At 35.7% G+C, this 60,155-nt stretch overlaps 10 protein-coding genes across 10 annotated transcripts; 4 read left to right on the top strand and 6 right to left on the bottom strand.

Moving 5' to 3' along the window:
- Window positions 1-5,519: 5,519 nt before the first annotated feature.
- Window positions 5,520-6,365, bottom strand: LOC130748237 (putative invertase inhibitor). The gene has a single exon (XM_057601417.1). The coding sequence runs from the start codon at window positions 6,268-6,270 to the stop codon at window positions 5,698-5,700; it is 573 nt and encodes a 190-aa protein (XP_057457400.1). The 5' UTR covers window positions 6,271-6,365; the 3' UTR covers window positions 5,520-5,697.
- Window positions 6,366-7,769: 1,404 nt separating this feature from the next.
- On the top strand, window positions 7,770-12,338 carry LOC130743850 (protein TRIGALACTOSYLDIACYLGLYCEROL 4, chloroplastic). The gene is made up of 5 exons (XM_057596072.1): window positions 7,770-8,155; window positions 9,129-9,378; window positions 9,910-10,279; window positions 11,066-11,361; window positions 11,931-12,338. The coding sequence occupies exons 1-5, from the start codon at window positions 7,881-7,883 to the stop codon at window positions 12,126-12,128; spliced, it is 1,389 nt and encodes a 462-aa protein (XP_057452055.1). The 5' UTR covers window positions 7,770-7,880; the 3' UTR covers window positions 12,129-12,338.
- Window positions 12,339-13,374: 1,036 nt separating this feature from the next.
- Window positions 13,375-17,171, bottom strand: LOC130743851 (10 kDa chaperonin 1, chloroplastic). Its single transcript, XM_057596073.1, has 7 exons — window positions 16,971-17,171; window positions 16,820-16,878; window positions 16,689-16,739; window positions 15,349-15,414; window positions 15,189-15,236; window positions 14,090-14,119; window positions 13,375-13,697 (listed from the first exon to the last, which is right to left on the bottom strand). The coding sequence occupies exons 1-7, from the start codon at window positions 17,062-17,064 to the stop codon at window positions 13,629-13,631; spliced, it is 417 nt and encodes a 138-aa protein (XP_057452056.1). The 5' UTR covers window positions 17,065-17,171; the 3' UTR covers window positions 13,375-13,628.
- A 1,775-nt stretch (window positions 17,172-18,946) lies between these two features.
- Window positions 18,947-22,418, top strand: LOC130749291 (uncharacterized). The gene is made up of 2 exons (XM_057602626.1): window positions 18,947-19,303; window positions 21,741-22,418. Exons 1-2 carry the CDS (start codon window positions 19,216-19,218, stop codon window positions 22,328-22,330), a joined length of 678 nt encoding a protein of 225 aa, XP_057458609.1. The 5' UTR covers window positions 18,947-19,215; the 3' UTR covers window positions 22,331-22,418.
- Window positions 22,419-28,140: 5,722 nt separating this feature from the next.
- LOC130749497 (E3 ubiquitin-protein ligase ATL4) lies at window positions 28,141-29,412 on the top strand. The gene has a single exon (XM_057602862.1). It carries the CDS (start codon window positions 28,302-28,304, stop codon window positions 29,349-29,351), a length of 1,050 nt encoding a protein of 349 aa, XP_057458845.1. The 5' UTR covers window positions 28,141-28,301; the 3' UTR covers window positions 29,352-29,412.
- A 7,159-nt stretch (window positions 29,413-36,571) lies between these two features.
- Window positions 36,572-37,102, top strand: LOC130743527 (uncharacterized). Its single transcript, XM_057595776.1, has 2 exons — window positions 36,572-36,823; window positions 36,902-37,102. The coding sequence occupies exons 1-2, from the start codon at window positions 36,572-36,574 to the stop codon at window positions 37,100-37,102; spliced, it is 453 nt and encodes a 150-aa protein (XP_057451759.1).
- Window positions 37,103-37,395: 293 nt separating this feature from the next.
- LOC130743525 (uncharacterized) lies at window positions 37,396-40,795 on the bottom strand. Its single transcript, XM_057595775.1, has 5 exons — window positions 40,171-40,795; window positions 39,393-39,963; window positions 38,381-39,219; window positions 38,003-38,291; window positions 37,396-37,923 (listed from the first exon to the last, which is right to left on the bottom strand). Exons 1-5 carry the CDS (start codon window positions 40,350-40,352, stop codon window positions 37,615-37,617), a joined length of 2,190 nt encoding a protein of 729 aa, XP_057451758.1. The 5' UTR covers window positions 40,353-40,795; the 3' UTR covers window positions 37,396-37,614.
- A 2,067-nt stretch (window positions 40,796-42,862) lies between these two features.
- Window positions 42,863-45,053, bottom strand: LOC130747349 (1-aminocyclopropane-1-carboxylate oxidase homolog 12-like). The gene is made up of 3 exons (XM_057600254.1): window positions 44,347-45,053; window positions 43,583-43,904; window positions 42,863-43,382 (listed from the first exon to the last, which is right to left on the bottom strand). Exons 1-3 carry the CDS (start codon window positions 44,868-44,870, stop codon window positions 43,131-43,133), a joined length of 1,098 nt encoding a protein of 365 aa, XP_057456237.1. The 5' UTR covers window positions 44,871-45,053; the 3' UTR covers window positions 42,863-43,130.
- Window positions 45,054-49,835: 4,782 nt separating this feature from the next.
- On the bottom strand, window positions 49,836-54,932 carry LOC130747346 (deacetoxyvindoline 4-hydroxylase-like). The gene is made up of 7 exons (XM_057600252.1): window positions 54,395-54,932; window positions 53,532-53,853; window positions 53,316-53,409; window positions 53,153-53,242; window positions 51,091-51,628; window positions 50,446-50,767; window positions 49,836-50,298 (listed from the first exon to the last, which is right to left on the bottom strand). The coding sequence occupies exons 1-7, from the start codon at window positions 54,889-54,891 to the stop codon at window positions 50,047-50,049; spliced, it is 2,115 nt and encodes a 704-aa protein (XP_057456235.1). The 5' UTR covers window positions 54,892-54,932; the 3' UTR covers window positions 49,836-50,046.
- Window positions 54,933-55,559: 627 nt separating this feature from the next.
- On the bottom strand, window positions 55,560-57,897 carry LOC130747348 (1-aminocyclopropane-1-carboxylate oxidase homolog 3-like). The gene is made up of 3 exons (XM_057600253.1): window positions 57,296-57,897; window positions 56,275-56,596; window positions 55,560-56,040 (listed from the first exon to the last, which is right to left on the bottom strand). Exons 1-3 carry the CDS (start codon window positions 57,838-57,840, stop codon window positions 55,780-55,782), a joined length of 1,128 nt encoding a protein of 375 aa, XP_057456236.1. The 5' UTR covers window positions 57,841-57,897; the 3' UTR covers window positions 55,560-55,779.
- Between the last annotated feature and the right edge of the window lie 2,258 nt (window positions 57,898-60,155).

Here is a 60,155-nt window from a genome sequence, read left to right as displayed (position 1 = left end):
AACTTAAAAATAAAAAGATAATGAAAAATACTCACCACTTCATTCACAGATACTTGGCTTGAATGAATCATGACTGGGACTTCTCGCTGCTTAGATTTACGCTTATTTTGTTTTGTCGACACCGTGTTCTGATTTGAACGCTTGTTCTGCAAAATTTGTAAGCACACATCACTCTAAAAAGAAAACTTGAGCACAATGCAAGAAAATTTAAGATGAATGACAAGCATTTCATTTACACATACTTGGGTGGATGAGGAGTCATTTCCCTGCTTCCGTTGCTGCGATTTAAGTTTACTTGCCACCGAAGCCCCCTTATTCTGCCGATCTACGCTGCCAACGTTTGTCTGTAAATCATTTCAATTTTAACAATTATATATCCAAATGCACAAGCAACATGATTATGATCAGACCAGGCAATAAATATGGTGAATATCAGAATCACCTCGTCGTCTGTGCTGTCCTCAATTCCTTCACTTGCAGATTCACCTGTTTCACTGTTATTGACTTGATCAGGATAAAGCAAAACCGGGCACGTACGAATCGTGTGTCCAATACCCCTGCAATTTGAGCAATGCCTTCTCTTGGTGACAGTTCTGGTCTTCTTGGGGGCACCTCTACCCTGTACAACAGTTGGATCACCCACATTAAAGGCTGCACTCTTTGTTGTACAACCCGGTTTGCGACTCTTATGAACATCCCTCAACAGCTTATAAATGTCTTCCATTACACTTGAAAAATCATCATCCTTTTCGCATGCTATTTCTGCGAGATAGTTGCATGCGGCAGACATAGCTCCTTTTCGCAACAATTTCATATTCTGTGAATGAATACTAGGCTCTGAAATTGAATACACATGAGCAGACTTGGCTGTTTTCAACCACCTCTTAGAAACTAGATTGCTTGGAAATTCATCAATATACTCACTTCTCATCCCAGCTATTATATGAGAACAAGGGATGCCATAAAACTCAAAATAACCACATTCACATACAAACTTTTTCTGGTTCTTATCATAAACAACAATATATTCTTTTCTGCGATTGCTAATTTTTCTCATTTTCATCATCACAATATTGGCCACCTCAGAACGCTCCACATTTAGCCCCAGGGCATCCTCAATTTGACCCTTGACTTCCCAAAACATGCTTCTTGTTAATATTTTGGCAGCTCCATACTCAATGCCACTAAGTGCTGTTGTCATAACAGGCTCACCATAAGAAGACTTAAAATCAGATTCCAACTCATTGTGCCTGTATTTCTTCATAGCCCGCTCAAAATTGAAAAGAAAATCCAACAAGGAACACTTACAGTGCAGATAATTCTTTATGAATGAGTTAATACCTTCACATAAGGATGTCGTCCTAATACCGGCAAAAAATTTGTCTTGCATGAAGGTGCTTGCCCAAGAAGCTCTTGTCTCATACATCGTATCAATCCATGGATTGTTGGCTATACCATATTTCTCAACCAGTTTATCCCACTTCTCTCCAAACTTGTCAGGGTTTAAGTTAGCGTACACAAATAACTTGAATTCATCTGCAAAATCAAGATTTCTAATATTTTTCAAAGCATTCTGGTGAATGTGCCATGCACATTGACGATGCGTGGTATTCGGCCACACAACTCTAATAGCTTCCTTCATTGCTAGATCTCCATCTGTAACCGCCACCTTAGGATGCCTGTTAAACATTGCTTCAGTCAAGGTTTCCAAAACCCATATGAAAGTCTCAGATTTCTCATCATGAACAAGTGCAGCAGCAAAGATAGTTGTTTGCTTGTGGTGGTTGTATCCACAAAAAAATCACAAGAGGTTTGTTATACTTGTTCTTCTTGTATGTGCTATCAAAGGAAACCACATCTCCAAACACGTTATAATCCATTCTACTGGTTCCATCACACCATAGCAAGTTAAGGAGATTACCTTGTTCCGATTTGTTGTACTTGAAGAAAAATAGTGGGTCACTGTCAAGTTTTCCTTGTAAATAGGACAGCGCCGCAACTGCATCACCATCTTTGACTCTTTTCCTTTTTTGCTTGTCTAGGTGGTTGGCCAAGTCCTTGCCGGTAAAGCCTACCGACTCAGCCCCACCTTTTTGGCCCATCATCACCTCCATAATATTGCGGGTCCTCACACCAAATAGGTTCATACCTTCTGCTTGAGCTTTGTCCCCTTCACTCAATTGCCGGAATTTTGGAATCAAATGAACATGCTTATATGGTGTTAATGGGTGATTGTGTTCATCGCAAAAAAAAAACCACTTTCCACCTTTTACTGCTAGAAAAACAACGAAATCGAATTCTAGCAAGGCAACCCACTCTAGTAATAGGCTTAGGTTGTTTTCTTCTGCCACTATTATGCATATGCTTCTGATGCCTTTGTCCAGCCCTATTGCACACCACCTGTCGTGAGATAATCTTGCCATCATCATCCTTGTATACATCATCTTTTCTTGGAGAGAATCCACGGATACGAGCATATTTAGAATAGAATTCACATGCTTCCTCCTCAGAAGAGAAATCCATCCCTCTAATGTCGTCTGCAGACAATTCAGTAATCCTTTTCATGACTTTAACTTCTACATCAGAGTTTTTTTGACTGTCATTTCCAGTTTCAAACATCTCATCGACATCCACAAAATTTTCCCCATCATTATCCCCTTCATTCACACCCTGCTTCAAACCGTTGGCAGGGCTAGAATTCAGACTATCATCCTCATCGATGATATAAAGCTCGTCATCAAACAGATTAAGCCAGTTATCTCCTGAAGAATCATTCATTTTCCCAACTCTGAAATAAAATCAAAACCGAGGATTCAAGACATTGCTACCTAATAAAACCATACTTAGGGTAAAAATAATTAAAAATCATACCAGTTCAGGTAGCCGCAACTTCGATCCCTGCTCAATAGAGTGGTGTACAAGTCGAAACACCCGTATCAAAATCTTACAGCGACACAGACGAGCACAACCAAATTCATCAGTGAAAGCACAGTCGAAGAAGAATCACCTGTGAAACCCTCCAAATCACACAAACCAAAGGCTACCGAAGACGACAGTTCAAATAGATGAAATGAAATCAGGAAATCAATCTAGGTGACTTCATGAACAAAACCTATCTCATGAACCCTAATCTAATCTTTCACGAACCCAGAATGTAAATTACCCAGAATGTAAATTACCTCCAAGATCTTTTTAACTTAGCTTTTGTTTTCTTTTACCTTAGCTAAGGGACCAACTTATAAATAAATGAAGTTAGGGGGTAAATTCATGATTTACGAAAGGCTACTGCTATTATTCCGGATTTAAAAAAATCGAAACAAAAGAAATAATGTTATTGGTCCAAGCAATTCCTGTACGCTACCCATAAAAAAGTTGCGGGCACCACAGAAATTGCCTTATGTTTATGTGTCTGGACATGTGCTGTAAAATTTAATTAGTTCATATTTGTTGTCTTTTTTAAACCAAGTTGAATACGTACGTATAATAAATTAAAGGGGTTTATATTCTACGCCAAACATTTTGAGGTGGCATCCAAGTCACTCTTACTCAATTATAGAGAATCATTGGCATGGTATAGTATTGAATATTGATTCATAAATAAAATTTTCAACGAAACGGGAAATACTCAGATTTTCATTCCACCGCCCAATTTAGAGCTTGTGTCCTCATTGCGGGTCAGTTGTAAATAATGTACATATTTTGATTAATTTTTTAAATGCTCACGGGAAATATAGAGGGACCGAAATAAAAAAGAATTATTACTTCATCACAAACCATCTTCTTTATCCCTAATTATCTTCATTAGGATGTCATTGGGTACAAGTGGGCATGAATAGTACATATCATCCTCGCATATGGTTCCTCTTACTCTGTCGGCTATGGGGAGAGCTCAATAAGCTGGTGGTTACTGGACGCGGGCCTAGAAGGTGTGTCTTGTTGGCAAGTTTGTGGACTTGACGTTTGAAGAGGGGGCGAGGAGCTCATTCGAGGCCCGAAAAATGAGTTGAAGAAGTGGTGGTCACCTTGAGCGCGCTGTCTCTTGTTCTTTGGTATTGGTTCTAGTAAAGGTCATTGGTTTTGTATCTTTTTTTCATTTTGACTCTTGCCCCTTGGTTTTTTAGTTGGTTTTTTCTGCCGTTTCCTTTACAGGGTGGTTTATGGATTGTGTTTTCCTGCGAATGATAGGAGATATTTGTTTTTGTCATCCCCTCAATTGGTCATTTTCTTCTAGGTCTTTGATTTTGTTTCTGGGGTCTCGGTTTGACACGGTTTACGCGTTATTGGTTCCTGGAAGAGTTAATATCTCCATTAGCTAAACCCTTTCTTACCCTGTCTTTGGACTCGTATTTTAATCAGTGGATGGGGCCATACTGGATCGAAGTTATGGGGAGTACTGCTTTATTTGTCTCTACCAACCTAAAGCCTAAATCCCGATACGCTGACATTGTTATGAATGAGTTTATGTCTTAAGAGAGCTAGTAGTTATGAGTTCGTAGCTAAAGTCAAACCGGAGCTAGGTTCTCTAGGTACATGGGAAGTAGAGGTGAAGTGAAGGCATCATCAGTTTTTGGTACCAGCATGCAAAGGTTCGAATCCTTTTACTCCATATCATAAACACCCGATTGGATCTGCCAAGAACGAGCATATATATATATATATATATATATATATATATATATATAAACTCTTAAGAGTACATACACTAATACTCAATTTTTCTATTTATCTCTCACTTTTTATCACATCATATTATGTTGGGAATTCAAATGTGAGTAAGAAATCCCACATTGGATGAATAGAAGAGTGATGAGTATTTTATAAGTGAGAGGACTCATACACTCAATGCCTTAAGATTTTGGGTGAAAGATGTGGTGTCCAATCCACTTGTGATTTGCTCATGTTAGCCCAATGTGGATGATCCCCCGGTTTATCCTCTTGCGGCCCAACAGTGGTATCAGAGCTGATGGTTAGTGAGATCATCGCGAAGACTCCTTGTATCGAAAGTCTTCCTGGCAATGGTGGCTAGGCGACGTGTCCCGTTGATGGAGATCCAACGGCGATGCAACTAATTGGAGGCTTCCGCTTGAGATTGACTCACACTTGAGGGGGAGATTGTTGGGAATTCAAGTGTGAGTAAGAAGTCTCACATTGGATGATTAAAAGAGTGATGAGTACTGTATAAGTGAAAGGACTCATCAATATCTTAAGGTTTTTTGTGAAGGATGTGGTGTCCAATCCACTTTTTGTGTGCTCATGTAAGCCCAATGTGATGATCCTTCAATTTATCCTCTTGCGGCCCAACATATTATACACCGCGTTCATTAATTATCTCTTCTCTTTCTTTTTGACTTTTTGTGTCTACTGCCTAGGTGGTCTATCAAATTTTCCTTTATTTCAAGCTAAGGCAACGTGAGATTATTATTGCTTGAAGTTATCGCTATACCATTGCTAACTAGTCCAATAATAATTATTATTAATTCTTTATGGGGTTGTCTAAATGAACAATGAGAAAGTTTAGGTTAAATAATTCACCATCCAATTACATTAGACAATCCATTTTTCATACATTATAGTTCATCTTTCAAAATGAAGACTGGAGTAACATACAATCAAAGAGCTCAAACCAAGAACATAGCAAAACATTATGAATAAATTACAATGAATGATGATTAATTTACTACCCAAACCATTAAAAAATCAAAACGGACCCATCAATTTATCCACATTGAGCATGTTAATAATCGAAAGAGCTATAGCAGAAAGCTGAAAAACATCCTTGTTTCTCTTACTCAATGGCGCAACGACATCGCTCTTTTCCCTGAATCCATCTTCGCATGTTGTAGATGCATCTAAAACCGAGCTTATCTTGACGTTAGAATTCGCATAACGCTTGGCCTTGTAATCTCTAATAGCTTCTCTAATTGTTGTAATGGAATCAGAGTAAACTTCAAGGCAATCATCTAAGCACTCTTTGATAAGCGTGTCCAAGCTCTTCTTCTTCAAAAGCTCCTTGATCTTAGATATTATATCCGTCACGTTGCGCCTTGTAATCTTGATAGAGATGAGGCCTAGTTCGTGGAGGTTTTGGGCACAGTGGCTCCTACGGTCTGATTGAAAAGATGTTATGCAAAAATTGTAGCTTATGTTGGGATCACTTTTTGAGCAATTCCTGCAGGTTTGTTGAATGAGATGGTTATTAGCATCAACAAAAGAATGGAAAGAAGATAAGAGTATTGCGAGAGTGAGCAAAAGGAAAGTGGGAAGGTTCATTTTCTTTGTTTGGAATTTTGGACTTGCCTAGAGTTCATGACGAAGGTTACAATGTGTAATAGGTAAATTTTTATAGCTTTAAGAAGTGGTGGTGGGTGGAAAGATTGTTTTCTTCTTGATTTGTATGGGGCTGAGAATGAATACTTACATGAGAATAGTATAGTGCCGTCTAAATTAACAAGATGAGATTACAAGCCAAGTTAATTTGGTATCATTAAAGGTGCAAGAATTATGGCCTAGAAATTGAGAAAAGCAAAAAAAGTTGAGGACAATTTTTTGTTTACGTGGAGATTTTGGATAGACTAGCTCGTTCTCGCACAAAAGGTGAATAGGAAGATATGTAAAAATAGCTACGCAAGCTCTATTGAGTTAACTTGCCTTTTAAACGTGTTATAGTGATGTTTTAAGGATAAATCACATCTCGCTCACTCCCTTCAATTAACATGATGCGTAAATTATAAGAAATGTGTATGTTGTCCTTCTGGTAATGAGTTCAGTTGAGAATTTAAGTTTGAATTGGAGTTTTATATTGGTTAAAAATAAATGAGGTGCAGATTTTATTAGAGATGTGACTCATAAACTTGATGTCTTTTAAGATTTTAACCTTTTGAGTAAAGATGTGGCATCACTACTCTTTGTGTTTTGTTTCCTTGGTCAATGAGCTTTTCATGTCTTCCTCAACAAGTTTGTTTCTTCCTACATATCAAAAAATCAAATGTACCGTTTTGAGGGAGAGCTTATACTAGTTTTTTTTTAAGGGAGAGCTTAGTTCCTCCTACAAGGAGAAAGATTGATTAAGATGTATAAGTTGGGCCGATCGAACAACAATGATCTGGTTGATGAAGAATTAAACATGTTTTTGTATAGAGATTAAGATCATAAAGAGAGTGAGTTAAAAGTGTCTAATGTGTTAGAGCTTCATAAGACTTGTTTTACTTTCCTTGAAAGTGTGATGCCTTGAGGGCTTGTTATCCTACGTGGATTTCGTGACCGACCACGAATTGCGAGCGTAATGCTTGACTGACTATTTTAGGTGAAAGGTTGGCCGAGTAATTGCGTGCTCTTAAAATTGGAAGGTTTGTAAGGGCTACTAAATGATGATAAGTGCTAAAATTAAAGAGTTAGACGATTGTTAGGATCTCAATAGCAAGTTTTAATCAAAATAATTTGATCTTCACTTATGATGTAGTTAATCTGTTTGAATGATAAAAATGGGCAATAGAGTGAAAGAAAATGATTTGGTATTCACCCAGTGTCTTTACATTTACTCACTTCCAGTGTACCGACTAACACAACGAAGGAGATTACAAGGATGAAGGAAAAGAAACCAGAGTCAAAGTCAGCTTGACATTTTTTTTTTTTTTAGGGTCATTATATTTTTAAACTTGTGGTTAAATTTTTGTTTACAATTTACAATTAGAATTTACAATTTTTGTATTCTTTTTTTTTTTTTTTTGGTCAACCAATTTTTGTATTCTTAAATTGGATAAGCAGCAAAAGCTGCAGACAGGTTAAACCTCAACAAACACAAAACCCCTTAACCTCAGTCCTCAGCTGACATTGTTGCTGCATAGGAACCAAACCAAAAAGCACACACTACCTCATCATCAATGGCGAAGCTTCGAACAGCCATTGATTCTGCGTTCTGGGACTTGAACATTGCATCCCCTCAGTCCCTAGATGGTTGGGCTAAGGCTGTTCCAGGAGACCCTATTCCTCTTGACGGTTCTGTTGCAAGCAAAGCTCTTCGCCCTCAGCAATTCTCATTCTTCAAGAACAATAGCTTCCCTCTTCCTGTAATCCCTTCTTTCTCTCCCACTTCTCCTAAGGATTTGGGCTCCTTTGCTCTTCAGTCGTTGCTCCTCAGACTCACCTCACATCGTTGGTATTGTTTCATTACTACTACCCATTTGTGTTTTTTTCATTTCTTGTACTCTGTTGTGGTTTTGTGACTGTTTATGTTATTTGGTTCAATGAAATGGCAAATGGGGTGTCAAGCATTTGAATTTTAAAGGGTCATTTCTGTTTTCCAGTGGTAGTTTGTTTCATGGGTCTGTGCTTACATTTTCTGGGTTTTTTAGAAAGCCCTTTTTTTCTGCTTTGAAATGAGAGTTCTTTTCCCTTTTAGTTTGGTTATTGATATTGAATATGACTAAGCCCGTTCGGATGCGGACCAATTGCAGCTTATCCAGTGCATTTTTTAGTAGAGAAACTCCAATAAGTGCTCTTTGTTCCATTTCCAAACGAGCTTTAAGTAAGAAGCCAATGCCTCTCTTTTGTTAGCCAAGTCCAATTCTAGGCCTAAATGTGCTTTGAACTTAATATGGGAGCAAAAGGGGTTCCGAGCATTGCGAAAAGGTCATTTTGCCATTTCAAGGGTGTGTTCTTAGGATTTTCTGTTATTTTGAAACACTAGAGAAAGAAACTAGTTTTTGTTAGACATAATAATCACACTTTGAGTAACTATGTCTACTACACACTGAGTAATTATGTCTGCACACTTTTTCTATATCTAAAATCACACATAATATTCTACAGAATTCGTAAACTTACTTCGACATATATTTTCTACATTCCATAGTGTGAGATTTGATGGACCTGATGAATTTTGAATATCTGACTTCATGCCCACCCTCATTCTTCAAAGATTAGGGGGGGGGGGGTTACCATGAGACCCAAAAACCATAAATTCGTCAGCCACGGATCTTCATTATTAGAAGTATGAAAGAGACACAAATGGGAGCCAAAGCTAGCAGTGGATAGTTAGTTTACATTATATATTAACTGAGTATATGTATAACATCATTATGAATTTCAGCTCTTCAATGTACTCATACTGCTAATTCTGGTCAATATAGGTGGCTTGGAGTAACTGGACAATTTCGTCCCAGGAAGCTGATTACTGATATAAAAAATGAGATTACTAATGCTGATGAATTTGATCTATCCACGGTCAAGGATGTTGCAAAACATTTCATTGACAAGTCACTTTTTTCAATTGGGTTAACCTCACAATTTGCTTTTTCTTCTTCAACATCCATGCTGTTTAATATAGAGGGCCATGGTGAGAAAGAAAGGCGCCGCAAAAAACTGATGCTTTTACACAAGGCATGGATTTAACTGCTTGTTATAATTTTTCATTGTCTGATGTGGAACTGTTGAAAATGTTAGACTTTATGCATACTCTCAAAGCTTGTGCATGATTTATTTGTATTTAATTTATGTATTTTTTCCCTCCTTCTCTGAAATGGATAAATATGTTGCAACTGTTAATACTGGAAATTGTCATATGTCATGTGCTAGGTAACAAATTAAAAATTAAATATCAAATCTCTGAAGAGTTACAAAAAAATTATATTTCTACTTTAACCATCCGATCACCTAAGAGGTAGTGTCATGGTCGGAAACATTTCTTTGTATTCTTGTCATCTGCTTGTAGTCCTTCATTCTTCTAAACAACTGCCTTAATTTAGTAAAATGAGTATAATACTTTTTTTGTTGTTCATTTACATATGTATACTCTTCTTCTTAATGGTGCTCTGTCATTGCATGTCATGTGTGCCCGTAGAAAAAAAAAAAAATTCTACTGTGGTGCTAGAGCGTATAATGAAACATCTCAATAAACAATGTTTCATGCAGCTTCCTAATCATGATCTTACCTTGGAGGCAGCGTGGCCTCAATTGTTCGTTGACCACAAAGGAAAATATTGGGATGTTCCTGAGACTTTATCGGTTGATTTGTCATCCCTTGTGTCTGATTCTGGACTGCGGTACCACTTAGGGATACATAAAAACGGTGGCAATCCCCAGGCAATTAATGCAACTGATAGCAAGCCACCACTGTCTCTACTACCGGGGTTATGTGCGAAGGCTGCCTTTACTTATCAGAAGACCAAGTACTTATGGAGAGATGGAGAGGTTGTGGAGGATCTGGAAGAGGAGACAAGAAGGGTGGCTCCTTATGATGTACGTCTTCAGGAACCTCATGCAGCAGTGTCTGGAATAATCGGTAATTTCTCTACATTGATGCTGTCATTATCACAGATGAGAATACATATGTTCATATTATTGTCAAAAAATGAATTCATTTTTGTAGGAAGGGCCTACAGGCTACTTGTTTCTGTAAAACTTCTTTAGTGCTCACAGCATTTTTTTTGTCCCCCCCCCTAGTGTTTTATCTTCTTTTTTTCATTTTGTTGAACTTATAGGACATAGGTAGAGAAAAGAGAGGCGAGGCATGCCCACAATATAATAACATTATATAGTCATGCAGTTCTATCCTATTTATACTAGTAGTAGACTCCTAATTCATCAAATAGTAAGCTAAGTAGGAAATAAAGTGAAATATGATAATCACTCCTAAGAGTTCTTGTATGGTACTTTAAATTATTCTAACAAACATTCATGATGATATGAAATATTTTCTAGACATTTGAAGACATTTATTGTGTTGAGTATTTTCAACCATGTCTTGTTGAAAGAGATTTTGGGTAAAAAATTGTAATTTTACCCCAAAAGTTAAGCAAAATCCAAATATGCTAATAGTGGGGTCTTATGACTCTTGAATTCTTGGTTTGCTTAAGTCACAAAAATCCTGCTCCAATAGGTTGTTTTCACCTAGGAGTCAAGACATGCATTCAAGGAATTCCTTTCACTGCGTTTAATAAATTTCCCTTGAGTTCGTTCTTAAATTTTTTCCATCATTAGCCTATTGATAGCTGTTAGCTTGGTAGACGAGTTTATGGCAATTATATTATACTTACAAAGGTTGATACTGGTTCATAATGAATTTTAGGTAGCTCCTTTGCTTCCTGGATTCGGAATGGTTCAGCAGAAGATTCGGAGGTGTCAACAAAAAGCGGGAGATCTCGACATAATGCTGATTTGTTTGGTTCAGTCTGCTATACTTTTCAGCATGGGAAATTCACAAAGGATTTTGGGGACTTGACCAGATTGGATGCTCGTCTTGATATATCTTCAGTTTCAGCACTTGGAAAGAAGATTATGAATGGTTTCAAGAGTTCCACCGCTGCTGATGTCAATGAACAACCATCAGCCTCACCCAGGCTTAATTTGATCTTTCAACAGCAGGTACATTTTTGCCTTGATAGAAAAACTATTACCTGGTGTTTAATAGTTTGAATGATTCATAAATCTTAATCAATAACAAAGTTTTATGTGCAAAAGAGTATTAGAAAACTAACCCTCTGTACAAGCATATAATGGAGCTTATCCAATAAACAAATTTGAAGTACAGATTATAAAGATAAAACCACAATGTAATGTTGATTAATTCATGGAAGATAGAGAAAAAAACTGGAATTGTCAGCCTGCCAAAAATTTGTGTGACAATTTTCTTATGAGAAGCTGTAAAATTATGCATACATTGTGTTCTGCACAGCATATCATTGCTTATCCCCCTATATTTATGATTCAGAATGGGAAAAAAAAAAGAAGGCTTGTTTTTTAATTAAAGGATATTGTTCATCAGTTCGGAAAGTAATCCACAACTTTTGTACAAATGTTCAGCTCTAAAGAATGTTTTCACTTTTTCTCTCATCCACCTTGAATCTGTTTTTCCACTTTTCTCTTCTCACACATTCATGTAAATCATCTCAATACTAAATGGCACAACTCATCTGTCAATTGTGTACCTGTAGGTTGCAGGGCCAGTTGTCTTTAGAGCAGATTCACGAATTTCACTTGAGTCTTTCACCAGGAAACACGGTATCAACTTTGAAGATTTCATTTGCAGCTTGAATTACTCCTTTAAGTTTCTGGAGTCTGGAAAGTTGGTTGCATGGTATTCTCCAAAACGGAAAGAGGGGATGGTTGAGTTGCGCTTTTATGAGTTTTAACTGAATGCTATCCTCACCTTTTTGTAACACTTTGATTGACATTTTAATGGAAGAAGCCCAGCCTGCTTGCTTTAGAAGCTCCATTTGTTTGTCATTTACTCTCATGCGTATATGTTGCATGCACAAGAAGCAATGCAATAACATGTTGTAAAACTAATGACAAGACCTTAATCAATGCTGGATAGGGGTCCACAGTCAGGATTTGAGATCTGTGTTGAAGTTTTCATTTAACCCCATCCAAACCTAATCACATAGTCTTGTTCTTTGTAGTTAACAATAGCTCTAGATGCTACACAAGAATACTTAACAAGGAAAATACACCTAGGAGAAGGCCTGTACTGTTCAAATTCCTCCCATAATTTCTTCAATTCAGTCAAGTGTTCAATAACATGTTGCATACCATGTCTATACGTGGAAATCTGGTAATGTAGCTAAATAATCCTGGCCAAATCACCTTGGCTAAAGCAGTCCTTAAAATCTTTCCAAGCATCTGCAGCATTTTCTGTGTACATGATGCGTTTTGAAACTGTAGGAGAGACTGAGTTGATCAAACCAAGAATGCACCATGTTATTGCATTGCTTCCAAGAACTGAAAATTGGATCAAATTTGTTCTCGGAGATCATAATCTTGCGCAATGATATAGGCCAAGATGGTAGATTTTGCACGAAAGGATAGATTCGCCATAACCCAAGAATCATTTTCTCCAGGATGAATATGATGTGGACTTCCAAGATTTTGTGTTGGGTCTTGATTCTGCAAACCTCCATTTCAATTTTGTATTGATTCTGCAAACCTCCATTTTAATTTTGTATAGGACATCCATCGTTGTTTCTCACCGTCATAGAAGCTTGATAACAGAGCCCATATTGTAGCACTGGTACCATCATAGTAGAAGGCAGCAACAGGTAAAAAAGAAGGAGAATCAGAGAATTTGATAAGTGTGAAATTGAATCTTCATTGATTAGTATATACTGTGACAGATCGTATTTGAAATTTACATTTGATTCTAATATTATGTATTATATTACAAATGAACCATGTCTTGTAGTTCTTAAAATTTATCGAATTCCCCCCTGCTGTGTGATTTTAATCAATAAGTATTATCAGTGTGAGTAATTTTACACAGATGTTCAATCATATTATTTTATATTACCGGTGTGAAACTCATTTACACCATCGGTATATTACGTATTAAGCTCCTTGAAAGTGGTTACTCATCCAATCACATTCACCGTGCAATATGGATATCTGAAGGAAAAACTTTTGAGCAAGTAAAATTACAAACTAATATTTAGCCTTACAACATGGGAAAAGAATAGCATGGAATGGAGTGGAGAATTGGCAAAAGGAAATCGCCAAGGATGCAGTGTGCTATTATAACATTGGAAGAGAAAATTTTAACACCAATTATTGAAAATGGTTCATTCTACTACCAATACATTTGCCATGAATATTGTCAAAAAAAAAAGGCGGCTCTTCCTCTCAACAGTGACCAAAACCTACTCAACCACGGCCAATAAGTCACTTGCTTTACAGAAGCAGTGCTTTGCATCAGTCCCCAAATCCACCTGAAAAGTAAATAGATCAATACAATCTTATTAATGTCAACACAAGCAGTTGATTACCACCTGACTAAAGCAGTTGATTAATAATTGCATTAGAATGCTAACAATTTATTTTTGTCAAGAAAGTCGTGTCAAAATTTATATTTTTCTGGTGATAAAAAACATCCACCACATTGCTCATCATGCAGTATTTGAAACTGCATGATTCATCCATTTCACAATTCGTACCAATGCACTATTAGGACAACAAAATAGTGACAATCGAAGTTTTAGTAATTCAACATGAAGTTGTAAAACATTTCCCCGACAAGAGAAACTTATGAGATCAAAACAAGCTTGAAATGTAACCAAGACAAAATAAAAATGGTTTGGCAAATTTCATTTTAATGTCTTACCTCATAAGCATTCACGTCGGTGAATAGTACCTGCAAAAGAAAACGATTATAGTTAACATTTGGAATGAATTCCTGCAACCTCAAATTCAAAACACCACTAGTTTTTCACCCTTGTTTGATTTAAACCGAAGCAATGCATGAATTGAATAAAGTCTAAGCTACCCCACTACAGACATGCAAATTAAACAAAGATTTGAAGTGTATCATTCTTAAGGAATGCATTATGAGAAGTGTATCATTCTTAGAAATAATTTGAAGTGTTTTATTGAATTTTGGAACCGGAATATCTAATCTTGGTATCACAACTCACAAGGCCCACTTCTTGCATGAGCTCATATAATTCTATCACTCAGTCCAACAAAATACCATAATCACTGAACCAATAATAAAATAACTATCCTCCAATCTCAGTATGAGGAGCTGATTTTTGCCACATTTTCTGGAAATATCAACTATTTGTGAAATGCATGTATGTTGACATATTAAGATAAGTTCTTCTGTAGTGATTTTATGTTTCATATTTTGTATCTTGTAATTAGAAAATGTATTATAGCTAATGTATATAAATTCAACTGTAGAGGTTTTCACTCCTCCAGCAATTCATAAACTTCCATTGCTTATCTTGAAGGTGGTATCAAGACCTCAAAATCATCAAATAGTCAAGAGTTAGGTGGGCCTTTTGCACTACCAACCTTCAACCCCGAAGAGTTCTTGAGTGAGAGGCAATGTTAGATATAAAATCATCCATGAGCTTCACGCAAGACCTTGAGCTTTTGGGAGAGTTGGTTCTGGATAACATTAATTTGTGAAGTAATTGTATAATGGGAATTAGGGTTTGTGATTGGAATTTAGGGATTAATTAATTAAATATCAATAACTCCAAAGTTCATGGCCACATATTTGGATCATGGGTATCTTATATACAAAGTTAGACTTTAGGTTTATTTCCTTTTCAAGTTTAGAATTACTTGAGTCTTAATTTTGGATTCCTTGTATTGGTAGATTTTAAAGCCCTTTGAGAATCTCAGACACCTATACAAGGCATTTATCAATCTCGAGAAAGTTGGCCGGGCTCTTCCATAGTAATTAAACAACATACCTTTGCCCCAGCCTTTACTTCTCCAGCCTCAGCACCAACAGTTAGGACCTGAAACAAATATGAAACAAAATGATTCAAATAAAAAACTCAACAAGAAAATCGTTAAAGAGAATAGCAAGTCTTCAGACCTAAAGCATCAAAGTCATTCATGGATACTTACTTCCCCCACAAGATATCGCTCAAATTTAACAGCTGACTTGGGCAACAAAATTCCACCAGTTGTTTTCTGCATACAAAAATATTCAAAGATTAACTACACAACAAGGTAAATGTACTTTCCGCTTTTGAAATTTTCAATTGCATGACCTTGTAACAAACTTTAGTAAACCAGTAACCTAAATGATATCAAACTAAGCATATTACGACAGATGAAACCACCAACTAATTAGATTTAATATTCAGCATCGGCAGCTGATCTGTATATCTCAAAGAAGTTTCATAACAAATAGTATATACCTTCTTAATACATAATTTAGTTATCATGCTATTATTATGCATGTGTGATTGGAGCAATTAAGAATGGTGCATTTAAATAGCAATCATCTCACTAAGGGGTGAATATGGGTGTTATTATTTCGGAAAATTGTTTGCTCACACTCAATACACCAACGCCCATTAGAGAGTGATAGGAATAGAAGGAAGAGAAGGGACAGATATGACATATGTGATGAGAAAAGAAGAGAGAGATAGGAAGAAAAAATGGATGGAAATTAGATGGAAGAGAAAGTTGGGGTGTGAATATATCAAAGTTGTATTATTTTTACTGACACAAAAGAAAACCAAGCTGAGGACACTGAGTGAAGAAATCTCAGATTATGTTTTATTTTTATGAGCCTAGAACACACATAAAGGCATTTTCTACTAGCAATACATTGGCATTTGGCACACCACCTGAGGGATAAAGCCTTTATTTTATTTTTGTTGTTGTAATACAATGGCACACCAAGCACTTAAAAATTCATGTCTGGTTCGATCTCAAAGGCTTGTTTACAAGTTGGATTTTGGAGGGAAGGGCGAGGGAAGGCTTATAAGAAGCCCTCCCCTTGTTTGAAAGTTTATTAAAACGAAGAAAGGGTTTTGCGAATTTTCTAAAACCCTCCAAAATCCCACCAATACCCTCCTTTAGTTATTTTGTGAAGTTCCCCCAAATTCGAGTTTTTTGAGGAATTTTAAACTTCCAAAAACGGGGATGGTTTGTTTACCCTCCCTTCCCTCAAAAACTCCGAAACAAAGCCAAAGAGTTTCCAAAAGCTAAATCGAACTGCAAGATAAACAAAGAAGGCACACAAAAGAGTCCAACACTAAACCTTGCACTAAGATAAGGACCATAATAATTTGAATAATTGAATACAAGCTAGCAATTCATTGACTCTAAACACCAAATGAATGAAAAATTAAGTGCTGGAAACTAATCCTAATAGCTCCTGAAGACTAAGAATAAACAACATCCAAAGTTAAACAAAAACACAAATTTGACTTTTGGATAAGTTCAGAGCATACTTGTGCTAGCTCCTCCAAACGAATAAGAACTCTATCAGCCTGGGGCACAACCTGCAGCAAAATCATCAAAATTCAAAACATAATTGAGCCTTCAACATCAACATCCACACACTGAAAAAAACAATAATAACCTTAGCGGGTTCCCATTTCGTGGCAACTGCATTAACCTTCAAAGAGTTCCTCTTCAAAACTGCATAAGACCCAGATGAAAAACAGTTAGTAAATTGCGTTACATGAGGAAATTGGTGAAGACAAGTGAAGAAAATGGTGAGTTGAAGATACATGGGAGTCTCTTGTTGGAGAAAGAGGTTGAGGGGACACTGGTACTGGTTTTGTGAAGGAAGGGAGTTGGTAGGGTGACGAATGTGGAAGCCATTGATGAGAGATGAGAGCAAGAAACCAGCAAGGTCGAGGTGATGGAGAATGGATTGGGGTTCTAGGTTTATCCACAGGCCACAGCTGCTAAAAAACAAAGAGGAGATGTGAGAAACTACTAGAAGTTTGTGTGTATTTTGTATTTCTTAAATATGTTTTTAGTCCCTAAAATATAGGAATAATCTAAATTGGTCCTTGAAAACATTTTTCATAGAGTACTGTCCCTAAAATAACTTATTTGTAATAAGAACATATGACGTCATAACTTATAAGTGGCTGATATCTATCAATCTATCCTAGTCAAATGTAAGTTAGTCACTAGAACTTTTTACATCCGTTTTAATCATTGTTATAAACAGAAATGATACATAATGCTAAATAGGTCGATTATGTTATAAGCAGAAATCATTGTTATATGTACATTCGTATATTTTTTTGGTTTTTAATATATATTTAAATATATGTTATCAATTTATTTTTTTAATTTTAATTCAATTGGCTTGTGTCAAGGTAGGGAAATATGATTAAATGCCAATTTTAAACTTGCACAGGAAATCACACTCTAATTATTTAACCGAACAAATGGAGATAAATGTTCGGTGGTATGGAGATGGAGGTGATTGTGGGGAGGAGGAGGCTGTCCCCTCTCTTTGGGCAAGGGTTGCTTGTGCCTAGGAGACGCGGGCGACCCAGAAAAGTGGTCGGCAAAGCCCGGTTATCCATTGGTGGACTCGAGGCAAAGGCCACTCGCCGTCGTGGTCGCCCTAGGAAGGATGAGAGTAGGGGCAAAGAGGTGAGCTCTCTCCCGGGATCAACCTCTTCTAGCCCGCTTGAAGAGGACTCTTCCGAAGGTCGACAATTGATGCTGCTGCCAGCGGAATTCTTAGAGCCTTGGGGCGTTATGACTAGGGCAAGGAGTGCCCTATTGATGGGGAAACGACTAGGCTTAGAGTATTCTTGTTCAGATTCAGAGACCTTGAACTAGATTGCGACTCAGATTTCAGCGTGTAGAGGTTTGTAAGGATAATTTTTTGGGGTGTTGTCTCTTGGTGGGTTTGAGCGGCCTCTTGGGTTTTGGTTGTTCTATTCCTAAGGTTTTTTGTGGGGTTTAGGTGGTGCTGCCGACCTTTAGGGAAAGATTATTCTGAGAGGTTTTTTTTTTGTATGTGGAGAAAGTGCTTTTGGTAGGTGTTGTATAGGGTGTTTGTGTTTTTCTGATAGAGTTGTTGCTCTTTCCCCCCTTGCTGTTTTTGAATAGGGTGGGTTGCTTCCCCTCTTCTTGAGGTGGTTGTTCTTTGTTTTTCTCTCTTTTATTATTAATATTATTGCTTTTGCTTTCTAAAAAAAAATGTTATATCAATTTTTCTATTTTTTCTTTCTATCATGCAAAAAACTTGTAAAATCTACTTTATTTCTCACATATTTTGTTATATTCATCTTCTCTCTTCTCCATTTCTCCCATCAACCAAAACAAAGCATCAAAGTGTGAAACGTGAGGGTTGCAATTGAAACTTTTGTTTTTTCATTGGTTCCCTTGTCAAAGTCCATTTGAACACTGTAATGCAAAAAAAAACTAACAAATGGGCTACAAATGTGAGGGGTTATATCACCCAACATTTATAAGGAATTAAGCTAACAGAAAATGTATAATCAAACACATTCCCATTTGAGTTAAGCTAACAGAAAATGTATAATCAAGCACACACTCAGCTGTTTGAGTTAAGCTAACATAAAATGTATAATCAAACACAATACCATTTTTAAGGATTTAAATAAAAAAAAATTGAAAACTTAAAATGTTTGCCTCCATAATCACAATGATCTAGGAATTAAGGGACCCATAAAGTTCCATTTGTTGAAATTAACTAGCATTTTCTTTAGAAAAAATGTAGAATGACAGAGGAGAAAACGGCTGCATGGGACCACCTTGTACTCCAATCTAGCTCCAACCCATATCACTTCACCAATCAACCCATTCCCTCTTCCCATCTTCCTCATTTATGCCGATTGAGCAACCCTTTTGTCCTGTTCAAAAACCAAAAAAAAAAAGCACCATAAGTCCCTTTTCTCCTTCACTAGCTAGGGTTGTTCTTTTTGTCCACTCACTTTCTCTCCCACTAAAGCAAACCCCATTTTTTGTTAATCTTAGCTCATGATGAAGAACAAGCTCAGTTGCTCTGTGTTGCACTTTTTCACTTGCCTCCTGTTGCCAGCTCTTGTTTTCTCACACCACACCCATGGTAATGTTATCTTTTAATTTTTCTTTTTGAAGTGTTTTACTTTTATGAGCATTTTCATTACAACAATGTGGGTGTGGCAAATAAGAAATGTCCATTATCTATACTTATATGGTTCAGTTCTTTACTCCTGGAAATTGTGCAAGGTTGTTCTGTTAATTACTTTGTACTTTTGAGACACTTTGTATAATTAGTGTTCCAAAAGCTACTAAATTTGAGTTCAAGATGAGTTTTTTTTTTTTTTTTTACTTAGGCTTTGAAAGTTTGCATCTTTACCTTTATAAGAAATGCCAATTATTTATGGGGCTTCACTTCTTTACTTTTGGAGAATGTGCTAGGTTGTTGTTCTAATAAGTAATAATTGTACTTTTGAGATAATTTGTATAAGTAGTGTTCCAAAAGCTCCTAAATTTAAGTTTAAGATGAGTTTTTTTTTTTACTTAGGCTTTGAAAGTTTGCATCTTTACCTGTATATCTGATTCCTGGGTTTCACATTCCTTTTGCTGAAATTGAAAGTTTACAATTCCTTTTGCTTAAATCCTCAAATTTCAATATGTGTATCTGGAAATTGGAAGTTTTCTGTGTATGTTACCGAACTTAGAGCATTCAACAATGGCCTAATCTCCCATGTTTCAGTTTTTCTTTTATTTAAGTTTACCCATATGTATCTCCCAAGGTTCAATCTTTTCCTTAGTCCTGTTTTATTACATAAACGCACAATACTAAACCAAAGCCAGCCAAGGTGTTTAGGAAACATAAGCTATTTTCAATTACTTGGTCAAGTACTACATTATGTACATTCTGAAACACAGAAGGCCAATTATTTGATGTGCATTTTTCTTTTCAAGATAGTTGTATCTAGAAATAGAGTGTGTAGTATTTCTAGCCATTAATGCCTTGGATCCTAAAGCATGCTCTGACAAAAATTGTTCTGTCCCAGACAGCATTAATGCTTTGGAATTTGAATCCTAACCCTGTCTATGTTCTAAACGCTAGATTGAGGGGTTTTGTCAAAAAACTGTGAACTCTAGAATTCAATGCCTGTGAATTAATTATTGAATTTCAAGAAACTAAATCATAATTCTTCACCAATCAACTACTCCTTGGCTCCTCTGATATTGAGGAAGACAACATTGATAAATACTAGAACGTTTTACTCTTATGGAATGTCCAAATATGTTGATTAAATACAGCATTGATATGGTGCATTCATGTGATTGGCCAAATTAAGACAGAAAGGGAAAGCTCTGTTTAAGGATAATCAATTTCTTGAGATGGCAAGCCCCTTTGTTTTGTTTCCTATAGAATAACAGCAAGAATTGAAGGCTTGCTTGAATGGTACTGCAAAACTTCTATTGATCTATAGGATAGGACTCTTTAAATAATATTGAATTTAGACTTCTTATGCAGGTCGAAGATAATGGGATGTTGAGGAAAGGAAAATGTTACACAAATGATGTTCCTATTAAAATTAGTTTGGACATTTATTGTTCTGTATACTGGTTTTTTATGAACATGTTTTCTTAGAAGAATAAGTATCCTCAAAAGATCAGACCTACGAGATGACTCGCAAGGTTGCATCATTTGCTGGAATATCTGAGATGTAGGCTTGGTAGCTTTACTATTTAAATTAAAGGGGTAACCACCCCCTTTTTTATTAAATTAAGTTTAGGTTTTACAAATACTAAAATAAATGTAATAAATATGGAATCTCTAATGCCAATGATAAGCAAGAAGTTGATGTAGGAAATTGAAATATTTGAGTTATAATGTGAATATGTATCTACATCTGTCTGCAGCCTGTTAACTTATGAGAATCATTGAGTAATAATGTTGATTATTTTAAACAGGCAATTTTGATACCAAAGTATTCATGGTTATTATACTAACAGTAACATCCCATTTGGGTAGTCAGAAAATCCTTTAGAAAACCCAATAGGCCGGGTATTTCTTCTTTCCTATTAGGCTGATTAGAAATATCTTGCACTGGAGGATTCACTTGTACTTAAGAGCATATTTGCATCTATGTATTTTTAGTAGAAGTGTAGTGTTGTCGTATCTACCCCAGGAATACAACAAGTAGATGAGTTATAACAAGGTTTGCTTAAATAAGAGCTCTTAGAATTCGGGTTAGGCCTAACTCTACCCCAAAAGCTAGCAAGCTTCGGGCAAGGGTTGTTCTATTCTTATAAACATTATTTGGACATATCTTTAGTCAATGTGAGACTTCTCAACAAGAACATTAAGGAGCTATGCATCATTTTCCCATTGGTTCATTTTGTTTAATAGTATTATCAGAATCAGGTTCCATAATGTATCCCAAATTAGTGCAAATCTCAATCATACTTTCATTGGATCATGGCAATTGAATGGAAACAGTATACTATAAACATTACTTTCATGCACATTAACTACGTTATGTATTCTCTCTGTCTTGCAGGAAACCCTGCCAATGATATTGTTGACATCATAAACAAGAACCGAACAGATCAAAAGCTTCCACACTTGAATGACAGCCCTGGTCTAGGGTGCATGGCCTTACAATATGTTGAATTATGCAAAGGGAACTGCACTGATAATAATGTTGTGAACTGCAAGCCTCCTGAAGACGACTTCACCGAAGTTTTCGCTCCCAATTGCGGCGTCGAGCTACCCACGTTCGGCACCATAACTGGACACATTGTTGGTTGTCAAAAGAAGTACCTTGAGCCACCATTAGCATTCTCCGAAGTTCTCATCAAGGATAAGAAATCTCTGTCTCTTCTGACAAACAAATCACACACTGAGGTTGGAGTAGGCTTGGTTGGACTCCATAACAAAGGGCCTTTCTTTTGGTGTGTTTTGTTTAGCAATGGGAATACCAACTCTTCATTCGTGCTTGAAAATCGCGGTGCAGGGATCCATCAGAAAAAGGGGTGTTATAGCGGGAGCAATACTACTTGCAGTGGAGGCCAGAAAAGTAGTGGTGTTGCATATTGTAACGTGTTTTTCATTTGTTATGTATTCATTTTACTGTTTAAACTTCTCTGATGAATTTACAATAGTGCAGGATCTTCACGTGACAATTTTTGGATTCATTTTCTGTATGCCTTGTTCATTTTAAATGTTTTTTAGCTAACCGTGTGTTGGGTTTCACCACTTGAAGTAGGATTTGTATTCCTTCATGGCTTAATGTGAGCTTTTCACAAAAGATGAATGGACACGAGCTTTGCATGCTACAAATTTTGGAAAATGAGAGTAATTCAGTTGGGAGATGATTTTGGATTAGTTAGTTTGTTAGTTACAGGTTGAGTGTAACTATGGTTAGTCAGTTAGTATTAGCTTTGTCTGTATATAAATAATTCCATATACACTCCCATTCTGTGTGAATACAATTCATTTTAATTTGTTCAGTTGAAATTCTGGTTTCCTCTCTAATTGTATGGTATCAGAGCTCTGCCATGCAATTCCTGATGGTGAAACACAGAGCTCAATCGTCCTCCTATGTGTCCGTCGTCTATGAACAAAGATCCGTATCAGAATCCAACTACGCCTTATTTTGTGCACTCCAATGAGAATAACATCAATTTTGGTGAATATGGTTCTCACGGGGAAAAATTATTGCTCCATAACATTTGACATAGACTTGTCAAACTTGACAGTGCATGATATTACATGACAACCTGGGGGCTCTTATTATGGCCGGTCTAAATGGCTACAAGGGCCGCCACTGCTACTCACCAAATCAGGTGCCAAGTTTAACTCTTTGGTCACAGTTTCACCTTATATGGTGCAGGTGCTAGGTGAAAATATACAAGAGTGAAAAGCCATAAGAGAGGAAAACAAGGAAGAAAAAACATGACAGGAGGAAACAGAGGACGAACATAAGGTATGCAGGGGGAAAACTGGGTAACTGGGTAAGAACTACACGAGAACCCAATACAAGAGGAACCCCTTCATTAATAATCATAACATGCCAAGCTCCTCAGGCACCATCCTCCTCTCCTTCTCAAGTCTCACACTCCTTCAATTTCTTTTTTTTTTTTTGAGAAATTCCTAAAATTTCAGGGGTGACTAAGCAGGGACAAGTCACCCCTGTCCCTCCGCCACTAACAAGGCCAATGTCATCACAGTTGGCCCGAGGGTTCACAGTCAAGTGAACACCTTGTTGGTCGGTCAGGATGACCAAAATGAAGCCTTGACTCGTCCAACAACTAGTCGGCAAAGACTTAGTTTACGAGGTTGATAATCCAATAACTGCCGAAACATAGTCATCATATAAGAAGCTATTCACAATAGCTAAACTAAGGTTATCCAATGGCAGGGTTAATAATCCAAAGACTACCCATTACTGTTCAGACATAACTACTCTATAAATTCAAGTTTGATCATTCTATATCTTAAGCATAATTCATTTACTCACTCATAACTCTTTCAAGACTTTTTATTTCTCTCTTTAATCTTAAGCCGATTTGAGTGTCAGTATGCCTTTGTACTTTGCCCAACATATTTCACCGTGGACATTCAACACACCACCATACTCTTAGCCTTGCACCACCGCACTTTGATTAAATGTACTCTCTACTCATTTTCTTGAAGTACAGTTTTGGAGACATTTTTTTTTTTACGTTTATAAAAAATATAAAGGTTAAAATAATATTCTTAATATATTATCTAAAAAATATAAAGGTTAAACGACAAAACTCTCGCGGACCTAGGTAGCTAGCTCTACTAGAATCTTTGTCCTTTTGTACAGATGAGACCGCGAGGAAACAACTCTCCGTTGCTAAAACTGTACTGAAATCTGGCAGAGAACATTTTTAGGAATGAAAACAGAAGCATGGCTTTGCAAAAACATGTCTCGATGTATATAGCAGAATAACAGAATAAGGACAGTGTGACTGGAATAAAGAGAGTGACATACAACATATTTATTTTTCAAATTAAACCCCTATAATTTCTTCTCTTTTTTTGATACATCGGAAAAGTTATAATTTCTTCTCTGATATATAAGTAATTCAATATAATTTCTCTTTTGATGATGTACAATTTTTTTAAATATATAGGTTTTGGTGGATAATGTAGTGATTCAATTATATTTGTATGGATAATGTACAAAAGTTCAATGTCAAATTGGGTTCTAACTTTGAATTCTGATTGATTGTTTAAGCTATAACAGGTTTTGGTGGATCAACCTAAGTAAATTAGCCAACCTAACCCCTTCTTACTTAAGTAAGTTAGCAACCTAACCCATGCTTTGTGCAATTGTGCATTGGTTTCGATTGGGTCTACAAATGTTGTCGTGTCAACATATATAACTCAAGAAATCTACTATTCATTAACCCTTATCTTTTGTAGAAAATTTAATAATGTAATCTATCATATAAAAATTATTGTTAATTTATACATTTCCTCCATTTTACTTATCTCGGATTTAATTTTTTCCTGAGGTAACTCTATTTTGTTTCTTACTTAATTTCTTACTACCTTTTTTGTATGCATGTGCTTTTATTCTTAATTACAATTTCGATCCCTCTTTATTGATACATTTCTAACAATATTATGCAAAGTTATAAATTATGGTTGTAGTTGTGGATAATGTATAGTATATACTATGGATTGATGTAGTTGTTACATTTGCTATGGCGTGCAGTCACATTCTGCTCAATAAAGGTGTTACGGTTTATAGGCACCAATTTAAAATCCGAGTGCATGTTTGGTTAGTTCCTGAAATCTCTCATAATCAATTCTAACAAAGTATAATTAATTTTAGATGATGATATGGATGTTTACAAGTCATTTTAGAGAATTAATTCTAATTTTAAAATCAATTTTATTAGAAGCTAATTTTTTTATGTTAAACATAATCAATTATAAAACTTTACAACTGAATACAAGTTAATTTTTTCTTATAAATTAAGAATGCATCTAAAACTACAGCCTTGCTCATTCAGCCAACTTGTTGAATATGGAGCAAGAGAAACTTAATTTATAAAGCATGCCTATACTATATCAATTGTGGCGAAAGCGAAACGATTTGCCAGTGGTAATGGAAGAACAAAGCACGCGCTCATCATGATGTAGAGCAGAAGAGAATGTGAATAATATATTCTAAACATTATAAAATCCACGTATTGTGGAATTAAAAATTAAACAATCTAGATAATGCGACATTATGGTTGCATTATATGACCATTATGGAATGTATTCTTAGCCTTGTTTCTTGGGTTTGCACGTTTCCAAACACCCTGTCTCATTCTGTTTTTCTTTTTCTTGATCAAAGTATATATCCAAACAACCAGTAATTGTTAGATTAATGTTTTGTTCCATAGTCATCGCATTAAGTAATATGAGGCTAATCAATGAGTTTTTATTCATTAAAGTTGAGATTCAAACTTCAACCACTTGTTTAAGAGATAAAATGCTTAACAATTATATATCACTGCACTCAGTACCATTTTGTTTAATAATATAATACTAAGTTGGCTAGCATATTATATAGTCTATACATGTACTAAGAGGATAAATTAACTTTCAAGTTATGAAGATACAATACTTATATCCTATGAGGAAGAAAGGTTAGAATAATTGATAGATAGTTGAGAGTTTTCAACCATTTAGTTGAGGGTTCGACCTTGGCGGTATATATGGAGAATGATTTGTTTGGAGAAGTCTACCCACTTAATATACTTTCAGAGTTTGAAAGAATTAATCTCATACTTACTCGTCGTGAGATACTTTCTTTTTGATACATCGGGAAACATAATGAGATACTTTCTTGAAAAAAAATACAATACTCCTATGTTTTTAAAATATTTTAGTTACAATTATCTGTTATAAGAAACATATATAAAACGGTTGGGATCATCTTGCATTTATTCCACTCTAAGTGAAGAAGATGTTAACTTGAGCTTTTGCCAACCCCATTTGACTTTTTATTCTTCAACAAAGGAAATTCCTCCCTTGTAGATTAATTAAGGGTGCCCCGGCCCTAAAGTTAATTTTCTTTTTCTTTTTCTTTTTGTACCTTTGAATCTCAATGCCGTCCTCATATAGCCATTAGCTAGGCTTGTATAATTAACAAGGTTTAAATGAGTCAAAGTTCCTATATCTACCTAATTTAACTCCATTATAGTAATTAACTGTACAACCGTCACTGCTTTGAACATTGGTAAAACTCAAATGATTAGATACAACAAGCAATTCCTTTGTCACTTTTTTCCCTCGTTTATAATATATCTGGAGATGCATGAATCAACGAGTATGTTTTCAGCAAACCTATAAATAGGCCAAACAATCCGTCCACCAATGTTCTTTTATTTATTTATTAAAGAGGTGTTTAATCATATTTGTCATTAGCTATGAGCAATATATATAGTTATATACCACTAGTACAGTTTTGACATCCAGTAAAGCTGGAAAGGGTACACATTTCATTGATATATAATTATCATCCCTACAAGTTAGTTACTATATCTAGTAAACAGTTTTCTTGTTGTTAAAAAATAAAGTGTGGGATGAAGTTGCTTTAAATATTTGGTAGAAAATGTTTTGTTGTATATAGTTAATAATGTTTTGTTCACCAATCAATTTTACCTCTACTTTGGGAAGTAGTGAAGAAATGAGAGAGAAATAAGTGATATGATATGTGATGTAACATAAGATGGAGAGAGAGATAAAAAGGAAAAATGAGTAGAAATGAGATTGAAGAGAAGTGAGATGTGTATAAATCATTACTCGTATGTAGTGGTTCTACCAACTTAAAATTGTAAGAGCAATTATTTTTTTTAAATAATCCACCTATTTTGATGCGGAGCTATTATGAATTATGCATTTATACTACGCACTTGAGAGGTTCCTAATTTTGACCTACTAGTCATAATAACAATTTTTTTGGAAGAAAAAAGGTATATATACTTGTTAATAGTGTATATTTGAATTAATTTCCTTAGCTTTTTTTTTTCTTTTGGAGCTGTACCAAAAAAAATATTTGAATTAATTTAATTTATACTTTAAAGGACACGTAGCTAGTATTTTTGGCACACATATGTTTTTAGTCAATAGAAACACAGTAAATGTTGGGTTTAGCCCCTAAAAAGATAAATAGTCTGCAATTTGTGGAGTAGCTTGATCGTGCCAAATATTTTTTCTTAATTTTTTTAAGTGCACCAAAAAATGGGATATTATATTTAATTTGAAGTAGGACTGTAGGAGTTAATTTAAAGCTTATAAAAAAGTAGATGCTCGTAATTTGGACTAACTTCCTCAAAAAAATTCATTGCAGAAAATATCACAAGAGCATTAAGTGAACTGTTTTCTTAATTTATCCTTTTAATAATTTGATTTGACCCAAATGAACACAGTATTTTATATCAAGCAAAATATATAAAGAAGAAGAAAGAGTGTGGCTGGAAGGAAATGGGGACCCAACCAACTATTTCTGACACAGAAAATCAACAAATGCACAAGGTCGTCATGTATGTATGTTTTTGTCACACAATGAATGCGAAAAAAAAAAACAAATTACATTAAGGCCGATAAGGTGTTAAGGTTGTGTTTAATTTTCAATTTTGATTTGTGTTTAAGTTAAGATTTTGAAATTCGATATCACATATTCTAATACTCAAATGTAAAAGATGCTATGAAAAACACTTTCAAGCTGAAAACTAAACCGACCCTAAATAAATACAGCAATATCAACGATACGCCTAACAAAACAAGCTTACCAGCACACGTATTAGCCTCTAGCGAACCCATCAATCAAGTAGAAATATATGAATGGCAAACACAGAAAACAGAGTGAACAGTGGCTTTCTTCTCCTAAAACCTGAGCGCATTTACTCCCCCTCTTTCAACCAAATAAATTCCATTACCCCCAACTCCATCCTTTTCATGCCACAACATTCAATTCATCAACCTTCTTCACCACCTTTCCACGTGCCCCTCACGTGCCCCACACCCTCACACCTCTTATCAAAACCCGCAATTCACATCAATAGGCGCCATTTCACTTTCTTCAACAATGGCTTCTCCTCCACCACTCTCCCTAAACGTCATCGGATCAGACACATTCACTCCATTCTCCACCACCCTCCCACCACCCTCACCTCGCCGTTCATCCTCTCCGTTACAGAATCTCAGCCCGAGCATTCTCATCATCATAACCGTCCTCGCCGTAACCGTCATCGTCTCCCTCGCACTCTGCTTCCTCCTCCGCCACCTCAACCGCCGCTGCCTCCGCCGTCTCTCCACCTCTCCCTCCACCACCTCAACTCCAATCTTCACCTCCAGCCGCCGCATCTCTCCCGAAATTCCACCTCCTCCTCACGGTGCTGCCTCCGTCATCGAGACTCTCCCGCTCTTCGCTTTCTCCGCCGTTTCCCGCTCATCTGCCGCTGACTGCGCTGTCTGCCTCTCGAAGTTCCACCGCGACGACCTCCTCCGTCTTCTCCCTCTCTGCTGCCACGCCTTCCACGCTGAGTGCATTGATACCTGGCTCCGATCTAACCTCTCTTGCCCGCTCTGCCGCTCCGCGATCTTCGCCTCCGATTCCGACCTCGCTAAAGTGCTCCGATCATCCGATGTCGCCTCCGGCGACAGCTTCCGCGTCGAGATAGGTAACATCAGCCGCCGTGGAACCACCGCACCGGAAACCGTCGCCTCCGGTGACACTCGCGGCGGTGACTCGAGGTCCTATTCCATCGGATCGTTCGAGTATTTAGTGGAAGAGGAATCGGAGATTCCGTTCAGCCACACGCACCGGAGAAATGTCTCTGACCAGAAGGACATTCCGGCGGCAGCAGATTCCACGGCGGCTCCGGCTCAACATGAAGCGAACCTCGCCGGAGAAGTTGCCGGAGTTCGAAGCTGGTTGAAGGAGTACGTGGATAGATTCTCCGCGTCAATTTCATCGCGAACGGAGTCGTTTCGGAGTTCTGGAAGATTCTTCGGCGTTGGCGGGAGTAGTCGCCGGAGCGACGTCGTTCCGATCGATGCGGCAGAGTATGATGTGGAAGGGAACAGAGTAGGCGAGGAACTCACCGAGATGTTCCGGTGGCTATCAGGGGTATAATGGTCAAATCAAACAAGTTTTGGTACATAAGATAAGACTTTTTTTTTAATATTTTTAAACATTCCTTTGTCCCTTCTGATTTCTTCTTGCATTCAGAGGATTTTGAGCGAAACTAAAATCCGTTAATTTTTGGATTTGGATCATATAATTTTTCTTAGGAATGCATATGACGGTATGATAATAATATAATGAAGAGATACATATGATTTGGACTTTAATAAATAATTCTCATCATATTCGTATAAGGTACATAAATTATGGATTGAGGTATAGTTTATGTTTTTTTTTTCATTCATATGATTAGTTTAAGTAGAATAAGAATTAGTACTTACTTGTAACCAAAAAAAAAAAAAGAATTAGTACTTACTCATTCATATACTCCAAGTATACCCACAAATTATGGAGTAATATTTTTTTTCAAGTATACCTAGAACCGACAATCGATAATTATGAGAGTAATTTTTTCGAGGTTCAGACATCACATTAAAATGTATGATTCTCCGAATAAATCTTTCTCCTTATGCATTATTTACAGATCAAAATCTGAATTAAATGTTTAATGTCCATGATGAGTCTGATGCTCGCTTCAGATCGACATTGTGTATTTGTGTTGACTTTGTTCGATTTGTTGCTTTCTTATTTTTAGTTTCCTTTATTAAAAAAGCTTGAAACATTAAATATAACAATCTAAGGCATTTATAATATAAAAATGAATTGAATTAAAAAAAGAACACAAAATTATTGTCGGTAGCTTGTAAAAAACTAAGATGAAAACTTGAGTTATTTTGTTCAATCTGAGAGCTGTATTTTCAAATAACCTTTTAGATAAATGTATGCAAAAAATTATTAACTGGATATTGTTAATCATTTTCCTTCACATGATAGGATTATGCTATCAAACAAAAAGAGAGAATATATGAAACTATGATGTTATGTTCAGGCTTTCTTTCTAGATTAAAATATGATTGTATAAAATGGAGTATTTGGATTTTACTGAGAAAAGTGCATGGCTTATGTTACATATGTGACAATATTGCACGGAAGAACAACACTACTGGTTTATTGTTACTACCTCATTGTGGTGATGTTAGTATAGTAAAAATCTATAGCTTTGAAGGAGAAAAGAAAAGAAAGGACAGGCTTTGTTGTTAGACTTAGATCGGTGATTGATGCTGCTTTTCAAGGACTGAAATTTAAATAAGAGTAAAGTGTACTACTATTATTACTACTATAGAGGTTTTGATGCGTGTTTGGGTGAGTGATGAACGCATGGAATTACTGGTAAAGCCATTTATGGTAGATTACCAACCATTTTAATGGGAAAGGTCCTACTTCTGTCTCAATTTTGAGTCTTGTGCAAGCGGCGTTTATTAATGTTGATAAATGACTGGGAAACAACGTATTAATGATTGTACATAGATAGAGTACTCCATAACATGATGTTCAGTCCTTTTTCAGTTTTTCCAATAAGATCAAGTCAATTTCTCAGTATGTTTTCATGTATTTATTTTCTTCAGAAAATAAATACATGTATTTGTGTTCAGTGAATATGCCCAAAAAGAGTTTATTTGTTAATTTAAAGAGCATGGAAATTTATTATTTTCTTTTCATTGGATCAAAGGTTCATTACTGATTTTTCCCTAGAATTAGATACGATGTCTCAAGCTGGTTTGTGAGGTTTTTTCTTTATTTTATCTTTTTTGTGATTGTCTAGGAATCCGGGATTGCTTGCTGAAACGGCAAACGTAACTGACATCCCAAATGCAAAACCCTCAATTTTTTGTTGTAAAAAAGAGACTCTGACCCATGAAAGTAGTACGAATATTTGCTTTCCAGTCCCTCACCAGCACTCCTTTTTGTTGAAAAAATTAACACTTGGAGTTGGACAATATCCAAATGATCAATGTTATATATTAGATTAGTGCTGCAAAAGTGCAAAGCCCAAATTTATTAAAAATTGTTTAACTCAGGTAATATGATCAAAAATGTATTTTAGTGGGTCTCACATTGATGAATCCCACAAGTAATCTTGGATATACCTTTCTTCTTTTCTTTTTATGGTCATGCTTACTTTAGGCTTATTCGAGCACTTGAGCGATTTAGCATTACTACCAAGCATAAATTGCAAACTCCCAAGAGTAACATAAGAAAAACTGAAAAAGAGGTTGGAATTGTGAGTATGATATTATTAGAAGTTACACATTGCCTAGAGATATGACTAAACAAGTGTTTATAAAAGGTAGAGCAATCTTCGACTCTTAAGCTAGGTTTTGAGTTGAGTTATGTCTCCTTAATTCTAATATGATATCAGAGTCGATCATAAATCTATTGTTGTGGAGATCTTTCATATTTGGGTCACTCGTTGATGTTCATTCCACATTCTAGATGTCCAGCGTGAGCGCGATGGTGTGTGTATGAAGTCTCACATTGGATATAGATATAACCAAACAAGTGTTTATAAAGGATAGAGCAACCATCAACTCTTGAACTAGTTTTTCGGTTGAGTTTGAACATCCCCAATGCTAGTTCTTAAAGCATCTCCAATGTTAGTTCTTATAACTGAGTTCTTAAGCACTATTTAAGTGGACATGTACTGCCACATGTGCTTAAGCAACTTTTGTAGATTTCGCTTCAATCACGAGTTCTTAGTTCTTAACACTAATCATTTGGTCCCACAATACCACATTATTTATACTCTTTATTGTCACAAAACAATAAAACAAAACTCATAAAGTAATAAAGCAATTTGGATGAAAGAGAAAAAATGTTTTCTCATGCTAAGAACTCATAAAGCAAAGTTGTTTATATAAGAGCATCTCCAATGCTAGGTTCGTAATTCGTAGTTCTTAGCACTATTCATGTGAGTCTGTACTGTCACATGTGCTTAACCAACTCTTTGCAGATTTTGCTCCAACCATGAGTTCTTAGCATTATTCATCTGATCCTACAATACCATTATATTAGTAATATTTTTTATTTTCATATAATTTTGATTTCAATGATAATTCAATACTTAAATTAAATTAGTTGATGAATGAGAGAGAAAAAAAAATTATGCAAAGAACTCAAAAAGTAAAACTCCTTATATAAGATAGGAACTCCACGTCAGCCCCTCCAATGGTTTAGAACTCAGTTCTTAGTTCTTAGCTCATAAATAAGAACGAATAACCTTGCATTGGAGATGCCTTACGAACTAGTTCTTATTTTTAAGAACTAAGAACTCCACGTCAGCCATCTCCAATGCTTAATTACCTGGTTCTTAGTTCTTAACTTAAAAACTCATCTCTAAGAACTAACATTAGAGATGCTCTTGACGTTGCGATCTCAGTCAAGGTGGAAAGAAGGAGACTATTGACGTTGCGATCTTGAGTCTGGCATTGAGCAAAATGAGGATTCGAAACCGGAACACCATTACGTAAACTTGGAGAGGTAGCAGTAGCAAAGGTTTGCTACACAAACTTGACCCGAGATATAACATGTTTTGATAACCACCAACGATATGAAACATGTTTTGATTTTGAAGCAGAGATATAACATGTTTACTCGGAGAATAAAAATTATCAAAATTGACCCGAACCGTGATCATGTGGACCACGGTAACAAAGGGTAGGGACATAGGAGTAGCATCATCAGCCATCCGGAGAGGCGGCGATAGATCAGGATCAACGACGACAGATCATGATTGATAGTGGATCGGGATCGACGACAGGTCGCGATCGGATGATCGGGTGGCGGGTCAGGATCGGAGGATCAAGTGCGACCGATTAGCAAACGCAGATCGATGACGCGGATATCGACGACGGCGGGCTGCGTGAGGCTGTGCAACTGGAATAGAAGACACACGGTTGGGCAGGGTGACATGGGAGGAAAGAACAGTGGCGGCGCTCAACATTGGAGAAGATGACACAAGGTTTGGAAGCTAGGGTTTGAACCGTAACCTGATAACTTGTAAGATGTGATAACTCTCACTACAACTTGTGTGAGGTAGATAGTGTATTATTTATAATAGTAAATTACAGAATATGCTAATGAATATTACATAATATGCTAAGGGATAAAAAAAATGTTGTAGGATATTATGCCTAATTATCTCTTACAGAAATTATTTTAAAAATAAATATTTAAGTGAGCAATAAATTATTATTATTATTATTATTATTATTATTATTATTATTATTATTATTATTATTATTATTATAGTCAAGTTAAGCCGGTTTCAATAAAATTTGAACATCAGAGTAATATAATGACCTATTTTTTACAAATAATTTTTTTTGAGATGAAAACCCCTCATTTTAACATGATGAACCAAAATCACACAATCGCATTAAATGAGTGACTAAAAGTGATATTAAGCATTTTTAAAACAGAAAGCAATTCTAAAAATTGTAAATAATCACAACCTTTGGTCTTTCATCCCACTCCTAGAAGTTTTGGGGTATTCAACTCCATATTAAAGTCTAATTAAACATGATTAGTAATAAAGAAAACTAAATAATAAAAACTTAAATTACATGAATGTATATGTGTGTGTGAGACTGTGAGAGAGATAAGTTTTAGATATCACACATGGTGATGTTATTTAATTTTGATCAATCATGCCTCCATTTTAATGAGAATTGAAAACCCGAGTCTCATCTAGTGTTTCCATTATATATACCTTGCGTTTCCACATTATATATCCATTGCAAAACTATATTTTGGATGTACAGATAACACATTCAAAAAGTATTCAACTCAAGTCATATCTTATACAAGAAAATGAATTGGTTCTCCAAAAAGATAAAGAATGCTTCTTCGTCACAAGAAGGGAAACTGCAGGTATGTTAGTTTTTAATTAAGGACAAATATATTTTGCTCTCATTTAGTGTTCATTTCTTTTAATCAATTTGTGTCAAGTATGCATGAATATGATAATTGTAACATTATACAAGCAATTTTTAAATGATATGAAATAATTCAATTTATGAGATAAGGGAGATATGACTAAATGATGATAAAAGATTTCAATCCATATTGTTAAGGATGTAATTTTTTTCTGGTTAATCAATATTATGTTGTGCTTTAAAAAAAAGATGTAATTTTTTCTTTCATACGTAATTATATTTCCATGTATGTGTGGAATGCTTGTTGAGCTCCTCAACTCCAACTGTTGCATCTTTAATTTTGTTCATTTTTATTTGCTATAGGTTGTCGAGTCATTGAAGATAGTGTTGTCGCTGAAGGAGGATGTGTATGATTTTGAAGATACAATGAATCAAGTCAGAACCTTCTTGGCCCAACAAGAAGAAACCTTATCATCAGGTATATATATTTTATATTTATATATATATTTTTATATATGAAGTATGTTTTGGAGAATTGGAAAATTGATATCTATGAAGTACGATTAAAAAATGATATTGGAAAAACAATGACCATATGCCTAAAATTAAAACAATCATGTTGCAAGTGGTAAGTGGTAAGAGTTAGAGATATATGGGTTGAGGAGGTCTAGAGATCAATCTTTGGAGGATGTAATTTATGAATGTAAAAAGAAAAAGAAAAAAACAGTCCTATATTCACAATCATAACACAAAATATAAGTGAAACAAATTTTTTTTCATTATTGAAAATGAGCCTTTGTTTGGTTTATATTTGTGTTGATTTCAACCAATTAAATTTCTCTCATTTCATATTTTGTCTTTGACACGTAGAATTTATCATTTCAATGGATGCTAACTGAGTTTTGGAGTTTTTTTTGAAAGTGAGTTTTGGAGTTAAATCAAACATATTATCATTAAATTATATAGAAATGTTTTGGAGTTATTATAATTCCTCATAGTGTTTAATTTAATAGAAGTTTGATTAAATTAGTTTTAACAAGTTTGGTTTAATTACATTTTTGGTCCCTGAAATATTACGATTGTGTGATTTGACTCACTGATCTTTAAAACGGGTGATTTGGGTCCTGACATTTTTAATTTGTGAAAATCAAGTCCATCATCAAATTGTCATCCAATTACAATCGCAATATTTCAGGGACGAAAAATGCAATTAAGTTTTTTAACAATGTATACAAATTAGATAAATTTGCAACTCATTCACTTAAAAAGATATAAATAATGCAGAGTAGATGGAAGTAAATAATACGATTAGCCGTTTATATATTTATCCTTTTTTCATGATTAAAATTTATTTATTTGAAAAATCCTAACTCAATATATTTATTAAACATGTCTCAGGAAAAATCGAAATTTGCGAAGGTGAAAAGGATGAGTTTACGACTATAACACTGAAGGGAAAATTTGATCCAATGAAAATATGTCCTGCAATTCTTAAAGGGACGGGAATTGACATGGAAATTAAGTCATTGAAGACAGGATCTTCTTGAAAGCATTTATTTGTAATTTTTATTCCTAAAATAAGTATTTTTAGAGGTAGTTCTCTTAAATCAATATGTCCTTTGAAGCAGAGACTTGGTATTGCTTCTTTTATTATAATTTTAACAAATAATGATATCAAATATATTGATTATTTTTTCCATTATTAATTATTAATAATATTTGGTGCTAAGGCTTCATTAGTTGGGTCTTGAGTCGTTACCTGAAGATGGAGGCTCGTATTCCTATATTGTTGTCATCATCATAGTTCTACTCATTCATTTTATTAAGACAAAACCCAAAACCTTGCTTTTAATTAACATCTCAATGACAACATACTTTCAAGGTAAAATATAAGTACATAATAAAATTAATCTACTATTTGAGATAGTAAGTTAACTGGGTACCAATTGTATCAGTTAAACTACCAATTAATCTACTATTTGTGTTGCTTGAGAGTCACAAGCTTTATTTATATATATATATATATATATATATATATATGGCTAAATAGCACTTTTGGTCCCCCACGTTTCAAAAATGTGCAATCTTAATCCCCACGTTTAAAAATAGCATAATGGTACCTCAACGTTTAGCTCCGTTAGCAGTCTTGGTCCCTCAGCTAATTTGCCGTTAGAAACTTAACGTTTTTGTTTGACATGGCATTTTTTTCTGATGTGGCATTAAGACTAGGAGAGAGAACCGGTTTTTAATGAGCTCACATGCCCCTCACATGATTATCTCCTTCCCCAAATCTGAAAATCACGAACCCTATTCTCATCTTCTCCCCCAAATTCCAAAATCGCGAACCCTAATTCTCTTCTTCTCCTCCAAATCCCAAAATCGCGAAACCTAACCATGGGAGGATCTTCAGCCACTCCTAATTTCAGGGATTTTGAAGCTGATTCGAGTTGCAGGGTACCTGAATCGCAAAGAAGAAATGAAGGTTATCATGGGTTGTCTGGCTTTCGCGATATTTCATCCAACTCGACTAGTTCTGAGACGAGGCGACGAGTAGTGCTGTGTGATTGTGGTGTTCAAAGTCCATTGGTGACAACATGGACTGGGGTCAATCGTGGAAGGAGGTTTTATGGTTGTGGGCTGTTTGAGGTTTGTATGGTTAATTGGTTATTGAATCAGTGACTAATTTCTTCTTCCCTGATCTGTATAACTAACTTAAAATTACAGGTGCATCGTAAGAAGGTATGCAACTTCTTCCAATGGCATGATGCTGATGATGACAATTGTAATGCTAGGGAGAAGAAGTTGATTGTTGTCTTAACCAAGAAGAATGAAGAGCTGCAGAAGAAAGAGAGGATCCTAGTTGCCTCTTTGTTCATGTCAATGTTTGTGATCCTTGTGTTGTTGGTAGCTTATGTAAGGAAGTAGAAATACTAGTTTGGGGTTAGATAAGTAAGGGGGGCAGAACATGTATCCTGTAAGTGAATGTACTTGCAGTTAGATGGGAAAAAATCCAAGCAGAAAGTTAATGTACTTCAATTTGATGCAAGAAATGAAATTTCATCAAATATGTTTGGCCAATATGTTTCTATTAAGATCAATGTTATGCAATTAAGTCTGTGGTTAAATGTATCCAAAAAATAACTTCACCTCAAAAAATAACTTGACCTCAAAAACTAATAAACTGTCACCAACATTTGTCATATATAATCAAAGTCAGCCACCAACAATGCTATATACTGTTCAACAAAGTTGGTCCAAAAACACAACCAGAAACACTACATTATTGGTCTATACCAGAAAGATACATAAATCCTTCCACAGGACAATAGGTTCATTACATGACCATCCAAAACATATATATAAAAACACCATCCACAGGACAATAGGTTCATTACATGACCATCCAAAACACTAATCTGAACACACAATCCAAAACACTACTGAGTGCCACTAATTGCTTCTGCATTCCTCTTTCTTCCTCTCCTCCTTGGTGCATTTGGCTGGGATGTTGTCGCAGTAGGTGCAGGTTGAGAATATGCAGTAGCTATGTGCTGAGGCTGAGAAGATGGAGCAGCAGTTTGTTGAGACTGGAAATTTGCTGGAGGAGTGGGTGCAGGCTGATAATTTGCAGCACCTTGAGCTGAAGATTCCCCTGGTTCAGATTGAGCATTCCTCCTCTGACCTCTAGTTCTAGTCCCCGTACCTTGAGTCCTTCTTTGTTCAGGTTGAAGAACTTGAGTATTTGCCTGTAATCAAATACAATCCACATAAGTAAATTCACAACTTTAACAAAATTTAATTGATAAGCACAATTAAATTCATTACCTGATTGCCTCCTACTGGGATTGTCCTATCAGCTGCAGTTTTACCTTTGCAGGTTCTCTTGTTGTGTCCAGGCTCTCCACACCTTCTACATCTCACAGTGGAACTAATCCTCCTCAGCCTATTAGGGTTCCTAGGCTCATCATTTGCTTTGTTCCTCTGTTTTTTAGGCCTTCCCGGGGCCCTCCTCACATAAGGTGGATTTAGAGGTGCAGCTTCCACTTCTGGCCATAATTTGGGCCCATTGTTTGGGAGGATTATGTGGGAGTAGGTATTCAGAAATGTGTGCCTTCTGAAAAAAATACAAACAAGTTGTTAGTTCTTAACTTTGTTTATCAACATAATGCAGTATTAATTAAGACAAAATTGATAGTTCTTAACCTGTATGCCATGTCCACATAATTCTCTGGAACATGGTGATTATACCACATACAAGCCACAGCATGCACACAGGGAATCCCAGTCAGGTCCCATCTCCTACAAGCGCATGACCTGAGAGCAACATTGACAACATACTTATCCTTGTCCCTCTCAACTTCAAATAGTCCATGTACAGTGTCACCATTCCAGTTAGGTCTCCAGCCTTCTGAATAGTCATTTATTGCATCAAGCTTTTTCTGAATCAGTGGACACAACTGACTATTTCTCCACCTAAGCATTAGATCATTCTGCTTCACAATGCGATTGGTGAGGTAAAATTTGAGCCCCTCAAGCAGAGTAATAATAGGCTTGTCTCTATGCTCCAGGATGGTCCTATTAAATGCCTCACACATGTTGTTAACCTGGACAAGGTGGACAAACTCCTCATCTGCAGTAGGCTTGAACTTAGGATATTTCCTTGAACCTTTTCCTTCATCATCACTTTCTGATGGACTTTCTAAGTCCTCAGAATCACCATCCTCATCTTGAAAGTCCTCATATGTACTGGGCTCCTGGTTACTTGACTCATTCACAGCTTGTGTATATGGCTCAGTAGAATCTTCTGCAAAAGTTGGATCTGGAGTGGCCTCAGGTATATTCAACAGAGACTCTTTAGGAAGCACGCAGAGCCAATCCCAATCTTCTTCATAATCACTGTCATCCATTGAAAAATCAGAGGGTGTGTCTTCATCATCTGGATCAAATTCAGCATCAGAATTATCATCTTCATCACTGAGAACAACCTGATTGGACTTTCTTTTTCCCTTATCTACCCCCTTGTCTTTTTCCACAACATCAACCTGTTCATCATAATTTAATTTACATAACTTACATAAACAACTTAAACATAATTGAAGAACCTGAGGATTATCATAAACATTAACACAGGATCAAGCTATTTTTTCATGACAAGTTAAAGATTATATTAACTTTATTTCAACTTAGACAAAAATTTCATTCATAATTTCATTACCTCAGCCTCCTTGTCTTGCACTAACTCAGCCTCTTTGACTGTCTCAGTCTCCTTCTCTTGAATTACCTCAGCATCAAAGTCTTGAACAACCTCAGGAAGCTTGTCTTGTACTGCCTGAGACTCAGCTTCCTTCACTTGAACAGCCTCAGTTTCTTTGTCTTGCAATACCTCATCATCACTATCAGAATCAACTTGCAACACATCAGGAGTATCTTCAGCACTCTTGTAAGCAATTAGAGGAACAATATCTGCCTCTTCCACTATGTGTTCAACATATAGATCAACTTCAGCTATATCTTTAACATCTTCAATGAATTGTCTAACCTCTTCATCATTGGAAAGTGGACTAAAGCTGACAGAGCCATTACTTTGAACATGCCTATACCACAAACATTTGAACCTGGCATATCCCAGGTATTTTACAATCTTACCCAATTCAATGGATGAAATGAGATCCACATCATACGGATGCCAGACTTCGCAAAGCCCACTTGGATAGGGCATAGTTGGGTCAAATGTCAATTCACCCCCATGATACACACTCATGGTTATCTTATGGGGAGCAGTAGGCCTGCAGAAGAGACAATACAATAGAATACAATAAACTTTGTAAACTTTAGTGGAAGAGGGAATCTCGTGGACCACATGCAAGCACAAAGCAGAGAAAAGGATAGAGAATCTGACTAGGAAAGGCACCTACTTAAATAATATACATCAATGCACTTAAATCCTTCAACAACCATGACTCACAAGATAGAGAAAAGGATAAAATATATACCTGGAAACATAGTTTGCGGGCAAATCTCCATTGAGCCAAAAGTCCAATTTTGAAAACGGAGTTTTCTCTGGGACCATCTTCTCTGGGACCACCGTCTCTGGGACCACCGTCTCTTTTGTCGGAGTTTTCTTCTTTGGCCTTCGAGGGGTCTTCTTCGACACACCTTTTTTGTCGGTCGCCATTTCCTTCCTCTCGATTTTGCCTTCGGACCACCTTCTCACCACCGATGACCTTCTTACCCAGAAACCGTCTTCTCACACTCGCAATCGCAGTTCCTTCACGACCGCCGGGCTTCGTTCCTCTCGATTTGGTCGTCACCGTCGCGATTTGGAACCAAGTTGCAATTGGGAATGGATTAGGTTAGGATAAGACTCACGTGATCCTCACATGTTATGTCTGAATGCCACATCAGAAAAAAAATGCCATGTCAAACAAAAACGTTAAGTTTCTAACGGCAAATTAGCTTAGGGACCAAAACTGCTAACGGAGCTAAACGTTGAGGTACCATTATGCTATTTTTAAACGTGGGGGATTAAGATTGCACATTTTTGAAACGTGGGGGACCAAAAGTGCTATTTAGCCTATATATATTAATTACTTATTGATCTTTGAAAAAAATGTAAATTTCATATTCCAAAAAACTACTCTCTCCGTTCCTTATTAACTGTCCATTTTGAAGAAATTTTTTTGTTACTATATATCTGTCCACTTAGAGTTTCAAGACAACATTAATTGATGTTTTTCCAAGAAATGCCCTTACAAAAACAATAAATGAAGAAAGATAAAATACATTCTAAAGGGTGATATAATAAAACAAATAATACTTTTATGAAAATTAACACAATTAATTGTTTTCCTTAATTTGTGTGAACCTTCTCTTCCTGAACAGATAAATAGGAACGGAGGAAGTATTATTGTTAAATGTGAAAAGTATCAAAGTTAACATATAAAATATAAATTAAGTAATATATATTCACAACATATATAATTACATTTAGTGGGTCCCTCTTAAATGGGTTCCAAGCTAGTTATATTTTAATGAATAATGTTTAGTTTCCCATCTATTTTCACCTCCGCCTCTTTAAAATGTGAAGAGAAGTGAGAAAAATAAGTGATATGATATGTGATGTGACATGAAATGAAGAGAAAGATAGAAAAAAATGAGTGGAAAAAAGATGAAAGAAAAAGTGAGGTGTGAATATATCATTACTCATTGTTTAATCAATTACGATTATACTAAAGCTAAACTAGGGGTGTCAAGACCCGAACTTATAAAGACAGGTCTAGGCTTTTGAGTTAGAGAAACTTTAGATAGTTTTCATTGTGACAAATCTTTTTTCTAGGAACTTATTTGGTGCACGAACAGTATGTTGACAGTTGCCATGTCTTACTCAAGTGCTATGAAGTAAACTCTAGGTTGTAGCTAGAGTTTAGTTTAATTGTAAATAGCTTGGAATAAGAAAACCCTTAAACGGAGTGGTAAAGAAATACAAATTTAAGAGTTAAGGTTATAATATTATGAGGTTGAAGAGTTTATTTGATTAAAAAAAATATTACTGGTTCAGTAGTGCATAAGTAACTCTAGTTGTCATTAAAAGAGTGAATATCATAAATTATGTTTGTAAAAACTTTTTGTGGTTGACAACAACAAACTTTGTTTTAAGTTTCTTATAGCATTACTCTTTTATTAGTTGCAGACTTGCAGCAGATAGACTTGATAAGAAAAAGACATCGTGCGATAGAAAGAAGACAAGGCCAAATAAATGGGCTAGATCGATTTGAAATTAATTAGAGCCAATCTACACCGTCGCTAATTTGACTAGTGATGACATTAACGTTGGTCTAATCGGCGGTGAACAAATATTAATTTGGCCGTCGAATTTACCTGCGCAGACTAAACCGATGTTAATGGACGGTGAGGGCTGAGCTGTGGAGGCCAACACAAATTTTTTATACTAAAACAAACATTTCTTTCTTGTAGTAAACTAAGTTGGTTAAATATTTTATAAAACATAGTAAAAAGCTAAGGATTTATGTTTCCATTTAAGTGAATGTTTATAACGACGCCTCATTGAATGAAATATAGCTTGGTGATCCCTGTCAGTACTTTGGCGTGGAACTTCTTTTATTCTTTGTGGAGCTATTTGATTTTATACTACCATTTGGGATTTTTGCTGCATTGTGTCATGATATCCTTAGCTGAGTGGCATACGAAGATTATTCATACAGAGGGGCTTGCTTGATTGCTTTTGTATTTGGCAAGTTTATTTAGAGTGGGGGTTTTTGATTATCACTGGTTTATGGTAATTTGGGCTGGTTGTATGATCATATGACTTTGTATTTTTAGGTTCCTTGGAGATTAATATTTGATATTAGATCTTTGTACTCTTTTTCCTTGTCTAGGTTTTCCCAAGGGGGGTTTTCCTAAGAAGGTTTTAACGAGTCAAATTTCTTCTATCTTTCTCCTAGGGGTAGCGGGTTTAGTTTAGAAGTTGTTTGGGGGTTAATCTGCTGTATCTCTACTGCTTCTTGCTTCTGTAATTTTTTTCTTTCTACTTGTATTGGGTTGAAGTACCCCTTGTACTTCTATTCAATATATTTTTCATGGCTTATAAAAAAAAAATTGAATGAAATATAGACATGCCTCAATTTTTTAGTTCAGTGAGACAAACATGTAGCTTTGATAAGTTACTAGACCTCCAACAACTTATAAGTTTATTCAATTATTTAATACTTTTTCTTCTACATGGCCTATATCAAGCATGGATTTGGATCTCCTAGAGTTGGGAAAATAAGTGCAAGAGTGCAGTTTCATCTCTCACCCTCCATTGTATTTTTACTTACATTTTATTGCATTCTAAAATATAATCTATGGCTGATAACCTCTGCAGCTGGAAACCAAACTGCAAAGGATCATATGATCCATCAAATCTTGTAATACTGAAGAGGATGGTGATCCATCAAAGCATGTAGTGTGTAAGAGCAGTAGTACCATCCATTCCTTTTTCCTCAAAGTAGGCTGAATAGTCAGCAACTGTGATTCCCCGGTATTTTGGAGGGTTATCCTTTGATAATAGTTCCTTTATAGGTCCATAGAGCTTTGAGGAAGATCTATGACCTGTGGAGAAAAAGCATGCAACAGATATTCTTGGACCAACATGGTTCGCGAGTACTCGATGTTCAACACTCTTGAATCTGTCATTTGTTATAATCTATAATTCAAAGTAAGCAAATAGTTAGCTAGATGGCTTTATCAATTAGTTAATGATCTTCAAACAACAAAAATAAAAACAATCAAGTCTTATCTCATTATGTGAGAGTGAAATTGGCCCCATGCATCACATGGTTGGAATTGAGTCAGATGAATTAAAAACTAAAATATACATATAATTAAGATTAATAGAAAACTTGCCTGTAGAAAATCACCAACATTAACTACCAGAGCCCCAGATTCAGGGGTCACATTAACCCATTCATTCTGATGAAGAACTTGGAGGCCACCAATATGGTCTTGGAGAAGCACTGTGAGAAAGTCAGCATCAGAATGCTTAGTGGTTCCCACTGTCAATTGTGGTTCAGGACAAGCAGGATAATAGTGGCCAAGAGCAACAAGCCCCTCTGCACAACCCATATCTTTCAAATGGCTTGGATTCAGACCCAAAGCTTCTGATAACAACTCAAAAAGTAAAGTTGCTAGATTCATCACGTGTTTTCCATATTCCAGTAGTATATCTCTGCAGGAATATTTCATAGCTTGTCAATCAGAAGATAAAATTGAGGAGGAAATTAATTTCATAGCTTTTTAATTTGTATAAGTAGGCTTGGAGACTTCATCCCTTAATTATTTTCATTTGTTTCACTGGTTTTTTACTTATATCAAGCTGAATTAAGACTTCTTTTACAAGTAGAACGAAGAGAATGCACAGTACCGGGTAGGGCACCGGTAACATGCTGAAGAGGGCAGTAGAGATTCACTCCTTAGTAAGAGCGTCCTCTCCCCCGATGAAAATTGTCTACTTATCAAGATCTTAGTGAACTCAGAGGTATTCGAACCCTCGACCTATAGTAAGGTGAGAGTTACGTTAAACCCAAAATTTGTGGCTAGTTGTGCTGAACAAGTTGACTGAATTTAGATTTTTATCCTATAAATATTGGTACACATACATACATACATACCTGCACACTACAGGCAAATCTTCTGGTTTGGGGGCATCAGGAGCCATGTAACACGTAAAAGTATCCCTCCAATTGAGTGCTGGTGAGCTATAAATATCAAAGTTGCTATTGTAAGTAAAGGATTTAACTTTGTCCCGTGTATAAAATCCTTTGGTGACTTCAGAATCCTGCTCAAAAAACCTTTTCACCCCATTTTTTATCTCCTCAAGAACACTAAGAGGGATCCCATGATTCACAACCTGAAAGAAACCCCATGTTTCAGATGCTTCCCTGAGCTTGTGAACAATTTCTTGGCGCAAAGTTGGATCTTTATCAATACTTGCAAGGTCTATGACTGGAATAACATGGTTGCCTAAATTTGAGGCCTTCTCAAATTTGTCAGGTTGACGATGGAATAAGGTAGGGATTTTCTTGACCCCTGCATCAACAAGCCCTTTCACACCAGCTTTTGTTTCATCAAAGGCTTTTCGTTCACTCAGCATATAGTGAAAGTTAGCCACTTCACTTGTAGCATTGGTTCCCATTTCCCTTCTCTCTAAGGTAGGATTGAAACTAGTAGTGTAAGAGTTTAACAAACAAACTTCACAATTTCTTGATGGCTAGCATTATAGTCTTATAGACAATTATTCTAGCCCACATAGTGCTAGGACATAAGATATGGAAAAAGATAATATTAAATAACATTAGCGGCCTCAAGTGTGGAAATTTTGTCCAAATATGGATTAGATATCCTACTACTATGATTCTATGAATTTGTGAAATTTATGTGGATATTATGGACGATAATATGAACGAGCTCCAACAGTGACAGGGAGCACAATTGTCAAATTTATGTGGATACTGTTGCTTGTTGAAGAAAATGAAAAACTTAAAGATGAGTGAATCTTCACAAGAGGTAACTCAACTTAAATAAATAGTTAATGGTCTAATTTACGGATTAGTTTCTTTCTCTCAAGAGCATGATAACTTAAGAAAGTTGCTTGCTAATAACAAAAGATCATATGATATATAAAACTGGATTAAGGTAAGAGGAACCTAAGTCTAAGACTAAACTTGCATTGTCTGCAGCTCGTACATTGTTAGCTAATTAATGCATTGTCTGTTAAGACATTATCCATTTTTTGTTCAATTTGTTCTTTGACTCACCATGCATCACTTGAGTGATTCCTCAAGGGAAGAGAAATGACCCAAGTCCAATTATGTTCTCTAATTTCACTTACTGGCTTAAAAACGCTCGAGTTACGCTCACATCCTGATGAGCTACAATACAAGTCAAACTCAATACTTTAATAAATACAAGGAGTGCTTCAACCCGAAATTACAAAAGATTAATAACATAACATAGAGAAAAAGAGTAACAATACTACCAGCATCCAGCCACTACTAATAGTGATCAAAAGGGTACCTTGTGCATGCGATCGAATGACTACCTTCAAATCAATGTTTTTTTTTTGCATTAATTATTTGTATTTGGTTTCTGGGGACAAGGACAATTACAAGCATAAGCATGCGAGTCATCCAGAAGTAAACAGTTACCGCCATGATCTTTGTCTCCGCAAGAGCTTTGTCTGCATAATTTTCTGCAAGTGAGTTCATCTGGAGAGTTGGGCTTGCACCTTCCTATATAGTTGAAACTACAGCATTGAAGCTTTGCAACTTTGTTACTAGCCCATGGAACAATATCAATTCCAGTTGGCTCTCCCATTGTTGTCTTGTAACCTGTAGATGAAAATAAAAGTGTAGTAGTTCCACACAAATAACGTAATAATTATAAATTGTAGCTTCATATATGTTTTCTTTTGATTTTGTATTTCATCACTAGTGAAGAGATACATATATAAAGAAAGATCACGACAAAGCAAAAGAGAGATTTAAACAATGGAATATGACCTGTTTAAGAAAAAAAATTGGAAAATGAAATTACCTAATAATAAAATTATGAAGACAATTGTCGCAAAGGGTAGAAGTCTTCCTGCCACAGCCATCTTCAGATTATCTGGTTCTAGGAACTAAAATTATTTCCTTCGTTAGAGTACTGCAAGGTGAATTTCCGATGTACCAAAAAAAAAAAAAAAGTACTGCAAGGTGAGTTGTGACTTGTGACATTTATATAAATTTGATGATCAATTTCCTTTATCGTGCATTAAATGTATATAAAAATTCTAATTAATATTTTTTGTAAATCTTAATGCAGTTAACTAAATTAGCTAAATTTCTTAAGGTGTGTAAAATAATTGCTTGATTTAAATGTATATAAAGTTGGTATTTAATATATTATTAGTTTCCTAAATCTTAGTAGTTATCTAAAAACTATCAAGTATCAATATTGAAAAATCTATATATCTTAGTAAAATATATTTGACAAAGAATTAATAAGTAATTAATTACTCTCATTCCTTATTATAGTCACTTTGTGTGAAAAAATTTGTTTCTAAATATAAGTCATTTTCTAATATTTATGAAGTATTAAGTATATAAATATTTTCAAATTTACCCTCATATGTACAATATGAAAGAGTGGTGAGATTTTGGAATATTAAATTGGAAATAGAAATTCATATGAAACTAAATAAGGATAATTTAGGAAATTTAATAATTTTTTTATAAATTTATTGCTAGGAATAATTTTTTTACAAATTTAATATTTAATAAATCATAGATAAAACTGACTTATGTGTGGAAATAGAGGGTATATGAGTCAAGTTTAAAAATTGAAAACCAAATGCCAAAATGACTTTTTCATAAAATTTTTTTGAAAAATAAATAATAATAAAAGTTAAATTAATGTATATATTTATATTAAAACATTTCGTGATGAAATTGAGTATTTATTTCCTGAGCTTAAATATGCCAAATGCACATAATAATATTTAATATTATATTATATAATTTATTTTTGATTTTTAAATATAAAAATTAGTTCAACATTACTTATTAAGAATTTGTACCAATGAAAATTAATTAAAAATAATAAATTAAGGACAATTGGAAAATATTACCATAGACAAAAAAATTAAACGAATATAGTAAAATTGACTTAAGAAAATAATAATGAATTAATTAATTAGAGTTGATTTTTACGGCCAAGGGAAGAAACTGTTCTTGGTTATCGAGGTTATGGATTCATGGTGGCGGCCATGAAATTAGGGATTTGAAGAGATAATGATGGAGAAAAATAGCAGCTATGAAGATTGGGGGTTGTATCAACAAGAAATTTTTGCTGCTTTTTTATTTTTGATTTTCATGTATTGGACAGGACAGTTTAAATGGATACATTTTTTCTCATTCAAAAGCATGATCAGTCATTTGATTTACATGGTGTTCTTCAGATATTAGCATGCAAAAACATTCATACATACATACATATATAATAGCATCATGTCCAAATCATAATACAAAGCGAATGACTAAAGAAGAATATTAAAATTACTTGGTTGATGTACTGGAACAGCAGCAGCCTTCCCTCAAAAACTTCACAGCAACCTTCTGCTGTTTTGTTCATCTATTTATACCCCTAAATTAGGTCTTCATCTTTAATTGTGTCTTAATTTTTGATTTGATCTGATTCTGTAATTGGCTTGATTCTTGCCATATCTGTACCAACAAATAGAGGATGGTTCAAATAATGACATGTATAGTAACCAACTGAGAAAATGCATTTTAAGTGCGTTACATTCACACCAAAGAGATTTCACCCTGTTACAATTGTCACCTAACAGCTAACACACGTTTTATTTTACAAACACAGCATTATGGCGTGATTGTAGTTAATTAAAGAATTTGATTCAATCAGAAGAATATTGCATCAAAGTGCTTCATTCAGTTTGTTAGACTTCACCTATTGAACTGGCTGTAGGCTGTAACAATATTGCACCATGAATTTATCTTTTGTTGCATGAGCTTTGCAATTCAAAATGCATTGCAGTGGTGGAATAGGCTTTTATTTATTTTTTTCTAATTCTTTGATGCTTGATGGAAACAAAGTTATATGTGTGTCAGTGTGTGTATGCAATTTCTCCTGCCTTATTTTTTATTCGGTTTAACACATGATGCACGCGTGATGCCTCGAACATGAAGAGTTTCTGACTGAGATGAGATTTGTGCAGCCTTGCGATCCGGCGGTTGGTGGGCTTGGAAAGTCCCAGCTTGTTCATGAAGTGGATGCGCTCTGTCAAGCAACCAATTATCCTAAAAGGTTAAGTTATTTGGTAAAGGCCAAATGAATGACTTCATATTATATTCTAACACGCTCGATAATGATATAGGGAAGGTTGCTGATAGGTAATGTCAAAGTCTCATGCATTTTTCACTTCTAGTTCTTTAGGATCCTGACTCCCCAAGATTTTGGGGATGTTGTTTGGTGTGATCAGTTGATTGTAGCTGGCATGTGTGACATTACTTGCCTCTGTACATTTCTATGAATGCTTAAACTTTAAAGAAACAGCTAGCAATTGTGTATCTGTACAAACTTCCATTTGGTTATTAGTATGCTGCTATAGCATAAGTTCAAACATGTGATAGAGCACATTGTAAAGAAGATATAATTTATACTCGATTTCATTGATTGGGGAATGCTTGTGAAAAGTCAGACTCAAAAAAATGTTTTAAGTTAACTATTGTTAGTGCAGGGAGCCTGATCACAAGTGTTGACTGACCTCTAGTGTGATGTGAAGCATGCAATCAATTACATATGTCAAGTGTCAATTATAGTAAGTTTCATGTTTATCGTCCTTGAATCTTCATTATATAAGTGCATATCATCCATTAGAAAACTTCTGGTCATTGAAAGATACAGCATGTGTTACATTTCTAAATTTGGTCCTTCTACTTTAACTTTTGGAATGACTTTCCATGTTCCAATTTAGACACTATTTAGTACACATCTAGAATATAAGATTTAAATTTTAAAACATTTTGGATGAACGTGTGGAAGCACCAATTTGAAGCAAACTATAACCAAATGCAGAACAGCATATTTTCTCCAGAAATGTAAAGTTGTAAACATTAAAATGCTCTTAGCTGCTTCTTTTCCTCGCTCTATTGTGTTTGCATCATGTTGTTGTGTAATGCTCACATTCAAAGGTAAATCCAATGCAGTTTATGCTGAATTCAAGCTACGGTGTGTAGCAGATGAGCAGACCATGAACTGAGTTGCAGGCAGCCTTAGATAAGGCTTGTGGGAGAGGAGGTGCAGCTTGAAAGCAAGATTCAAGAGTACCAAACTTGCTTTTCCCAAACACATTAAAAGATTAAAAGATCATGTTTCTTATACCATCAACAGCTACATTCAGAAGTTCAAGCACAGTGGTGAATAGCTTGGTGAATATTAAAATGGGCTAGTTAATTTAGTATGAATTATAGCTTATTTTTCTGAATTGTACTTCTTGTAAATAGAGTAGTTTCTGGTGGTCTATAACCTCCCAGAGGCTGTAACTTTTATAGCCATACTAGCAATTTGTGGCGAAATAACTACTTTTACCACATACATATGCTGTCATAATTGAATGATTTTTATAACACATCTACAACATGTACGAAATATAAACATACCTTGAAATACAAGTTCAATGTCACAAATATGTATACTTGATAAATTCACTCCTTCCAAGAAGTGTGAATGCCTGCGAATATGCTTTTGGGTATAAATAAGTTCACTGAATTATTTATTTGACATAGACTTTTTTCTTCAACATGCCTATATCAAATCCTGTAATGTGAAAGAGCAGAGGTACCATCCAATCCTTTTTTCACGTAGTAGGCTACATATTCAGCAATTGTAGTTTCTCTGTATTTTGCAGGATTATCCTTTGATAGTAGTTCCTTTATAGGTCCATAGAGCTTAGAGGGTAACCTAAAAGCTGTGCTGAAAAAACATGCAACAGATATTCTTGGACCAGCATGATTTGCTAGTACTTGGTGCTCAACACTCTTGAATCTATCATTTGTTATCAGCTACAATTCAAATTAAGAAAATAGTTAGCTTAATGGCTCATATCTATCAATGATCTTCAAATAACAACAATTAAACAATCAAGTCTTATCTCATTTATGATAGATCAGCCATATGCATCAAATGTGAGGAAATAATAAAAAACTTGCCTGAAGAAAATCACCAACATTAACTACTAGAGCCCCAGGCACAGGGGTAACATCAATCCATTTGTCTTGATAACGAACTTGGAGGCCGCCAATATGGTCCTGGAGAAGCACTGTGAGGAAATCATTATCAGAATGCTTGGTGGTTCCTAGTGTCAATTCTGGTTCAGGACAAGCAGGATAATAGTGGCAAAGAGCATAAAGCCCCTCAAGACAACCCATATCTTTCAGATGGTTTGGATTCAGACCTAAAGCTTCTGAAAACAACTCAAAAAGCAAAGTCCCAAGATTCATTATGTGTTTCCCATATTCCAATAGTATGTCTCTGCAACAATATGAAGTCAGTTAAAAGGAGAAAAAATGAGAAGGAAAATGTTAGAACAACAACATGAATACAAATCAAAGTAGAGAGAAACACACAAAAGCTTGATCACGCAGTTCGGCCAAATTGCCTACATCTACGACGACTATAGAGCAGCTATTGTTCTGTTTATTGTTTCGTTCTAAATATAATAATTAGAGTTTAAGTGTTACAAGCATATATATGGATACTAATGATCGCGGACCACGACCCTTTTGCTCACTTCACTTGACACTGCCTATGACTCATACTCAACAGAAATTAATTAAGACCTTTTTAATTTGTACCTGCATACTTGAGGCAAATCTTCTGGTTTGGGGGGATCGGGAGCCAAGTAACATAGAAAAGTATCCCTCCAATTCAGTGCTGGTGAGCTATAAATATCAAAATTGCTATTGTAAATAAAGGATTTGTATCTTTCTCGTGTATAAAATTCTTTGGTGACTTCAGTGTCCTGCTCATAAAACCTTTGCACCCCATCTTTGATCTCCTCAAGAACACTTAGAGGGATGCCATGATTCACACTCTGAAAGAAACCCCATGTTTCAGATGCTTCCCTAAGCTGGTTAACAACTTCTTGGCGCAGACTTGGATCTTTGTCAATATTTGCAAGGTCTATGACAGGAACAACATGATCACCTGAATTTGAGGCTTGCTCAAATTTGTCATGTTGATGATGGAAAAAGGTTGGGATCTTCTTAACCCCTGCATCAACAAGCCCTTTAACTCCAGCTTTTGTTTCATCAAATGCTTTGCGTTCACTAAAGTCTGGTTTGTTTGCTCCTGCCATTTCATTTGTTGCATTGGTTCCCATTTTCCTTCTGTCTGTAGAGAGTGACCTTGGGCTATAAACTAAGCAAACTTCACAATTTCTAGATGCCAGGCAGAAAGTATATTATTCTAAGCCACATAGATAGTTAGGGAAAAAGATAATGCTCAATAACAATAGCCGGCTCCATGTGTTGAAATACTGTCCATACATGGAGCTAAATTCGTCATATTTATGGTCAATGGGACGGACGACAATGTGAACGAGCTAATATAATGCAGGAAAAATTGTCACAAGCATCTCTTGACTTGCATAATAACAAGTAGGTAGACAGAAGGCTGTCAATGTCATTTTCTTTGTACTTTGAAAATAATAAACTCATCCGAAAACTTATCACGAATTAAATATGTTTAGTCACTCTTACTATATTGTGGATTAGAGATGAATGAAGATGAAGATAGAGGGATTGAAGATTAAAAGGTTTCAGATTTTAAATTGTTTGTTTAAATATGCTTTTCGTGGTGAACTAAAGTGAGATTTTGGTTTTTACTCCTATACTAAAATTTTATAGGTTTTCATCCCTTAACTTGTTGGTGTTATTTGTTTTCAAGCTATGACCACTTTGACCGTTGATTTGGCACGCCGTCATGTAGGCAACAGTTGACGTGTAATGATACGTGTAGGTTTTAGCTGATGTGTCAATTTTTTTTTAATTGGAATTTTTTTATTCAACCAAGGTTAAATCACATAACTTTTTTTACTTTCCCCCAAATCATTTCTAGGGTTCCTCGTGAGATCAGAGGCTAAGAGAGAAAGGGTGATTTTAGAGAGAGAGAAGAGGGAGACGAAACAGAGGAGGAAGTTCTTCGCCTAGATTGAGGAAGGTGATCGAAGCAGTGGACAAAGTTCACTCAGAACAAGTTACTGAAGGTGGTGGGTGTGGATCTAGGGCTCGCTAGGGTTTCAGAAAAGGGGAGCCATTTGACTCCCCATCGTCAGCCACATCGCCATCCTGAGCCTTCGTGACAAGACCCAGGACCTTCAAGCCCCAAAAAATGTTGTAGTATATTTGTACATTTCCTCGTTGTTTACAAATAAGCATTGAAGAATGTCTCATGTTCTACAACGCTTTTAGAAAAAGCACCAGACAATACAACAACGACTCATGTTACGCTTTATTGTTGTAAAATGCAAAAAAAAGTGTTGTAAATAAGTAAATAACTTTTATGGCGTAGTGAGCCACAACACCGATGCTAAGTCAACGCTAAAGGGCTATAAAGTCGGCTTTTGCCTTGTTATTATCGATTTATGTCTGGCACTAATTCGCGTTTTTCTTATAGTGAATGTGCCATAGGAAATGAGCTTGATATTGGGAGAAAAAATTACTGTCATGACTACACGATTTTGGCTGCAAGATTCATTTACTTTTATATATGGAATCCACTACATGAAATATAAACATGCCTCGAATTTCTAGTTCAATGTCACAATAATATAGACTTGATAAATTACTAAACCAACAACGACTTATCAAGTTCATTCAATTATTTATTTGACATAGTCCTCTTCCTTCAACATACCTATATCAAATCTTGTAATGTGTAAGAGCAGTGGTACCATCCAATCCTTTCTTCTCGTAGTAGGCTGAATAGTCAGAAATTGTGGTTTCTCTGTATTTTGGAGGATTATCCTTTGTTAATAGTTCCTTTATAGGACCATAGGGATTTGAGGATAACCGATTACCTGTGCTGAAAAAGCATGCAACAGATATTCTTGGACCAACATGATTTGCCAGTACTTGGTGCTCAACACTCTTGAATCTATCATTTGTTATCAGCTATAATTCAAAGAAGAAAATAGTTAGCTATATGGTTACATCTGTTAATGATCTTGAAATAACTACAATTTAGAAAATCAAGTCCTATCTCATCAAATGTTAGGAAATAATAGAAAACTTGCCTGCAAAAGATCACCAACATTAACTACTAGAGCCCCAGGCACAGGGGTTACATCAATCCATTGATCCTGATAAAGAACTTGGAGGCCACCAATATGGTCCTGGAGAAGCACTGTGAGGAAATCATTGTCAGAATGCTTAGTGGTTCCCACAGTCAATTCTGGTTCAGGACAAGCAGGATAATAGTGGCAAAGAGCAATAAGCCCTTCAGTACAACCCATATCTTTCAAATGGCCAGGATCCAAACCTAAAGCTTCTGAAAACAACTCCAAAAGCAAGGTCCCCAGATTCATCATGTGTTTCCCGTATTCCAGTAGTATATCTCTGCAGCAATATGCAGTCAATCAGAGAACAAAAAAAGTGGAAAAAATTAATTTCAAACCTTTTTCATGTCTCAGTTTGACTTCTATAGTTCATCTTGTATCCTTAATTTGTTTCATTGATTTTTATATATCTGAATAGAGATTTATTATCCTATATATAAATTTTCTTTTTCAGTTCAAAAAACAATTGAGTGAATAGTCAGCATGGTCCTTTAAAGATTTTACAGCTCACGAGTTAGTTCCTAGTAGAAGGAAATATGTTTGAATATCCTTGAATATATAAAACATATGTACGTTGTTCGGAGATTTTCGAATGTATTTCCGGCTTGCGATGACTAATTTCCGAGATGTCAAATCTTTCAGGACCAAGTTGACAATTCATTCAAAACAATTATACATAAACATAACTACATAAGGATGCAAAACCCCTTCTGGATTTCCTGACAAATACAAGACACAGGTTAACAAATATTATAGCATGAGGCTTCAATTACCTATATCATGAAGGAGCATAAGCATTGACACACACATACATAACATACCTGCATACTAGAGGCAAATGTTCTGGTTTGGGAGCATCAGGAGCCAAGTAACACGCAAAAGAGTCCCTCCAATTGAGTGCTGGTGAGCTATAAAGATCAAAATTGCTGTTATAAATAAAGGATTTGAATTTATCCCGTGTATAGAATTCTTTGATGACTTCAGCATCCTGTTCAAAAAACCTTTTCACCCCATTTTTTATCTCCTCAAGAACACTGAGAGGGGTGCCATGATTCACAACCTGAAAGAAACCCCATGTTTCAGATGCTTCCCTAAGCATGTGAACAATATCTTGGCGCAGACTTGGACCCTTATCAATATTTGCAAGGTCTATGACTGGAATAACATGGTTTCCTAAATTTGTGGCCTTATCAAATTTGTCAGGTTGATGATGGAATAAGGTAGGGATTTTCTTAACCCCTGCATCAACAAGGCCTTTCACTCCAGCTTTTGTTTCATCAAATGCTCTGCGTTCACTAAAGTCAGACTTGTTTGCCATTTTCCTCTCCAACCAAACATAGCATAAGAGTTACACAAAGTATATATAGAAACAAACTTCATAATTTATTCTAGCTGGCAAGCATTATAGACAACAATTTTATCCCACATAAAAATTGAGACCTACTAGAAAACGATAATAATAATATCGTTATAATAACATAGGCAATTGTCACACGCATCTCTTAGATAGAAAATTGTCGAGGCTTATATTTTTATGGTTCTAGCAAAATATATGTATATATTCTTAGTCTTCCAACAAAATTTTCCAAGTTTTTTCATTATTTGTATACGTGGTAAATAGAATGTCACATGATCATTGGCAGATGACACCACTTAAGTGATCTGACATATTTACTCTAAGTCAGCACCACTTAGATGAACATGGAATGCATGCTTTCTTAAAAAAAGGAAGCCATCCATACTGTTGTTTTGTTTGGTTTTGGCTTCTATGGACAATAAAATGCTGAATCGTGAGTCATAAATATTTTTCATTGGTATCTGTGACTTAAAACTAAATATTTTTCAATCAAACACTGGAGTTGCAAGAGCATCAGATGAAGCTTTTGAATTCACTTGATTGGTTTGTTTGTTTGTACCTCACTCAATCTCAGGGGTCCATAAAAAATCAAGATCTAGCTCTTGATACCAGTTTCTAGAATTTGAATGTTAAAGACAAAGGAAGCAATTTTATTGAATCATCATTGCAGCTCTTGTACGTTGTACCAGAGCAATAGAAGAAACAGAAAAATAGCTTAAAATTCAATGTAACATTACATCTTAAAAATTAAAATATTATCTATCCTTATTCCAACTCCAAAAATTAGAAAGAAATAGAAACCAACTTAATCTAATAGAAATATTAACAATGTAAAAGAACCATTATGTATCAGAAATTTCCAATCCTGAAATATGGCAAAGGAGAAGTCCCATCAAGGCCTCTTGCCATGGAAAAGGTAACATAATCTTGCACTGTAGTTTCCCTGTACTTTGGAGGATTATCTTCTGATACTAAATCCTTTATAGGACCATAGAGCTTTGTTGATGGCTGAAAACTTGTGCTAAAAAAGGCTGCAACTGATACTCTTGGACCAACATGGTTCGCCACCACTCTATGCTCCACACTCTTGAATTTATCGTTTGTTATAAGCTGTTTCAAAGAAATTTATCATTTTTTACACAACAAAAAAAATTAATTTCAAATGTCAAATACTCAAATACTAGTTTGGTATTCAATTATTTAACAAGAACTGGTTCCAATTCAAAATAGTTTTATTTGACATTTGAGTCCAAGCTCATTGAATACAGCTTATGGAAAGTAAAACTCAACAAATTAAACCATTAATATGAAATACAAAAGTTAAACAAAAACATGGAATGTTACCTGTAGAAGATCACCAATGTTGATTACTAGAGCCCCAGGCACAGGGGATACATCAATCCACCTGTTTTCATAAAGAACTTGGAGGCCACCAATGTGATCTTGTAGAAGCACGGTGATAAAGTCATTATCAGTATGTTTGGTAGCCCCCAAAGTCAATTCTGGTTCTGGACAGGCAGGATAGTAATGGCAAACAGCTACAAGTCCCTCATTGCAACCCATGTCATTCAAATGGTTTGGATTCAGCCCAAGGGCTTCTGATAATAACTCAAACAATACACTTCCCAGTTTCATAACTTGTCTTGTGTATTCCAGCAGTATATCTCTGCAAGCAGAGCAAATAACTTAATGTTGTAGACTCATCTCTTATGCAATTCTGTTCCTAATTATGCACTGATTATTATATTTGCAAAGAATGAATTGACTCTTATGATTTGTTGATCTTCTTTAGCCATACTTTATTCAAAAATTCATTTAATCAATTATTCTCATATAATACATGAGAGTTATTGTCACGTGACTTCGTGATCACATATTGAAGCCCTGGAATCAGCCTTTTGTAAAAAATGCAAGATAAAGTTACGTACATTAGATCCTTAAAGTGAGTCCAACCCTTCCATGGATCTCGCAAATAGTGGGAGCTTTATAGTACCAAGTTTTTCCTTTTAAAGATTCAGATAAGGCCTAACTCTACACCAAAAGCTAATTTAGAGGTAAGGATTGTTCTACATTTTATAATAACCTACTTAGTCATATCTTTTGTCAATGTTAGACCTTAACACACTTGTTGGTGCAATAAACCGATCTAAAATAAACTCTGATATCATCTTAAAATTTAGATTGGACTCAACTTTTCCTAAAAGGTAGATATGAGGTCATGATTGATTTTCCTTTTACAAGGACTTATTTGTTCATACCTTCTATAATGAATCATTACCTCATATCTACCTTTTAAAGAAGAGTTGGGTAATTAAAATTATTTAGAATTGTTGGCTAATTAAAATTAAGATTCAATTTAACATACCTGCACACTGATGGCAAGTCCTCTGGTTTTGGAGGATGAGGAGCCATATAACAGTAAAAGGTATCCCTCCAATTAGCAGCTGGTGAACTATAAAGATCAAAGTTGCTATTGTACACCAAAGGCCTCAAAGCATCACGCGAGTATAGCTCTCTTTTCACCTCAGACTCTTGCTCATAGAACCTAACCACTCCACTCTTTATCTCCTCCAAAATACTCTCTTCTATTCCATGGTTCACAATTTGAAAGAAACCCCATGTCTCAGAAGCTTCTCTGATTTTTTCCACAACCAATTTTCTTCTATTTGGGTCCTCATCAATAGCTGCAAGATCTATGGAAGGAACTGCAAGTAGTTGATTGCTGCCTGAAGCTGAGTTCTTCTCAGAATCAAGATTGGAGTGATGAAATATGCGAGGGATCTTTGTGATGCCAGCATCAACAAGTCCTTTAACACCATCTTTTGTGTCATCAAAAGCTTTGAGCTCACTTGCTCTATCATAGTCATGCTTTGTTGTTGCTGAAAGTGCACCGTTTTCTGAGTCTCCCATTTTAGCCAGAAATTTTTAATCTTTGAATACAAGTTATGTAATATCAGTTGACTGACACTTAATAAATTAATATATGATATTTTTCAGTCCTCGCGACAAGGATAAGTTTTCAATAATTGCAACCATGATGATAAGATTTTGGTGTGCCCAGAAACTGCATGACGAGGACGTGTTGCAAAATGCAAATTAATTGGAACAAGTTGCAGTGTTGCACTTGTACATGCAATGACCGACTGTTGAGAATAAAGTTTCATAAAAAACACTTTAAAATCACCTCTGTCTCATGAGAATTGGAAGTAATAAAATGAGAAAAAAATATATAAGAGAGGTGATATATGGATGTAACACAAAAAAAAAATGGATATAAATAAAAATATGTGGAAATAAGATGAAAAAGTTATGTAAATGAATAATAACTCAATTATTGAAATTATTTTAAAGTTCTAGAAATCTCTATCACAAGTGGAATACTAAGAAAAATCCGGTGTATTGTAATGTTTTAATATAATGAATCATCTAGAATGTACAAAGTTAATTTAATATTATGGACCGTCATAGTTCGGCAGTGAACTAACATCATTTTCAAGCTCACAGAAGTCTTTTCGCATTCATCAATCCATTGAAAGGCTCTGTTCTTCTTTAAGCATTGAAAAAATGGGGCCGCCTTGTCACCCACCTTGCAAAAACCTTGTCAAGACTGTCAGCCTTTGTACCTCTTTTTTTGAGGTTAGAATCTTCATAACGAGAATTGCATTGCACTTGTCAGGATTTACTTTTGTTCCTCTTGAGGTTATTATAAACCCAAGAAATTTGTCACCTTGAATTCCAAATGAACTTTTCTCTAGATTCAATCACATGTTATGCTTTAATTTGGGACACAGAGCATCATTATCCAAGAAACTCATTAGAGTTTTTAATTTAAATTTTGGTAATGCCACGTCATTTAAACCACTTTAATAAACTCTACTCACTTTTTACTCCAATCAAGAAATTCTAAAAAATTTCTTAAATGGATCCCACAATATACCCCACTACTTTCTTGTAAATCCAGTTACCTATTTATTTGCTTTTTTATTTATTTTTTATTTATTTTTTAATCATTAAATTTAGAAGAGAAACTTTGAACAAAGTTTCTCTAGAAAGAAACTTTGGAGCAAGGTTGCTTGCCACGTGGAGAAACTTAATTTGCTGCAACAGTTAAGAAACTTTAGTTCAGATGACATGTCATAAAGAAACTCACAAAGTTTCTTTGTTGCTGATGCTCGCCTTATTCTCCTCTCGGCGAAAATCACGATGGTGGTGGTCTCGTGGCCAAAGGTTGCCAGAGTAGAGAGAAAATGACACTTACAAGTGGTCGTGATTTCACTAGGATGTGGGCACAACGGTGGTACTCCTTTTTCTTCTTCGTGTCTGGACTGGGCGGGATATAAGTATCCCTTATTCCCGCCCAAATCAAGCATTTAGATGAACGAAAGCAGCCATGGCGGGATTATGGAACAACGTCGAAGCCCGCCCGTCTTCTGGATGGGTCCACGCGCCAGCTGGAAGATTCCTTTAGTTTTGTCTTATATGTATAGAGGCTTGGGCCCCGGTTGTCAGGCCCAAGTACAGTGACAGTCCATGTTATGATCATTCCCTCTATAAAAGGAGAGGTCAACCCCTTGTAAAAAGTACCTTTCAAACATTTAATGAGAATATTCCTTTTGTGATATTTTTAGCACTCTGCTAGGGTTTACTTTCCGTCAGTTTCCGACGTCAGAACTCCCTAGTACGGAACATTGGCGCCGTCTGTGGGTCTTACTTCGATCTACTACTTGACATAGAGGGTGCGTTTTAAGATCCATGGAAACTCGTTCGTGTGGTGTGGGCCGCCGCGATCATCGCCGGAGGGGTGGCCGTCACGGCGGCCGCGGCGGTGGACGGTACAACAACCGCGAAGTACCTCAAGAGCCGGAGCAGGAGGCTTCTTCGGCGGGGGTTCACTCGGTGGCGCAGTCACCGGTCTCGTTGGTGAATGCAGCTCCAGGAAGACCTTCAGATCTGATAGCTAGATCAGATCCAGGAGTCAGGCGACGATCAGCGCCGCCTGAGTATGTAAATCTGGATGACCTCAAAACCAGCGTTCCGAGAAAAGCGCCAGAGGTGGTGACGGGAATCACTCCGGCGGCCTTGCAACAAATGTTGGACACTTTGCAAAAAGTACAAAGCCAGAACGAGCAGTTGCAAGCCCAGGTGCAGTACTTAACTCAGCGACAAGACTATAAGCAAGAACAACGGCTCGAGGCCGAAGACGTTGTTGAATTCCAGCCTTTTGT

Source organism: Lotus japonicus, chromosome 3, assembly GCF_012489685.1.
Source record: "Lotus japonicus ecotype B-129 chromosome 3, LjGifu_v1.2".
Taxonomy (NCBI): Eukaryota; Viridiplantae; Streptophyta; class Magnoliopsida; order Fabales; family Fabaceae; genus Lotus; species Lotus japonicus.
Note: the sequence above shows the minus strand (reverse complement) of the source record. Positions and strands in the feature narration are given on the sequence as shown.

What these genes read in the sequence shown, in the direction of transcription:
- LOC130748237 (XM_057601417.1), bottom strand. Translation starts at nt 6,270, where the DNA reads ATGAACCTTCCCACTTTCCTTTTGCTCACTCTCGCAATACTCTTATCT.
- LOC130743851 (XM_057596073.1), bottom strand. Translation starts at nt 17,064, where the DNA reads ATGGCTTCCACATTCGTCACCCTACCAACTCCCTTCCTTCACAAAACC. An exon ending in AGCGATATCTTGTGGGGGAA is followed by an intron (nt 15,237 to 15,348) that starts GTAAGTATCCAT and finishes TATTTGTTTCAG; the next exon opens with GTCCTAACTGTTGGTGCTGA. An exon ending in CCGACGTGAATGCTTATGAG is followed by an intron (nt 13,698 to 14,089) that starts GTAAGACATTAA and finishes TTTACTTTTCAG; the next exon opens with GTGGATTTGGGGACTGATGC.
- LOC130747348 (XM_057600253.1), bottom strand. Translation starts at nt 57,840, where the DNA reads ATGGGAGACTCAGAAAACGGTGCACTTTCAGCAACAACAAAGCATGAC. An exon ending in GACTTGCCATCAGTGTGCAG is followed by an intron (nt 56,597 to 57,295) that starts GTATGTTAAATT and finishes CTCTGCTTGCAG; the next exon opens with AGATATACTGCTGGAATACA. An exon ending in ACATTGGTGATCTTCTACAG is followed by an intron (nt 56,041 to 56,274) that starts GTAACATTCCAT and finishes TCTTTGAAACAG; the next exon opens with CTTATAACAAACGATAAATT.
- LOC130743525 (XM_057595775.1), bottom strand. Translation starts at nt 40,352, where the DNA reads ATGGCGACCGACAAAAAAGGTGTGTCGAAGAAGACCCCTCGAAGGCCA. An exon ending in CCCGCAAACTATGTTTCCAG is followed by an intron (nt 39,964 to 40,170) that starts GTATATATTTTA and finishes TCTCTTCTGCAG; the next exon opens with GCCTACTGCTCCCCATAAGA. An exon ending in TGCAAGACAAGGAGGCTGAG is followed by an intron (nt 39,220 to 39,392) that starts GTAATGAAATTA and finishes TATGATGAACAG; the next exon opens with GTTGATGTTGTGGAAAAAGA.
- LOC130743527 (XM_057595776.1), top strand. Translation starts at nt 36,572, where the DNA reads ATGGGAGGATCTTCAGCCACTCCTAATTTCAGGGATTTTGAAGCTGAT. An exon ending in ATGGTTGTGGGCTGTTTGAG is followed by an intron (nt 36,824 to 36,901) that starts GTTTGTATGGTT and finishes TTAAAATTACAG; the next exon opens with GTGCATCGTAAGAAGGTATG.
- LOC130747349 (XM_057600254.1), bottom strand. Translation starts at nt 44,870, where the DNA reads ATGGGAACCAATGCTACAAGTGAAGTGGCTAACTTTCACTATATGCTG. An exon ending in GATTTGCCTGTAGTGTGCAG is followed by an intron (nt 43,905 to 44,346) that starts GTATGTATGTAT and finishes ATATTCCTGCAG; the next exon opens with AGATATACTACTGGAATATG. An exon ending in ATGTTGGTGATTTTCTACAG is followed by an intron (nt 43,383 to 43,582) that starts GCAAGTTTTCTA and finishes TTTGAATTATAG; the next exon opens with ATTATAACAAATGACAGATT.
- LOC130749497 (XM_057602862.1), top strand. Translation starts at nt 28,302, where the DNA reads ATGGCTTCTCCTCCACCACTCTCCCTAAACGTCATCGGATCAGACACA.
- LOC130747346 (XM_057600252.1), bottom strand. Translation starts at nt 54,891, where the DNA reads ATGGCAAACAAGTCTGACTTTAGTGAACGCAGAGCATTTGATGAAACA. An exon ending in CATTTGCCTCTAGTATGCAG is followed by an intron (nt 53,854 to 54,394) that starts GTATGTTATGTA and finishes ATATTGCTGCAG; the next exon opens with AGATATACTACTGGAATACG. An exon ending in GATTTGCCTCAAGTATGCAG is followed by an intron (nt 50,768 to 51,090) that starts GTACAAATTAAA and finishes ATATTGTTGCAG; the next exon opens with AGACATACTATTGGAATATG.
- LOC130743850 (XM_057596072.1), top strand. Translation starts at nt 7,881, where the DNA reads ATGGCGAAGCTTCGAACAGCCATTGATTCTGCGTTCTGGGACTTGAAC. An exon ending in AGCAGTGTCTGGAATAATCG is followed by an intron (nt 10,280 to 11,065) that starts GTAATTTCTCTA and finishes AATGAATTTTAG; the next exon opens with GTAGCTCCTTTGCTTCCTGG. An exon ending in ATTTGATCTTTCAACAGCAG is followed by an intron (nt 11,362 to 11,930) that starts GTACATTTTTGC and finishes GTGTACCTGTAG; the next exon opens with GTTGCAGGGCCAGTTGTCTT.
- LOC130749291 (XM_057602626.1), top strand. Translation starts at nt 19,216, where the DNA reads ATGATGAAGAACAAGCTCAGTTGCTCTGTGTTGCACTTTTTCACTTGC. An exon ending in TTTCTCACACCACACCCATG is followed by an intron (nt 19,304 to 21,740) that starts GTAATGTTATCT and finishes TCTGTCTTGCAG; the next exon opens with GAAACCCTGCCAATGATATT.